This window comes from Entelurus aequoreus, linkage group LG25 (assembly GCF_033978785.1).
Source record: "Entelurus aequoreus isolate RoL-2023_Sb linkage group LG25, RoL_Eaeq_v1.1, whole genome shotgun sequence".
In the NCBI taxonomy this organism is placed as follows: Eukaryota; Metazoa; Chordata; class Actinopteri; order Syngnathiformes; family Syngnathidae; genus Entelurus; species Entelurus aequoreus.
In genome coordinates this window covers 21,614,355-21,686,443 of record NC_084755.1, presented here as the reverse complement: position 1 = coordinate 21,686,443, position 72,089 = coordinate 21,614,355, and the positions used below count along the sequence as shown (strand labels likewise).

General features: G+C 39.6%; 3 protein-coding genes across 3 annotated transcripts in view; 2 read left to right on the top strand and 1 right to left on the bottom strand.

Annotated features, from left to right (window-relative positions):
• Positions 1-3,378, bottom strand: part of LOC133642512 (epidermal growth factor receptor kinase substrate 8-like protein 1) — a 35,346-nt gene extending 31,968 nt beyond the window's left edge. The window contains exon 1 of the mRNA XM_062036739.1: positions 2,956-3,378. The gene's annotated coding sequence lies outside the window, so the exon portion shown is untranslated. The remainder of the gene's footprint in view (positions 1-2,955) is intronic.
• Positions 3,379-13,778: 10,400 nt separating this feature from the next.
• On the top strand, positions 13,779-58,462 carry slc6a16a (solute carrier family 6 member 16a). Its single transcript, XM_062036283.1, has 12 exons — positions 13,779-14,134; positions 30,186-30,405; positions 34,249-34,406; positions 41,331-41,457; positions 41,673-41,848; positions 44,441-44,551; positions 44,661-44,902; positions 45,573-45,753; positions 48,462-48,663; positions 48,747-48,906; positions 48,988-49,150; positions 57,094-58,462. The coding sequence occupies exons 1-12, from the start codon at positions 14,132-14,134 to the stop codon at positions 57,430-57,432; spliced, it is 2,082 nt and encodes a 693-aa protein (XP_061892267.1). The 5' UTR covers positions 13,779-14,131; the 3' UTR covers positions 57,433-58,462.
• Positions 58,463-62,775: 4,313 nt separating this feature from the next.
• slc17a7a (solute carrier family 17 member 7a) overlaps positions 62,776-72,089 on the top strand; it is a 46,563-nt gene continuing 37,249 nt past the window's right edge. The window contains exon 1 of the mRNA XM_062036663.1: positions 62,776-62,924. Coding sequence (XP_061892647.1) covers positions 62,863-62,924 — 62 coding nt within the window. The 5' untranslated portion in view covers positions 62,776-62,862. The remainder of the gene's footprint in view (positions 62,925-72,089) is intronic.

Genomic DNA, 72,089 nt, shown 5'->3' with positions numbered 1-72,089 from the left:
TGAAAAAAACTGCGATTTATAATCCGAAAAATACGGTATTCGGGTTCAAAAAGGTTGTGAATCCTCATTTGTCCAAAAAAAAAGCATCTTCCTCGTCCGTTACCAAGTCTGTTTCCGGAAGGAGGAACACACATGTGTTGCCGGAAGTCAGAAGTGTACTGTTATAGGAACGGAAATAAATGCGCTGAAGATATAAATTCCGGTAATGCTTAAAATGACCAAAATACGGTAAATATTGAACATATCACATATGGTTATGAAGGTGTCTGTTACTACATTATATATACTTAGTGTGTATATACAACGTTGATGGAGGGTTTTGCATTTTTTTAGAGGGCTTTGAAGGCTACAATGGTGCCAGCCATTAAGCCGCATCTTGCAAGCAGTTAAAAAAAACACGTGTTTTTTCCTGTCTCTCATAAAGATTGTGAATGATAGAAACATTTTTTTTAAAAAGTGCAGTTCCCCTTTAAGAAACACTGATCTACAGAGCTGGATCTCATTTCCCCACATGGACAGTGTGGATAAAGGCATGTAGAGCAATTATTTTAATCACTTCATCGCACGTTTTTGTCGCCCTGGTCCATGATTACTTCAAAACTAATACAGTTAAAACATTGTGAGCGAAAATTAAATATTTAAGAATTGCCATTTCGGGACTTCCCTGCTCTTCCATAGACACCATATCCTGTGTTTCCTCGTGCTCTTTCAGCATTTCATCAAATATCTTGAGGAAAACATCAGTAGAAGAGGACACAAAATACAAAACCCAAAACCAGCGAAGTTGGCACATTGTGTAATTCCAAAATAAAAACAGAATACAATGATTTGCAAATATGTTTCAACTTATATTCAATTGAATAGACTGCTAAGACAAGATATTGAATGTTTGAACTGAGAAACTGAATTTTTTTTTTGGCAAATAATCATTAAAGGCCTACTGAAATGCGATTTTCTTATTTAAACGGGCAGATGCATTCTATGTGTCATACTTGATCATTTCGCGATATTACCATATTTTTGCTGAAAGGATTTAGTAGAGAAAATCGACGATAAAGTTCACAACTTTTCGTCGCTGATAAAAAAGCCTTGCCTGTACCGGAAGTAGCAGACGATATGCGAGTGACGTCACCGGTTGTGGAACTCCTCACATCTGCACATTGTTTACAATCATGGCCACCAGCAGCGATAGCGATTCGGACAGAGAAAGCGACGATTTCCCCATTCATTTGAGCGAGGATGAAAGATTTGTGGATGAGGAAAGTGAGAGTGAAGGACTAGAGGGCAGTGGAAGCGATTCAGATAGGGAAGATGCTGTGAGAGGCGGGTGGGACGTGATATTCAGCTGGGAATGACTAAAACAGTAAATAAACGCAAGACATATATATACTCTATTAGCCACAACACAACCAGGCTTATATTTAATATGCCACAAATTAATCCGCATAACAAACACCTCCCCCCTCCCGTCCATATAACCCGCCAATACAAATCAAACACCCGCACAACACACTCAATCCCACAGCCCAAAGTACCGTTACCTCCCCAAAGTTCATACAGCACATATATTTCCCCAAGGTCCCCAACGTTACGTACGTGACATGCGCATAGCGGCACACACGTACGGGCAAGCGATCAAATGTTTGGATGCCGCAGCTGCGTACTGCGTTACACATACAAATTAAACAAAATGCTTCTGGCAACATTCTGGTTGCGTACTCATGGTACCGCGTCTGCGTATCCAACTCAAAGTCCTCCTGGTAAGAGTCTCTGCTGTACCAGTTCTCCACAGGCCAATGGTATAGCTTGACTGTCCTCTTTCGGGAATGTAAACAATGAAACACCGGCTACATGTTTGTGTTGCTGCAGCCGGCCGAAATACACCGCTTCCCACCTACAGCTTTCTTCTTTGCTGTCTCCATTGTTCATTGAACAAATTGGAAAAGATTCACCAACACAGATGTCCAGAATACTGTGGAATTTTGCGATGAAAACAGACGACTTAATAGCTGGCCACATTGGTGTCCCAAAATGTTCTCTACAATCCGTGACGTCACGCGCAGACGTCATCATACCGAGAACGTTTTCAGCAGGATATTTCGTGCAAAATTTAAAATTGCACTTTATAAGTTAACCCGACCGTATTGGCATGTGTTGCAATGTTAAGATTTCATCATTGATATATAAACTATCAGACTGCGTGGTCGGTAGTAGTGGGTTTCAGTAGGCCTTTAACTTAGAATTTAATGTCAAAAAAGTTGGCAGAGGGGCATTTTTACCACTCTGTTACATGGCCTTTCCTTTTAACATTAATTAACATTCCTTTAACATTTTCAATGGGAGACATGTCTGGACTACAGGCAGGCCAGTCTAGTACCCGCACTCTATGAAGCCACGCTGTTGTAACACGTGGCTTGGCATTGTCTTGCTGAAATAAGCAGGGGCGTCCATGATAACGTTGCTTGGATGGCAACATATGTTGCTCCAAAACCTGTATGTACATTTCAGCATTAATGGTGCCTTCACACAAATTGCTCACACATTTGTTCACAAAGTGGTGACCCTCGCCCCATTCTTGTTTGTAAATGACTGAGCATTTCCTGGAAGCTGCTTTTATACCCAATCATGTCACCCACCTGTTCCCAATTAGCCTGTTCACTTGTGGGATTTTCCAAATAAGTGTTTGATGAGCGTTCCTCAAGTTTCTCAGTCTTTTTTGCCACTTGTGCCGGCTTTTTTGAAACATGTTGCAGGCATCAAATTCCAAATGAGCTAATATTTGCAAAAAATAACAAAGTTGGCCAGTTCGAACATTAAGTATCTTGTCTTTGCAGTCTATTCAAAAGAATATAGGTTGAAAAGGATTTGCAAATCATTGTATTCTGTTTTTATTTACCATTTACACAATGTTCCAACTTCACTGGTTTTGGGGTTTGTAGAATACTAGCAGCTTACCTTCTTTTTTTTCTTGTTTTTGAACTCCGAGTCTGCTCTTTTTCTCTCGGTTTTCCCGCAGCTTCTGATTCAGTCTTTCTCCCCTCGAGGGTCCTCCTGATTTTTGGGATCGGCTTGAGTATTTTACATTTTTTTCCCATCCAAAACCCTTTGAAATCACAATCGTTAAAATGATCCTTGCAAATTACACTCCTCTCATTTGATCCGTCCCATTTTGCGCAAGTCCATTTGACATAGATTCCTCATTTTCCCACCATTTGTAAATATATGCAGGCTGACCCGTGTTTTCAGTTGTATGGCTACAACCTGCAACAATCCAGGCAGACGTATTTGCTAATTCTCGCCCACATTTTGGAGCTAAAAGTGGGGTGGGTGAAAACAAGCCTAATACAAACTTAAAATCACTACTATGTCTATTTTGGTGGGGATTTCACCTGTAGACATAATGTTTCAGTCCAGAACTATGAAATGATTGCCAATGTCAGCATTAGAGGGACCTTTTATCCTTCAAGCCTACCCCAATGTTTATTGATATCTCTCATGCACAGTAAACATAAGGCATAGCTTTATAACACCTCTGTCGGAGAATACTTCTTTATGATGGTGTTTTAGGCTTTGAACTTTCTTTAGATGTCTGTCGCTTACATAAGGACAAAGCACATGATTCCCACTGTGTGAAGGTGACTTTGACAACATGATGTCTACATTTATAACACGCCTAGCATTCATGACCTGTTCGCTTGACAGACTTTTCAGCAAGCATGTCCCTGAGGTATTTAGAGCACCACTAACCGATTTAAGTTGATTTAGAGCGGGATAAGCGGTAGGGATGGATATGTGATACGGTATTTTAAAAATGTGCAAAAAAAATGCTGCTAATGGCTGTCGTACAGTCACTACTTCAGTGTGTACTTGTCTCTTATGTTTTGTGGTTGTTGTGTAATATACATAATTAGCTGCACAGACAGAACAATGATGGCTAACTATCTACAAATTGCATGGAATTTTTCATTAATGTCTCACTGCAGGCAACATGTTCCTGTATAATTAGAGTAGATGATAAAGTTAAGCACTATAGCAATGGCCCCGTTTACTTTGCACACCAAATCGGATTGTTTTGCCCACAAGTGACACAGATCGTATATTTTTTGCCAGTCTAAAAGCTCCAAAGTGCTTAAAATCTGATCTTTTGGAATCAGATTTAGGCCACATAAGAAGGTAGTCCGAATCCGATTGTAGTCTGATTTTTTCAAATGTGACTTTTAGTCTAAATGGAAACGCAACCTGAATGCGACATTTTTGTCATTTTTGGGCGAGCTATATAATTTGTGTGTGCAGCGAAAGACGTGGAAGTGGATACGTCATTACAACTACGGTTTTGGTGAGCAAAGTATTTTTTCGCCAGCCAAATTTTCCCTACATCAGTAGTCAATAGTGCAGGAATAATAGTCTTTATATATATATATATATATATATTTGTGTTTATATTTATATATATATATATATATATATATATATATATATATATATATATATATATATATATATATATATATATATATATATATATATATATATATATATATATATATATATATATATATATTTGTGTTTATATTTATGTATATATATATATATATATATATATATATATATATATATATATATATATATATATATATATATATATATGTATGTGTGTGTGTGTGTGTGTATATATATGTGGGTGTATATATGTGTGTGTGTGTGTGTGTGTATATATATATGTATATATATATGTGTGTGTGTGTGTATATGTATATTTATATATATATATGTGTGTGTGTGTATATGTATATATATATACATATATATATGTGTGTGTGTGTATATATATATATATATATATGTGTGTGTGTGTATATGTATATATATATATATATACATATATGTATAAATATATATGTCGGCAGTATGTATGTATGTATATGAATATGTATACGTGTATATCTGTATATATGTATGTATATATCAATCAGAATGTGCAATAATGTAATGTTACTTACTGTGCCTTGTATATACATTTTTACCGTGTGACTTGTTGAAGGGTTGACTAGCAAAGTAAGATTTTCATTGTACGGCAAACTGTCTGTTTAACTGTGCATATGACAATAAACAATCTTGAATCTTGAATCTTGAATATATGTGTATATATACATGTATTTATATATACATGTATATATTTCGAATAAATAACGATTGTTGAAGGACTAGAAATAACGTGTACGCTGTAGCGTATTTGCTTACATGTTAGGTAGATTGTTTACGTAAGTCAGATGAAATATAAAGCTAACGTAGATCCATGCTGATGTTTCCTCTACATCCATCCATCCATTTTCTACCGCTTGTCCCTTTACTTAACAGTCATAAAAAGATTAGAATCTTCCCAAATATATTACACTATATATATCCATTCATATAAATCATATTACAGTAATGTATTTTCACATAAAAAAAAATATTGTAAGGTAGTAGTGGGAACTTCCTTGTTCATTTACGGAATCCGGTAAACTGCCTTTATTTTTACTTTATCGAACTGCGCATGCAAGTGACGTCATTGGGGACAAATTGGTGCCACTGTGGGGCCTGCGCACGTTTACACTGGAATCTGATAAAAATCACATTTTACTTGCAGTGTAAACAGTCAGCTGTTAGTTTCTCTTTAGCTAATAAGCTAACCTATCATGATGTTGCCTGGACCACCTATACGCAGATTAATCCAACTTTTTTTATTGGCATTTTCAAATACAGAAAAAAGTACAAGTCGAAACAGTACAATTTTAAAGTCAGAAAATTCTTCACACCCTTTCCCTTAAAACCCAAATCCCCCACCCACCCTCCCACCCCACTCAGGTCACACCAACAAGGGACATATGGCACAATCATGTAACAAGTAAGACGACAAAGACAGACATTCTCACACACACACACACACATACGAGGCCAGAGACAGACAAACAGGCTGAAAGGAGAGAAAGGGAAAAAATTTAATAAAAATAAAATAATAATAATAAATAAAAGGGAGATTATTCCTCATCTGCGTCTGGGGATAAATCGAGAGAGTTGACATACAGCAAGAAAGGACTCCATGAGCTTTCAAACACTTGAGCCGAGCCTTTTAGCGAAAACCTAAGTTTTTCCAGTTTTAGATTGTAGAGAACCTCTCTAATCCAACGGCCGTGTGATGGGGGGCGAGCCAGCTTCCAATTAAACAAGATCAATCGCCTGGCCAGCAAGGTCGTAAAAGCAACAGCGCGTTTTAGTGATGCCGGGCACATGTTATCGGGGCATACGCCAAAAATGGCTGATAATGGGTTGGGGGGAAAGTTTTGACCGTATGCTTTTCCGATCGAGTCAAAAATATCTTCCCAAAAGGAACATAGTTTAGAGCAGGACCAGAACATATGGACATGATCGGCCGGAGATTGTTTGCATCTATTGCAGGTATTGCTAACAGTGGGGTAGATTTTGGATAGTTTTGAGTTAGTGTAATGAATTTTATGGATTACTTTGCATTGGATGAGACTATGGCGGGCACATATTGAGGAGGAGTGAACCAGTTTCAGGGCAGAGTCCCAGTGTTGATCGGATATGTTGGTATTAAGATCGCTCTCCCACGAGGCTCTTATCACTGATAGAGAGTTTGGAGCATCTGAACTTAAAGAGGTATATAACACAGAGATACATTTTTTATGATTAGGGCTCAAAGATAACAATGTATCTATAAGAGTTTCCGGAGGACGATTCGGAAAGTGTGAGAACTTTACGAAGTCCCTCGCCTGAAAAAAACGAAAAAGGTGGGAGTTCGACAAATCGTATTTGGAAGAGAGTTCAGTGAAGGATGAGAACACTCCGTCTGCATAGAGGTCTTTCACAGTGGTGATACCATGATCATGCCAAGTCATGAATGCGGGGTCAGTACGGGAAGGTTTAAATAATTGTTTTTTAAGTAGCGGGGTCAATATAGATGGGCCCTGAAAACCCAAGTGTTTACGTAGCTGGTTCCATATTTTAATGGAGATCGATACAATGGTGTTTGCGCCTTCAAATTTAAATGGGAAAGGGAGTGATGAGCATAAGCAAGAATGCAGTGAGGAGTGTGGGATCGCCACCTATACGCAGATTATGCCCCGTTTTGCGTGAGTAGGCGAATGTTAAATAAAAAATATTGTATGTCTAAAGACGCTTTTTATGATATTTTTTACCACAAATGTATTCTTAGCTCCATCACTGATATAAATGTAATGGCAAAGTTCCCGAGATATTTCAATTGTTCCCAGTAGCGCGTAGTATTAGTTACTGCTGGGCTGGTAAACTGTTGTAACGGGATCGACTTCCGGCTGGGGCTATGTCAGAGGGATATGCAAATTTATGTTTTAGTTACGTTAAATTTGTTATTTTGCACCAAAGAAAGTATTATATATTGTGGTTTTACCACATTGCAGATTTTTTAAGCTTAATTTACTAAATTTGTACCCTCAATCAAGTATTTTCCAGCTTAAAAATGGCAAACAATAGTATTGGTCATTAGATGAGACTAAACCAATCAGATCACGCTGTTCAGTATTGTGGCCACTGATTGGCTCAGCCTCAGGCAGCGTTACTATATTGGATTAAAAAAGTACAAAGGTGACTAAAGGATCTTCTTTCATATCTAGAGGGCTCTTACAATGTTGAAAAATGTATTTAGAAGGTAGTAAACCGTTTTTTAATGCTCTAACTAAAAAAATATTAATGATTTCTACTTTGCGGTAATTATTCTATCGCGGTTATGTCCGGAACCAATTAACAGCAATAAACAAGGGATTACTATATTGTTTGGTTGCAATCACTTGACCTAGAGTCACTTCCGCGTTTCAGGCGATGGTAGAGATTCCCATTAGGCTACTGTTTATTTACCTGCATACGTGCAGATTTGGGCTTATTTTGAAAGGTTTAGAGGCAAATATAAAAGCGATCATGAAAATATATTTAAATTGGGATGGAGTAGATTCATACACTCTTAAGAAAAATAATTTTTAAAAGATTTAAACCATTCATCATCACCAAGACATTATTGCTTACCTCGACCTCACTTCCTTTGACACTTAAGATTGGATGCACATCAATCAATCAATCAATCAAAGTTTACTTATCTAGCCCTAAATCACGAGTGTCTCAAAGGGCTGCACAAGCCTCAACGACATCCTCGGTTCAGATCCCACATCAGGGCAAGAAAAAACTCAACCCAGTGGGATGACAATGAGAAACCTTGAAACCACATCATGTCTTTACATCTGAGGGGTCTACAAATTAAGCATTAATTTGTAAAAGAGAATATTGGACTTATTCGTGCATTGCTAAGTAATGTATTTGATTGACTTAATGAGTGCTGTGCTGCTGTGATCGGGACGCTAATGAGAAAAATAATATGTTTGTTTGCAGTTGATTTCCTGCTACAAATATTAGTCTCATATACAATTCATGTCTGCCGTTTTCTATGCTGTGAAGTTAATATTTTGTCTCATTATTTAGCTATAGATGTCCCTGATTTTCAGCAATGTTTGCTAGCGATATCAAGATTCAGTATATGCTGTTGAGCCTACGAGAGATTTAGTCATTTAGTTAATTAATACTATTAAGGATATTTTCTTGATGCTAACAAATATCACCAAAGACGCTATAATGTGGTCATCTGTGTCGAATAAAGCTCTTGGCTTTCCTGCACAACAACAACTAAGCTTTTAGTTTCTGTTATGAACATCGACAATGAAAATACGGTGGATTGGACCAACAATCACAATATTTATTACTCGGACTTAACATGATGTTGGTTTATTTGCACAAGCAGGTCTTCCTAGTTATATTTAGGCATAGCAACCACGAAAGAACACAAACTAATGCGATCTATTGTCCTTTCTTTACATTTAGTTCTGCTCTCAAACACTACTAATATGTAGTCTCAAACAAATCAAATGTTCATAAAAACATTTTACAAAGTGATATTTTTGAGAGCCATTTCCTTCGACGCACTTTAATTTTTTCCCTGACTTTATTACCTTTATGAAGCACTTCTCTCGGGACTCTATGAAAGCTCTTTCCTATCCCTCTATTTGAACGACTGGAACACCCAAGAACAGAACATCAAAACGGTATTTTTGCCCAAAATCAACACCAGGTGTGTCAAATATACGGCCCGCGAACAGGTTTTATCCGGCCCGCGTGATGGGTTTGCCAAGTATAAATATGAGCTGTTTTTTTTGGGGGGGGGGACGAAAGAAACTGCTGTTCTAAATGTGTCCACGGGATGTCACAATAGCAGTTCTGTTAGGCAAGCAAATGGTTTATACCGGGGCCAAGCAAGAGTTACCATACTTGCCAACCCTCCCAATTTTCCCGGGAGACTCCCGAATTTCAGTGCCCCTCCCGAAAATCTCCCGTGGCAACCATTCTCCCGAATTTCTCCCGATTTCCACCCGGACAACAATATTGGGGGCGTGCCTTAAAAGCACTGCCTTTAGCGTCCTCTACAACCAGTCATTACGTCCGCTTTTCCTCCATACACGGCCCAGACACATGATGTATGCGGCTTTTACACACACACACACACACACGCGCGAATGAATGCATGCATACTTGGTCAACAGCCATACAGGTCACACTGAGGGTAGCTGTATAAACAACTTTAACACTGTTACAAATATGCGCCACACTGTGAACCCACACCAAACAAGAATGACAAACACATTCCGTGAGAACATCCGCACTGTAACACAACATAAACACAACAGAACAAATACCCAGAAACCCTTGCAGCACTAACTCTTCTGGGACGCTACAATATACACCCCTCGCTACCACCAAACACCGCCCACCTCCACCCCGCCCTCGCATCTCCCGAATTTGGAGGTCTCAAGGTTGGCAAGTATGAGAGGTACACAGTAAAGGGGGACTGTGGCTCCTCCTCCTCGACACACATGAAACTTAAAACCTGCCGTTTTATGTCTTCTGCTTCGAACACATCGTCATTTAGCACCCTCGTTGGCGCCAAAAGTGAACTTAACCCTTTTGAATAGTTTTTACCTCCGTTTCTTACGGTTTGTTGAGTTAACTCTGGATTGATATGTGGACATGACAAAGGAGGTATTTGATACCTAGAAAAGAGTTTACATGTTGTGTTTTTGTTCAATCCCAGAAAGACTGTGACTTAAAGTTTAATCCTGGCTTTGTAGATACACTGAGACGAAGTCAAAGCTCATTGTGTTTTTCAAACTGCACCAATTTCCTCATAATTTTCAACACATTTGAAGTGTTTTGTTCAGAGGATTATTTGTGATTTGTACGTTTTCAGAATGTGCTTGTTCTATTGCTGGCCAAAGTAAAACAAAAAAAAACGACTTGAAGTTGTCTTTATTTTTAAGTTATCATGCCATGATTTTACCATTGCGGCCCACTTGGGAATAGATTTTCCTCCATGCGGTCCCTGAGCTAAAATGACTTTGACACCCCTGCTCTACACTGTTTTAATGCTGCGTTCAAGCTGCTTGACCATCACGTGAATTAAGCCGTGAAGAAGAAAAACGGACGTGACGTCATTTGCAACCCAGCACATTAATTATTTTAGTACAAAAAGTATTTTAAAAAACGTTTCACATGAATACAAATGTGTGAAAAGTGTTGGAATGGACCTGGATGTTGCTGTTAAAATGTGTAATCTTGGCAGTTAGCACTATAGCTGACTTTGCTGTGCAAGTGTTGTTAACCTTTGCGTCCTCCTCCTTACCCACTCCTTACTGCTACGTTGTTAAATGTGATATTACATATGGCATCTTATGAACAAGTGCAGAGTTACAGCATGTGTACAAAGCAGATCAAATGTACAGCACAGCCTTCATGAAACCACATACTGTGAGAGATAGGCTTGGGCAAACAGTTCCTTAGCATTAAAGCCATACAATCCAGGCTAAATATTCCTTTTTTTCACACTGTGAAATATTTTATACATTTAGAATCAAACTTGAATTTAATTAGGTGCATGATTTAGTGCAAAATAACAAATCAAATTAATTAAAATATACATTTAGACAGGGGTCGCAACTCGCGGCTCTAGAGCCGCATGCGGCTCTTTAGCGCCGCCCTAGTGGCTCCCTGGACCTCTTTCAGAGATGTGTACAAATGGAAAAAGATGAAGAAATGCATGACACAAACCTTCCTAATTGTTAGAAATCCCACTGTTTATGTACATGCTTCACTGATGAGAATATTTGGCGAGCAACGTTTTGTCCTACTAATTTCAGCAATCCTTGAACTCATCGTAGTTTGTTTACATGTACAACTTTCTCCAATGCTGCCACAGAAAGACGTGTTTTATGCCACTCCTTCTTTGTCTCATTTTGTCCACCAAACGTTTTATGCTGTGCGTGAATGCACAAAGGTGAGCTTTGTTGATATTATTGATTTGTTGGAGTGCTAATCAAGCATATTTGGTCATTGCATGACAGCAAGCTAATCAATGCTAACATGCAATTTAGGCAAGCTGTATGTACATATTGCATCATTATGCCGACTTTTAACAGGGGCCAGGAAACGCGAGCATATAACCCAAATTCTTTGGGCTTTGAACTGGCTCCCTGTTCATTTTAGAATTTATTGTAAAATGTTGCTGTTTCGTTTTAAAGCTTTGCATGGACTGGCACCTCATTATATCTCAGACCTCATCCAAATTTACACTCCTGCGCGCGTTTTGAGGTCAGAGAGCCAGCTCCAGCTTGTGGGGCCCAAGACGAGACTTAAAACCAGAGGAGACAGTGCCTTCTCTGTGGTCGGCCCTAAGCTCTGGAACACTCTGCCCCTCCATGTTCGAACTGCTCCCACAGTGGAGTGTTTTAAGTCTCGTCTTAAGACCCACTTTTATTCTCTGGCTTTTAACACTACATGAGTTGTGTGGTCCTTTGTGTTTTAAAATGTTTATTTCTATTTATTGTTGTAATTTAATTTAATACGATATTCACGGCACAGCAGTGGAGATTGTAAGCAGCACCAAATTCCTGTGGGTGCAGATAACTGACAATATGACCTGGTCTTTTGTAAAAAGAGCTCAGCAGCGCATGCACTTTTTGCGTCGGATGAAAAGAGCACAGCTCCCTCCTCCCATTCTCACCACATTCTACAGAGGCAATATAGAGAGCCTCCTGACCAACTGCATCTCTGTCTGGACTGGAGCCTGCAGTGCCTCAGACTGGAAGTCTCTCCAGAGAGTGGCGAGGATGGCGGAAAAGATCATCAGGACTCCTCTTCCTCCTATCCAGGAAATTGCAAAAAGCCACTGCCTTCAGAAAATCTGCAGAGACTCCTCCCACCCCAACCAAGGACTGTTTTCACTGCTGGACTCTAGAAAGAGGTTCCGCAGCCTCCGTAGCAGAACCTCCAGGCTCTGTAACAGCTTCTTTATAGAGGTAAACGATGTAATGATTCTTCTAGCATAATATTTCATAATATTATGCTAGACCCACTCGACGTCCATTGCATCCGGTCTATTTATCCGTACAGTAATATATTTATTTTAAAAAAAAATGTTTTATTGACATCCAGCATCAGACATTCATACCCATTACATCATATTCACATAAATCATATATCTATTGTCTGCCCTAAATGTCAAAATATTTTTGTTTATATCCCACCCATACCACCCCCCAAAAAACAAACAAAAACAAAGTAATATCTACAAATACATCGATTAAATAAACAGAAAAAAATACAAATAAAACAAAATGAATACAAAAAAAAAATAATAATATTTTTTTTATAAATAAATAATAATAATAATAATACATTAATAATAATCAGAAATAGAATATAAACAGATACATATATATATACACATATATATATATATATATATATATATATATATATATATATATATATATATATATATATACACATATATATATATATATATATATATACACATATATATATATATATATATACACACATATATATATATATATATATATATATATATATATATATATATATATATATATATACATAATTATACATACATATACACATATAGGTACATATTAGTAATCCCTTTTTTTTTCTTTTCTTTTTTTTTGCAGTACAATCACTAATTCGAAAGATTAAAGTCTGGTTTATGGGGCGTGACATAGTTGACCCAATTTTCCCAGTATGAAGTAAATTTCTCCAATTTATAATTAATAAAGGCAGTTATCTTCTCCATTTTATGTATGTCCATTGTTGTTTCCATCCATTGCTTCAAAGTTGGGCTCTCCTGGGATATCCATTTCCTAGTAATGGTCTTTTTACAAGCCACCAGTAGAATATTCATTAAGTGTTTATCTTTCTTCAGCCAATCCTGAGGTACATGTCCAAAAAACAAAGTTTTACTTTCGAGGGGTATCTATTAGTAATCTATTTCTTATCTGTACTGTAAAGTTCAAATTTGAATGACAATAAAAAGGAAGTCTAGTCGAGTCTCTAGTCTAATTGGTTTGATTGATTGAAACTTTTATTAGTAGATTGTACAGTACATATTCCGTATAATTGACCACTAAATGGTAACACCCGAATACGTTTTTCAACTTGTTTAAGTCGGGGTCCACGTAAATCAATTCATGGTTTTACCCTTTAAAATCGTCTTTAATCATATCTATTTTTATATTGGTTTTATATTTTTGTGCAGCACTTAGGAAACATTTTTGTTGTTTAAATGTGCTGTATAAATAAAGTGGATTGGATTGGATGGCTTGTACTTCTCTATAGTCGCCACAGCGCCCTCTGCTGTCCGGAAGTGTGCAGTTATCATTTTGGACAGTCTGAGGTTTCCGCTAAAGTTGTTAAGCTTTTTTTATGGATTTGTGGACTGTAGTGTGTATTTTAGTGTGGTCCAGCCCCGCGTCTCCATTTTGGGACGCAACAGTTCGTCCCCCACACTTTCCTCATTGGCTGTCATACAAGTTTGTCCTATTCGGTGGCCGACGACGAACATTCGTTCCAAACACACGAGTGACTACATGTGGTCCGAAACAGAGCGTCTCGTATCCTAACGAGAGTTTAGAAAAGGACGAATAGTTGGGAGGAGAAGAGTGACGACGACGACATCAGCATTTGGACCAAGCTGTCAACCATGGTAATTTTCTCCCATTCTCACCCACTTAATATCATTTTGTTATATTCTTACCCTCAGATGTATACTTGTTTTTGTTGTTTTTACCAGCAAAGAGAGTTCAAGTATGTTTGACTGACAACAACTGTTTTTATCATCTCATAAATATTTCTAAACTGAGAAATTTCTTGTCAAAATTGGATCTGGAAATGATCATTCACGCGTTCATTTCGGACTCGCATTGACTATTGCAATTCTCCTTTCACTCTCTTTGACAAGTCAACGATAAAGAGACTCCAGACTGTATAAAATGCAGCTGCCACACTTTTGACCGGTGCACCCAGAACTGCCCATATCACCCTCGTTTTATCCAATTGGCTTCCAGTTAAATTCAGCATTGAGTTTTAAGATTTTAGTCCTAACATTCCGCACGTTGCATGGTGTGGGGCCCCTCAGTACATCACTGACTTGCTATGCCCTTACTCTTCAGGGCGCAGCCTCCGGTCTTCAGGCCAGGGTCTTCTAAAGATTCCCAAAACTCGTTTTAAAACCCGTGGAGACCTGGCATTCCAGGCTATAGCTCCCAGACTCTGGAACAATTTACACCAGTCCCTCCGTGATCTTGACTGTGTTGAAACTTTTAAGAAACATTTGAAAACTTCTCTTTTTAAAAGCTTTTAGTTAATGCACCTTTTAACTATCATTTTTAATCCACTTTGTATCCTTTTTATGATGTTGCCCCTGTTGTTTTAATTGAATTGTTGTTTTACTTCACCTATGCTCTGTACAGCGCTTTGTGATTTTATCTGTGAAAAGCGCTTTATAAATAAAATTTACTTACTTACGTCTGGTGCTCAATACAGCCGAGATAATTTGTACATAATCATGTCTATTTATAGTTCTGTTGGACGAGCATTGGTAAAATATCATTAAATAACTTAAAATGTTCTCAACATAGACAATAACCCAAAATAATAACTATATCTGGAAATTCAACAACACTCTTAGGAAGAATACAGCAGCAACTTTAATTGAACTACAAGGACCAATTACTTATAAAGGTAGTCAGCATGCCATTTACAACACAATCAATCAACAGTAATTAATATCCTGCATGTACTTATACAATATACAATGTTTCTGTCAGGTCTTTACTCCTGTATTTATTAATATTTCATATCTTGTGGTTAGAGTGTCCGCCCTGAGATCGGTAGGTTGTGAGTTCATACCAAAGACTATAAAAATGGGACCCATTACCTCCCTGCTTGGCACTCAGCATCAAGGGTTGGAATTGGGGGTTAAATCACCAAAATGATTCCAGAGCGCGGCCATCGCTGCTGCTCACTGCTCCCTTCACTCCCCAGGGGGTGGAACAAGGGGATGGGTCAAATGCAGAGGTTAATTTCACCACACCTAGATAGTCACACACACAGTGTGACTATCAGTGGTACTTTAACTTAACTTTAATATGTATTCCATTTGAAAATTAATAATATATTCTATGAATTTATTCAACAATTGTAGTGGTTCTCAAACTTTTTTTCACCACGTACCACCTCAGACAAAACTTGGCTCTCCAAATACCACCATAATGACCAACATTTAAATACAGTAGCGTAGTAGGCCTAAGTATTCATTAAAAACAAGGCAGAGGTTTTATTTAACAAGTATGTTTATTTGTTTTGGTCACTCAGTACGTGTCCGTGCACTGAATTAGTCCGATATCTGAATAAGCCTCATACAACCCATGGAAACACCTTAATCCGATTGTATTCGGTTTTTAAAAAGTCGGACTAACACACCTGGATTATGCGATAGAAAACCAGATCTCTCGTGGGGGTGTGTGCGGCAGGAGAGGACCTTCATGCGCCAGTTTACACGCGCCAGATACAACCCGGAAGCAGATACCATTCAATAAAAACATAGCAACAATTGTAATGATGAGGATACTGCTTATTTGCTTCACAAATTAAAATAACAGAACATTTTGAAGTGCATTGATGGTAGAAAAAAGAAAAAAAAAGGAGATTTATTTTAGAAGGTAGTTAAGGAAATGTAAGATGCCGGCTTAATTTGGATTCCAGAGCAAAATACGGATGAGATGAACGATAATGATGCAGGTATATTAAAGGTGAATAATAAAGCGTACACAAACCTTTTCACGCTGCATTTGTACACTGCGAAATGATTAACTTTCCGCACAACGGGCAATATAGTCCAGAACAAAGCATAGCAAACATCTTCTGAATATCAGTCGGGGCATGCATGGTCTTTTCCTTTGAATTTAAAACTCTTTCCATCAATCCACAGAGCCTTTTAGATGAGACATTCAAAAGGTTTGTTTCCATGATTTTCGTCTGAAAATTATTTAGAAAATACTCCTCCGCTGGTGTTTCTTTGCATCCAACCTGCATCCGCCCCGATACATACTTGATAGTAGGGTCATGTTCGTAGCACAATCCAAAATCTTTTCTTGATGATGTCTGCTTTTTAACATCAGGATAGCCATTAGAGACGTAATATTTGTAATATGTGCCAATATTACAGCGGACATCAGTTAAAACAAGTTGTAAGGATCTGCAAGTCCTAGTGTGACGTCGTAGGTCAACCGGAAAATTAATTCAGTTATCCGCGCTGAAATGAAATAAGCGCCCCCGGTGTACGGGAGGCGCATGGCGTATAACCAATATTTGCATTAGAGAAAGTGGATGGACACTTGGACTTCCCACGTATGTGTGAAAATACAAAAAAAAACTATTTGAGGAATCAGACTAATTTAGTGCATGGAAACTTAGTGACTCTAACATTACACACGGTTTGAACAGTAACACTGTGTTTCAGTATAGGAAAATAAAACACTGTACTTTTAATCGAGTGATTCTTCGGCATACCACTAGATGGAGCCCACGTATTACTAGATGCAGAGTCTTGTATAGAGTATGGCCAACTAAAAAACAGGCGCCATGATTGCTACCAAGGACGTGTGCGGCTGTGCCAGGATACATGCAATTGCTGTCGTTTTGATGTTAGTTTTTCTGACGAATCAGACCAAAATAATACGTCTATATATAGTTCTAAACATACTCCAAAAGCCATACTCTCTTTATATACGACTCTGGCTAGGGATACACGTACCACAGTTTGAGAATCACTGACCTAATCTCTGTAGGCTTTCCTCCTTTTCCATCATATCTGAATAAGTTATACAGCTAATGCTACAAATCATCTGTTCCTTTCTCTCCCTCTTAGTAAACGGACACCTTAACACAGTAAGTGGACACGTTTTGAATGACTTAATGTACAACATGAGTTATTGGAAGTGTCGACGTGTTCGACACATGGTGAGGATAAAATATCAGTAATTGACCCAGAGAAGGTGGAGGAACGTAGCTTCTGTCTACTTCTTTTCGATCAGCATAACTTTTGTAAGGCCAAACATGTGGAGATAACTTGAAAAATAAAACCATAAGTACTGTATTTACATTCCCTTTTTGGTGGGTCGTTGTAGATAAACTGCAACATTTTCAATCACCAAAATACTAAATATTTACTCTTGCCTGCAAGGACGCATTGCCGTGGATTCAAGAATAAGACAAAAGTGATGAATATTAGCTATTTCTTAGCAGTTAATGTTCTCTAATGTTGGGTCTTTTACAGTGTTCCACAGTAAACAGTAAAGAGATCATGTGCATCAATTACGCATTTTGTCTTTCTTGATTAATGTAATTCAGTTTTGACAGAAACAAATGAAATACATGCAAATGCTAGTGCGCTTGCGTCATCTTCGGAGGTGCATTTTCAGAAAGTGAGCAATGTCACTTAGAATGCATTAATAAATGACGGTTTTTGGATAATTAAAGAATTAAACGGTATTACTAACCGTCCGGAATTTTACCGCAGTTTATCATTATATTGTTTACCGTTACATCCCTTGTCCATTAACAAGTAAAAAGTCAAGGGCGGTCATGGCATGTTCTTGCCGTAAATGCTGGTAATTTTTTTAGGGCGTTACGGCAAGTGACAAGGGCGATCACGGCACGTGCGCGGTTGCCGTGATTAAATTTGAGCCCTGAATACAGTATAAATATATTTATTTTATGGCATTTTTTTTGCTCACCTCTAATTCTGTTTTCTATCTCATTATAAAAATAACTGAAGTCTTAGCAGGATTTTTTCAGTACCATTAGATAGAACCAGTGTACCACCAGTGGTACTTGTACCACAGTTCAGTTTGAGAATCTTTGTTCCACTGTATATCTACATTATATGAATTGCTTTCATTGAGTGCCCAATCGAGTAAAATCCATCCAATATAAAAAAATAATATATATATATATATATATATATATATACTGTCGCGATTAAAGCACCAGTTCCATTGGCAGCAAAACAGTCCCAGAGCATAATACTACCACCACCATGCTTGACGGTGGGGATGGTGTTCCTGGGATTAAAGGCCTCACCTTTTCTCCTCCAAACATTTCGCTGGGTATTGTGGCCAAACAGCAACATTTTTGTTTCATCTGACATCACATGGACAAAGATAAGACCTTTTGGAGGAAAGTTCTGTGGTCAGATGAAACAAAAGTTTTGCTCTTTGGCCACAATACCCAGCAATATGTTTGGAGGAGAAAAGATGAGGCCTTTAAACCCAGGAACACCATACCTACCGTCAAGCGTGGTGGTGGTAGTGTTCTGCTCTGGGCCTGTTTTGCTGCCAATGGAACTGGTGCTTTAAATGGGACAATGAAAAAGGAGGATTACATCCAAATTCTTCAGGACAACCTAAAATCATCAGCCCCGGAGGTTGGCTCTTGGGCGCAGTTGGGTGTTTCAACAGGACAATGACCCCAAACACATGTCAAAACTGGGAAATGAATGGCTTAATCAGGCTAGAATTAAGGTTTTAGAATGGCCTTCCCAAAGTCCTGACTTAAACATGTGTAGACAATGCTGAAGAAACAAGTCCATGTCAGAAAACCAACAAATTTAGCTGAACTGCACCAATTTTGTTGAGAGGATTGGTCAAAAATTCAACCAGAAGCTTGTGGATGGATACCAAAAGCGCCTTATTGCAGTGAAACTTGCCAAGGGAAATGTATCCAAATATTAACATTGCTGTATGTATACTTTTGACCCAGCAGATTTGGTCACATTTTCAGTAGACCCATAATAAATTCATAAAAGAACCAAACTTTATGAATGTTTTTGTGACAAACAAGTATGTGCTCCAATCACTATAAAAAAAATAAGAGTTGTAGAAATTATTGGAAACTCAAGACAGCCATGACATTATGTTCTTTACATGTGTATGTAAACTTTTGATCGCGACTGTATATATTATTCAGTATATGAGACATCATTTACCCATAACTGATATATAATACATATTCTTTAAAGAAACATTAACCCTCATTTAAATATTTTAACCTCTAACATTTTTTTAAATTATTGACATTATAAGACCTTGTTTACATCAACATTTGTATCTGTTTTTAAAAATATATATATATATAAATAATAATATACATGTAGTTTTATTGTTTTTTTGTTATTGTGATCACCTCTCTTTATAAAGTGGCTGTTAGAAATCACATGGTTTTCCCACCTAGGGCTGCATACTGAAAAATGAAAGAATGTAGGCGGCCACTTTAAATTCAGTTTGTATTGTCTATGCTAAGTTATTTGGGAAAATCAATTATCTTAGTTTTGTCTTATACAGTAGGTGGCAAAGCAAATAGTTGTTAGTGTTATATTTTTTAAACCGTAGGATTTAAAAAAATAATGATTTACTATCGGGACATAGGGCCAGGTGAAGGTCTGCGCTCTGCAAGTGCTCATAGTTAATAAGGAATTGATTTAATTTCAAGAACTTGTTGAAGTCCATTAAAAAATTATCTGCCAGCTAAAAATGGCCCCCGGGCATTGGACATGGGATGTTGAACCTGATTTAAGTTATTAGTTTGTGGAGGTTGCCCTCCTGTGGGTTCTTCTGACCACAAAGATCCTCTCGTGAGCCCGGAAGTCTGGTGCAACAAAATTTTATTGTGCGCACACGCGCCAGCTCAGCACTCTTTTTCATCCACTTTTCAGTCTTTTGGCTGCTCTTCGTCTTATGGCGTGGTCTCGTGCGCATGTGTGGCTCCTCTAGCTCAAACTCCAACTCCAACTGACTTGTCTCGGCTGCTGCTAATAAGCTTGGCAGGTGATTGGATGATCAGCCCCAGCTGGGTAATCCAATCACCTGCCAGCTGTGCTTCCACACTCCGCTCCGCGGCAGGCCCGCAGACCACGCCCCCCCTCCACATAGTTGTTCATTGCATTAAAAAAACTACATATGCACCGCAATGTTTTTCTCATTTAAAACGCAATTTTAGTTCAAATTCAGAACTGTGTATACAGTAGTACGTACATTTTTAAGTTTAATTGGTTCTGTGACAGAGCTCTTAACTCAAAACACTTGTATCTCAAATCAACACCACTCTTTTAATTAATTTAGTAGCTGCTTGGTCCTTCCAAAACGGCACAATTATAACATGTAGCATGCCTTTAACACTGAACAAAAATATGAACGCAACACTTTTTTTTTTGCTTCCATTTTTCATGAGTTGAATTTAAAGATCTAACATTTTTACTATATACGCAAAAGACTTAAATATTGTTCACAAATCTGTCTGAATCTGTGTTAGTGAGCATTTTGTCTTTGCCAAGATTATCCATCCCACTCCACAGGTGTAACATATCAAAATGCTGATTAAACAGCATGACTTTTGCACAGGTGTGCCTTAGAGTGCCCACATTAAAAGGCCACTCTGAAATGTGCAGTTTTATCACACAGCACAATGCCACAGATGTCGCAAGTTTTGAGGTAGCGTGCAGTTGGCATACTGACTGCAGGAATGTCCACCAGAGCTGTTTCCCATGAATTAAATGTTGATTTCTCTACAATAAGCCGTTTCCAAGGGCGTTTCAGAGAATTTGGCAGTATCTCCAACCGGCCTCCTAACTGCAGACCAAGTGTAACCACATCCAGCAGGTGCACCTCCATGATCGTCTGAGGCCAGCCAACAGGACAGTAACAATTGGTTTGCACAACCAAAGAATTTCCGCACAAACTGTGAGAAACCGTTTAAGGCTGTGGTCCCCAACCACCGGGCCGCGGCCCGGTACCAGTCCGCGGACCGATTGGTACCGGGCCGCACAAGAATTTAATTTTTTTTTTTTTTTTTTTTTTTTTTTTTTTATGAAATCAACATAAAAAACACAATATATACATTCTATATCAATATAGATCAATACAGCCTGCAGGGATACAGTCCGTAAGCACACATGATTGTATTTATTTATGTAAAAAAAAAAAAAAAAAAAATTTTTTTTTTTTTACATAAAAATTTTTTTTTTTTTTTTTTTTAAATACACCCCCCCACCGGTCCGTGGGACAAATTTTCAAGTGTTGACCGGTCCGCAGCTACAAAAAGGTTGGGGACCACTGGTCTAAGGGAAACTCATCTGCATGCTCGTCGTCCTCATCGGGGTCTCGACCTAACAGCAGTTCATCATCGTAACCGACGTGAGTGGGCAAATGCTTACATTCGATGGCGTCTGGCACGTTGGCGGTTTGCTGATGTTAACGTTGTGAATGGAGTGGCCCATGGTGGGGGTGTGGTTATGGTATGGGCAGGTGAATGTTATGGAGAACGAAGGCAAGTGCATTTTATTGATGGCATTTTGAATGCACAGAGATACCGAGACGAGATCCTGAGGCTCATTGTTATGCCATTCACCTGAGCCCATCACCTCATGTTGCAGCATGACAATGCACAACCCCATGTTGCGAGGATCTGTACACAATTCCTGGAAGCTGAAAACATCCCAGTTCTTGCATGGCCAGCATACTCACCGGACATGTCACCCATTGAGCATGTTTGGGATCCTGTGGATGGGCGTATACAACAGCGTGTTCCGGTTCCTGCCAATATCCAGCAACTTGGCACAGCCATTGAAGAAGAGTGGACCAACATTCCACAGGCCACAATCAACAACCTGATCAATTCTATGCGAAGGAGATGTGTTTCTCTGCTTGAGGCAAATGGTGGTCACACAAGATAATGACTGCTTTTTGTACCCCCCAGATCCCAATAAAGAAAACTGCACATTTCAGAGTAACCTTTTATTGTGGGCAGCCTAAGCCACACCTGTGCAATAATCATGCTGTTTAATCGGCATCTTGATATGCCACACCTGTGAGCTGGGATGGATTATCTTGGAAAAGAAGATATGCTCACTAACACAGATTTAGACAGATTTGTGAACAATATTTGAGAGTACTAGGTATTTTGTGTATATATTAAAAGTTTTTAGATTTTGAGTTCAACTCATGAAAAATGGGAGCAAAAAACAAAAGTGCAGAGTTTATATTTTTCATTATAAAAAGATAACCTAACTTTTAGATGATAAACATTGTTTTAAAAACAAAACAATAGAATGTAGTACTAACAACTACAGTAATGTTATAATAATGTACAGCATTTACCATAAAAAGTAGACTTCTATGGTATGTTTTAGGTGCTTCTCCGTCAAACCGCATCATCAGCTTCTCCATATTTTCATGGATAAATGTCTGCCGTTTAGATATTATTTCAACATCCTTAGCTGGTGTTAGACTCAATCTGCTTCAGTATAGTGCAGACTAGCAGTGATACTCTCGAACTGCTTTGCCAAGTTAGCGAGTTACACGCTTTGTCATGTTTTTGATTTATTATTTCTTTAAAGGCCTACTGAAACCCACTACTACCGACCACGCAGTCTGATAGTTTATATATCAATGATGAAATCTTAACATTGCAACACATGCCACTTATTAAGTGCAATTTTAAATTTCCCGCTAAACTTCCGGTTCAAAACATCTATGTATGATGACGTATGCGCGTGACGTCAATAGTTAAACGGAAGTATTCGGACACCTTTGAATCCAATACAAAAAAGCTCTGTTTTCATCTCAAAATTCCACAGTATTCTGGACATCTGTGTTGGTGAATCTTTTGAAATTTGTTTAATGAACAATGAAGACTGCAAAGAAGAAAGTTGTAGGTGGGATCGGTGTATTAGCGGCTGGCTGTAGCAACACAACCAGGAGGACTTTGACTTGGATAGCAGACGCGCTATCCGACGCTAGCCGCCGACCGCACGGATGATCGGGTGAAGTCCTTCGTCCTTCCGTCGATCGCTGGAACGGAGGTGAGCACGGGTGTTGATGAGCAGATGAGGGCTGGCTGGCGTAGGTGGAGCGCTAATGTTTTTATCATAGCTCTGTGAGGTCCCGTTGCTAAGTTAGCTTCAATGGCGTCGCTAGCAACAGCATTGTTAAGCTTCGCCAAGCTGAAACGCATTAACCGTGTAGTTACAGGTCCATGGTTTAACAGTATTGTTGATTTTCTGTCTATCCTTCCAGTCAGGGGTTCATTTATTTTGTTTCTATCTGCATTTAAGCACGATGCTATCACGTTAGCTCCGTAGCTAAAGAGCTTCGCCGATGTATTGTCGTGGAGATAAAAGTCACTGTGAATGTCCATTTCGCGTTCTCGACTCTCATTTTCAAGAGGATATAGTATCCGAGGTGGTTTAAAATACAAATCAGTGATCCACAATAGAAAAAGGAGAAAGTGTGGAATCCAATGAACCCTTGTACGTAAGTTACGGTCAGAGCGAAAAAAGATACGTCCTGCACTGCACTCTAGTCCTTCACTCTCACATTCCTCATCCACGAATCTTTCATCCTCGCTCAAGTTAATGGGGTAATCGTCGCTTTCTCGGTCCGAATCGCTCTCACTGCATTGTAAACAATGGGGAAATGTGAGGAGCCCTTCAGCCTGTGATGTCACGCTACTTCCGGTACAGGCAAGGCTTTTTTTTATCAGCGATCAAAAGTTGCGAACTTTATCGTCGATGCTCTCTACTAAATCCTTTCAGCAAAAATATGGCAATATCGCGAAATGATCAAGTATGACACATAAAATGGATCTGCTATCCCCGTTTAAATAAAAAAAATTCATTTCAGTAGGCCTTTAATCCAATGAATACATCCACTTTTTCTTTTCAGCACTGTCTTTAACACTCGCTTTCTTCCTTCCCATGGTTAGAAATGTAAGACCAGATGTTTTGGCTGGATCTTACGGGGTTCACTGTGAAATGTACTATGCCAACTAATGGCGGAGATGCTTGTAACTCAAATTGTTGCTTACAATTTGAAGCATAACAATTAGAAGAGGGGCAGCTCTTATCTGAAACACTCTTAAGTTGAGCTACTACTGTATTTGTCTGAGAGGCCACCCATTACTTTTGTCGGGCCTGTGACAACATTAAAATAGCAACATTAGCATGTTTCCTAGTCCTCTTGTCCATTCGTGCCCTTGACATTCGAAGGCTAGACACTTGCAATTAAAGCACACAAAGGGTGCGACATGACAACAATGTTCTAGCACAGCCCACAACAACTTCTCAATACTGTGATAGGTTGTAAAGGACGTGCAGCGGAATTACCCAAAATAGGTCCTTTCATCTTACAATACATGTGCGTTGTTGAGGTTGATATCATTTAAGAGATGAAGTATTTACTGCCTAGGTGCCAAATATGTTCACATGTCTTCCATGTACACCGCAGCAACACCCACAAAGTCAGCCAATGCAGTCCCCTCACACCTCCCACACGTGACCAAAGACCACCCACCATCCCTTCTAAGCGCTGCATAGTGCTAAGTATGACTCCTGCTGGAATGTATGTACGCACATTCCCCAAGACTCGTGTGTTGAAATATGTATTATAAAATAAAACGGATAGCTAAATAATCCCGGTGGTCATGTGACCCCTGTACTTTTCCAGCCTTGCCGACTTTCCTATGAGGTCATGTCACACAGCAAGTTTGGCTGAGCCAGAAAGCCACTGGGGATGCCAGCTCACTCATCTATGCCAGATTGTACCTGGTCACATGACCTTGTGTTTATTGTTTGGTCTTTTTGCGTGGTGAAGCCACGCTCTTATCTCTTCCTGTACTTCACTTGAATACATTCCCACATGTTGCTGGTCCGATATAAGAGATGGGCCCCTACACCAAACCCACCCCTTGGACCTGTTTGTGTACTAAATCGAGTGAGGCTTGAGTTGCAGCACACATGTCATGTGTTTTTTTTCACATTGGTAGGAGGGCAAAAGTCAACACACGTGATAATAACCCACCTACAAGCCGTCTGCTATATTCTCTTCCCCCCCAAAATAACAGAATATTACACCAACATATTCTGGTCTTATTCCATTACTTACTACCATGGTAAGAATTTTACAGTGTCTCACCATTTTATCTTATCAACAGACAATATTATAGAAACTAAACTTCGATACAACTTTAGAGTAGTCTTTGTGCACCTTGTACAGTAGTATATGTACCATGCACTGAAAATAAGTCAATACACAGCCATTATTTTCTAAGTAGATAATACTGTAACAAGCGATATCACAAGTTCAAATTGTGTCCAAAGTGTGCCTTACCAAGGGAGCGGATCATGATCTGCTTCAGTATGTCACAGTACGTGTTAGAATTCAATGAACTCCAGCTCCACACGGCCAGCAACACTCATGCAGCCCCAGATGATGGCGCTCCACACACCACAATGCTTGACTGTAGGCAAGACGCATTTATCTTGGTACTCACTCGTGTTGCCAGCTGTCTAAACAATAATAAATGTATGTTGAACCCTTTTGTAGTGGATAGTAAATCTTTACACTGATACCTCCGACTGACAAGCCTAATTGGTTCTGTGACGGAGCTCTTAACCAGAAACACTTGAATCTCAAATTATTGTCGCCAATTGAAATGAATTGTAATCAATTTAAATCAATTTAATAGATGCTTGCCTACCCCCAAAACGGCACACTTTTAATATGTAACAAGATTTTTTTTAAAGGAAAATGTACTACGAACAACTCCATTGGTTATATGTAATGTAATAACAATGTACAGAATTTACCTTGGAGAAGGGACTTTTAAAGGCCTACTGAAATAATTTTTTTGTATTTAAACGGGGATAGCAGATCCATTCTATGTGTCCTACTTGATCATTTTGCGATATTGCCATATTTTTGCTGAAAGGATTTAGTAGAGAACATCGACAAAAAAGTTCGCAACTTTTGGTCGCTGATAAAAAAAGCCTTGCCTGTACCGGAAGTAGCGTGACGTCGCAGGTTGAAAGGCTCCTCACATTTCCCCATTGTTTACACCAGCAGCGAGAGCGATTCGGACCGAGAAAGCGACGATTACCCCATTAATTTGAGCGAGGATGAAAGATTCGTGGATGAGGACCGTGAGAGTGAAGGACTAGAGTGCAGTGCAGGACGTATCTTTTTTCGCTCTGACCGTAACTTAGGTACAAAGGCTCATTGGATTCCACACTTTCTCCTTTTTCTATTGTGGATCACGGATTTGTATTTTAAACCACCTCGGATACTATATCCTCTTGAAAATGAGAGTCGAGAACGCGAAATGGACATTCACAGTGACTTTTATCTCCACGACAATACATCGGTGAAGCACTTTAGCTACGGAGCTAACGTGATAGCATCGTGCTTAAATGCAGATAGAAACAAAAGAAATAAGCCCCTGATTGGAAGGATAGACAGAAGATCAACAATACTACTATCAGGAGACACCGAACCAAACACTGGACCTGTAACCACACGGTTAATGCTATGCCGCCTGTCGAAGCTTAGTAATGCTGTTCCTAACGACGGCATTGAAGCTAACTTAGCTACGGGACCTCGTCAGAGCTATGATAAAAACATTAGCGCTCCACCTACGCCAGCCCTCATTTGCTCATCAACACCCATGCTCACCTGCGTTCCAGCGATCGAAGGACTTCACCCGATCATCGATGCGGTCGGCGGCTAGCGTCGGATAGCGCGTCTGCTATCCAACTCAAAGTCCTCCTGGTTGTGTTGCTGCAACCGGCCGCTAATACACCGATCCCACCTACAGCTTTCTTCTTTGCAGTCTCCATTGTTCATTAAACAAATTGCAAAAGATTCACCAACACAGATGTCCAGAATACTGTGGAATTTTGCGATGAAAACAGAGCTGTTTGTATTGGGATACAATGTGTCCCAATACTTCCGCTTCAACCATTGACGTCACGTGCATACGTCATCATACCTAGACGTTTTCAAGCGGAAGTTTCGCGGGAAATTTAAAATTGCACTTTATAAGCTAACCCGGCCGTATTGGCATGTGTTGCAATGTTAATATTTCATCATTGATATATAAACTATCAGACTGCGTGGTCGGTAGTAGTGGCTTTCAGTAGGCCTTTAAAGTATGTTCGTTGAGCTTCTCCATATTTTCGGGAATTGACTGCTGTTTTGATATTATTTAAACATCCTTGGCTTGCGTTATCGACTCTGTGTGCTTCAGTATGGTACAGGCTGGCACTGCTATGCCCGAACTGATTCGCCAAGTTAGCTAGCTACACGCTCTGTCATGTTCAGTGTTGGTAATCACGGCATTAGAGTAAAACGACGTTACTAATGGCGTTATTTTTTTCAGTAACGAATAATCAAAATAATCACTGTTCCAATCGTTGCAACCTTAGGCGCCGATCCCGTGCCGAGCACCCACGTGGAATTGATGGCAACTTTCAAATGCCAAATGTTCGAAAATACCATTTATAGTGTTTTTATTCTTTAATCAGTTACCGATAATATAAACATCTTTGACGTTAAAGATGTTCTTTTAAAGGTAAGATGACCAATACTGGTTTTGTTTTTAATGATTTATTTCTTTAACTAAGTGAATATCCTCCACTGTGTTATCTCAGCATTGTCCTTTGCACTCTTTCTTTCTTACCCTGGTTGAAAAATAAAGTTATGTCAATCTCTAGCTATAAGCTAATGCTAGCATGTAAAACTAGATGTTTTGGTTGGATTTTAAGGGGGTTAATGTGACATTTGTTACGCTAACTAATGGCAGAGATGCTTGTAACCAGTGACGTGCAGTCAGAGGAGGCAGGTGAGGCGGGGCCTCACGTGCCATCATGGAAAGAAAAAAAATGTAAAAAGAAAAAAAATTAATTAAATTGTTATACGTATCCAGTGATTATACTATGAAGTTATTTTCCATTTAACTTCACCAGTTTTAGATTATTTTTATTCAAAATAGCTGGATTTTCACATTTGCCGTTCAAATACTGAGAAGAGATGGTGCGGTGATCAGCAGCCAGTTGAGGCACGTCACTGCATTGTGCCTCAACATGGATTGCGGACTCTGCTAACTGCTGGCCTGCTGTGCAGTGAGACCGTATTGCTATATGAATTATATTATACATTTCCATAGTTTAGTTAGCTGAGGTATATTTCTTGTGCTGAGCAATCATAAAACGGCTGCGAAGACGCACTGGCTGAGGCTCGCAGTAATCCCGCCTCCTGGTGGTAGAGAATGCACCCCCGCCGTAGAATGCACCCCCTGACGGGAGTGTTATATCAACTAAAGCCCACACTTAAACTTTCCACGTGCAAGATTGAATCTATTTAAAAAAGTTATTTAATAAGAAGCCAAAAAGTGCAAAAACAATAATGTTTGTGTTGGAGGAGTTGTGAATGACTGCAGGGCCACAACATTAGGTACACCTGCAGACTGCAGCACGGATTTCATATTTCATTCATTCACAACTCCTCCAACACGAACATTATTGTTTTTGCACTTTTTGGCTTCTTATTAAATAACTTTTTTAAGTAGATTCAATCTTGCGCGTGGAAAGTTTAAGTGTGGGCTTTAGTTGATATAACACTCCCGTCAGGGGGTGCATTCTACGGTGGGGGTGCATTATCCAGCACAACAGCAACGCATGGACTTCATTTATAAGTAAATGTGCTTTTTTGTGTGCTACAGTTTGTATGTGTAAAGTTAAAGTTAAGTTAAAGCACCAATGATTCTCACACACACACTATGTGTAATGAAATTTGTCCTTTGCATTTGACCCATCCCCTTGATCACCCCCTGGGAGGTGAGGGGAGCAGTGGGCAGCAGCGGCGCTGCGCCCAGGAATATTTTTTGGTGATTTAACCCCCAATTCCAACCCTTGATGCTGAGTGCCAAGCAGGGAAGAATGCTGGTATGAGCTTTTAAACAGAACCCGTTAACTGCTGCCAATCAAATGGTGAATAAGATACTCTTTAGGGTTCATATGTTTGTAAATCTGACTGTGATGAAGTCAGTGCCTCACCAACCGTGAACCTCACCGCACGTCACTGCTTGTAACCCAAATTTTTGCAACTTAAAGCGTAACAATTAGCTGAGGGATAGCTCTTATCTCAAAACACTCTTAAGTTAGAGCACTCTTAAGTTGAGGTACCACTGTATTGCTTTAAGTTAAGTTTAATTCCTATGACATTGTCCTTTGAAAACTACACTGTAATATAAATACTTTCTGAAATTCGAGGGGTGAACTCCGTTTTGTAAAATACAATACCGTGTTTTTCGAACTATAAGTTTTCATAGTTTGGCCGGGGGTGCGACTTATACTCAGGAGCGACTTATGTGTGAAATTATTAACACATTACCGTAAAATACCAAATAATATTATTTAGCTCATTTACGTAAGAGACTAGACGTATAAGATTTCATCAGATTCAACGATTAGGAGTGACAGATTGTTTGGTAAACGTATAGCATGTTCTATATGTTAGTTATTTGAATGACTCTTACCATAATATGTTACGTTAACATACCAGGCACGTTCTCAGTTGGTTAATTATGCGTCATATAACGTACACTTATTCAGCCTGTTGTTCACTATTCTTTATTTATTTTAAATTGCCTTTCAAATGTCTATTCTTGGTGTTGGGTTTTATCAAATAAATTTCCCCCAAAAATGCGACTTATACTCCAGTGCGACTTATATATGTTTTTTTCCTTCTTTATTATGCATTTTCGGCCGGTGTGACTTCTACTCCGGAGCGACTTCCACTCCGGAGCGACTTATACTCCGAAAAATACGGTACTTACTTAATGTATTTATTGTTCTTTATGCAAAGACAGAGAAACCTTCATTGAATGGCGGCGAGGACAGGCAGTGGCTGGGCGACGGTCAGTCCGAGTCAGAAATCGCACTCAGTCCTGACGAGAATAATGCCGACAATGGAGACCGGCCGGCTTGGGACTCCAAGATCCAGTATGTGTTGGCCCAGGTGGGCTTCAGTGTGGGCTTAGGGAACGTGTGGAGATTCCCCTATCTTTGTCACAAGAATGGAGGAGGTGAGTGTCACTGTACATATAATCCAGATTTAGTTCTACTCTAAGATCTACTAGTAGGACAGCATAGAATACTGTGTAATTGTACAAACCCTGTTTCCATATGAGTTGGGAAATTGTGTTAGATGTAAATATAAACGGAATACAATGATTTGCAAATCATTTTCAACCCATATTCAGTTGAATATGCTACAAAGACAACATATTTGATGTTCAAACTGATAAACATTTTTTTTTTTTGCAAATAATCATTAACTTTAGAATTTGATGCCAGCAACACGTGACAAAGAAGTTGGGAAAGGTGGCAATAAATACTGATAAAGTTGAGGAATTCTCATCAAACACTTATTTGGAACATCCCACAGGTAAACAAGGAAATTGGGAACAGGTGGGTGCCATGATTGGGTATAAAAGTAGATTCCATGAAATGCTCAGTCATTCACAAACAAGGATGGGGCGAGGGTCACCACTTTGTCAACCAATGCGTGAGCAAATTGTTGAACAGTTTAAGAAAAACCTTTCTCAACCAGCTATTGCAAGGAATTTAGGGATTTCACCATCTACGGTCCGTAATATCATCAAAGGGTTCAGAGAATCTGGAGAAATCACTGCACGTAAGCAGCTAAGCCCGTGACCTTCGATCCCTCAGGCTGTACTGCATCAACAAGCGACATCAGTGTGTAAAGGATATCACCACATGGGCTCAAGAACACTTCAGAAGCCCACTGTCAGTAACTACAGTTGGTCGCTACATCTGTAAGTGCAAGTTAAAACTCTCCTATGCAAGGCGAAAACCCTTTATCAACAACACCCAGAAACGCCGTCGGCTTCGCTGGGCCTGAGCTCATCTAAGATGGACTGATACAAAGTGGAAAAGTGTTCTGTGGTCTGACGAGTCCACATTTCAAATTGTTTTTGGAAACTGTGGACGTCCTGTCCTCCGGACCAAAGAGGAAAAGAACCATCCGGATTGTTATAGGCGCAAAGTTGAAAAGCCAGCATCTGTGATGGTATGGGGGTGTATTAGTGCCCAAGACATGGGTAACTTACACATCTGTGAAGGCACCATTAATGCTGAAAGGTACATACAGGTTTTGGAGCAACATATGTTGCCATCCAAGCAACGTTACCATGGACGCCCCTGCTTATTTCAGCAAGACAATGCCAAGCCACGTGTTACATCAACGTAAAAGAGTGCGGGTACTAGACTGACCTGCCTGTAGTCCAGACCTGTCTCCCATTGAAAATGTGTGGCGCATTATAAATAAATGATAAATGGGTTGTACTTGTATAGCGCTTTTCTACCTTCAAGGTACTCAAAGCGCTTTGACAGTATTTCCACATTCACCCATTCACACACTGATGGAGGGAGCTGCCATGCAAGGCGCTAACCAGCACCCACCAGGAGCAAGGGTGAAGTGTCTTGCCCAAGGACACAACGGACGTGACTAGGATGGTAGAAGGTGGGGATTGAACCCCAGTAACCAGCAACCCTCCGATTGCTGGCACGGCCACTCTACCAACTTCGCCACGCGGTCCCTATTATGAAGCCTAAAATACCACAACTGAGACCCCCGGACTGTTGAACAACTTAAGCTGTACATCAAGCAAGAATGGGAAAGAATTCCACCTGAGAAGCTTAAAAAATGTGTCTCCTCAGTTCCCAAACGTTTACTGAGTGTTGTTAAAAGGAAAGGCCATGTAACACAGTGGTGAACATGCCCTTTCCCAACTACTTTGGCACGTGTTGCAGCTATGAAATTCTAAGTTAATGATTATTTGCAAAAAAAATAAATAAAGTTTATGAGTTTGAACATCAAATATGTTGTCTTTGTAGTGCATTCAATTGAATATGGGTTGAAAAGGATTTGCAAATCATTGTATTCCGTTTATATTTACATCTAACACAATTTCCCAACTGATATGGAAACGGGGTTTGTACAATAATGGTATCAATAAATGCCGTGATGGGGGGGTAGTTGGAATAAGTAGAGTTTGCATATTTATACCATGTACTCTGGCTTCCTCCCACAGTCCAAAACATGCATGTTAGTTGAATGTGAGTGTGTTTTCCAAGTGTTGGAAAACAACGGCCCTCTAGGGCACATCCGGCCCGCTGGTCCCTTTTTAATCCGGCCCGCCAAACTATTAAAACAGAATTGAGCAAAGATCTGTTTTGAGAATTGCCACAACAAAACTGATACTAGGCTTTGACGCACTGGCAAAAAAGGGTGATCAACAACACTGTTCCCTCTAAGAGAGAATGTAAGTGTTAACCCTTTAAGACCATTTTAATTGTTTCTTTAATGTTCTGATATGACATTGTTAAAAATGGATGTATTATGATTAAAATAGTGCATGTTTGAGAAGCCTACTCTTAGTTCCAACTAGGGCTGAAACTAACGATTAATTTGATAATCGATTAATCTGTCGATTATTACATCGATTAATAATCGGATAAAAGAGACAAACTACATTTCTATCATTTCCAGTATTGTATTGAAAAAAACTGCATACTGGCACCATACTTATTTTGATTATTGTTTCTCAGATGTTTGTACATGTTGCAGTTTATAAATAAAGGTTTATTTATAAAAATAAAATAAATAAATAAATACATAAATTCCAACAAAAAAAAATAAATAGCCTCTGCGCATGCGCATAGCATAGATCCAACGAATCAATGACTAAATTAATCGCCAACTATTTTTATAATCGATTTTAATCGATTAGTTGTTGCAGCCCTAGTTCCAACAGATATGATATATGCATCATGTGCATCATGTGCTCGCCTGGCCCGTCTGTCAAATTTCAAAAGCCAATGTGGCCCCTCAGCCAAAAAGTTTGCCCACCCCTGCTCTATACAGTATGTGCTCTTTGATTGACTGGCAAACAGTCTATGGCAAGCTATTCAACTGGCGGCCCGGGGGCCATAAACGGCCCGTGAATGACACCATACCAGTCCCTATAGTTCAAAACTTGGGAGACAAACATTTTTAGGCAAATTCCTAAAAACACTATAGTGCTCCTGTTGTATAGAGGAACTTGGACACATTGGCAGATCCTTATATTGCCTTTTAACCTCGCTAACAAATAGAACACTGGGGCCAAAACTTATTTACATAACAGAGGCGTTCCTCAAAGCACCCCTTTTAAGTCCTCTCCTTTTTGTCAGTTACACATTTTTTTCAAAATATGGTTTCTGTAACTAAGGTGTTGCTGTAAATGATTTACTTCAGATGCAGTCAGTAGTCATTTGTGCAACTTCTTTAGTTATAATAGTAGTGTTCCTCAAGGTTCCACCTTAGGTCCTCTTTTTTTAATAATTTGGGCTATTCAACTGGTGGCCCCTTCAAGTTCAGTTCAAAAAACTTTAGAGACTCACATTTTTGCAGTAGGTCTTTAAAAACAGCACAGCGCTCCTGTAACTGACAAAACTAAATGGCTACTGTAGAGGATGCTGGTTCTCCGGAATATAGAAAAAAAGGCTAATAGTGAAGGGAGACGTCTGGGCCTAAACTTTCTGAAAATGTGGACCCTGATACAATTTAGTTAAAAATGTAGGGTGTACCCCCTCTCTCCCGAAGTGAGGTGGGATAACTTCCATCTTCTCAGTGACCCCGAACAAGTTAGGGGCTGAAGTGAGTGAATAAAATCAAACAATGACAGCAACACTATTCTCCTTATTATAATAAGCCAATTAATATAAACGACAGTATGTCATATAATAAAATATTGCTGCTTTAACGCACTGTTTTGGCGCTTTGCATGTATTTCACAATGTTTTCCTATCATAAAACTGACTTTCCATAATATGATAGTACGTTTTTTTTCCCTTTCCTGCAGGGGCCTTCATGCTGTTGTATGTTTTTCTTCTTCTGGTGGTTGGCGTTCCGCTCTTCTTCATGGAGTTGGCAGCCGGCCAGAGCATTCGGCAGGGAAGCATCGGCGTCTGGAAGCATATCTCCCCCAAACTGGCTGGCATCGGCTACTCCAGCTGCTTGGTGAGGATTTATTGCACTTGTTGATTGTGTTCCCAAATACTTGGGCCTCTTCTTCTATAGGATGACTAACTTAAATTATGTATGAGAGCAAACAATGTGACTTATTTTTTGACATTTCTTATTTAAAAACCTCCCCATGACCCAATTCATCATGTGTATGTAGCTAAATCTGCGTAGTTGTGTGTAAACCTGGTGAGGAGCTGTAATCTGAGAAGTATTGCGTAACATTTTTTCTCACAAACCTTAAGCTTGAACAAGAATCTCAGTGTTCATCAAGCATGAATACCACATGTTTATTTTTCAATGAGCCAAATTTGTCACATATTTAGACCTGCAAGCCAGTCAAATATCAATATTTGAGTGTACTGTTTGACATTGTAAGAACTGGGATGGGCATTTGAACTGGGATGGGCATCGGACAAAGTAAGATTGATTATCAGCAAACACTTTTTTAAAAATATTATTTTTACTGGGATGGGGAGGATTCCTTTCTTCATACTCTAAACTCGTGTTTATACTATATACACTGTACCAGTGTTGTATTGAGCATAATAAATATAAATAAATTAAATATAATAGTACTAGGAGTTGTGTCATGGTGGAAGTCTGCGTGAGTGTAGCTGTCACCCAATTTCCAAAAACGACAAACAAAATCTCTGTACACAATAGAGTTAAAAAAAAAACAATTGAACAATTAAAAGCAATAACAGCTGACTTGGTCGTGCATTGCAAAGCCTCAGCAACATAGTGAGATATTTGGTGTACATTATATTTAAAAATGGCTCTCATGTACATGGAGCCCAAAAAACATTATTTTTATTGTATGTGCGTGTTATACGTCGCATATGCACGCCCCTCTTCTAGTGCAAGGAATGAAACCAGCACCTGTAAGCAAATAACTTCATTACTCTACTTGTGTCCTGTTGTTAAGTAATGTTTGAACATATAAGACCATGGTGCACATATCTTATGGCGGAACCCCAAAAGCTCAGTTTTACCATCCAACACAAACACTAAACCCTGAATTTTAGAAAATCTTCACTCTGGCTAGAATTTTTTTAAAGACTAAAACCTATGTTTGTATGTTGGCAGGAGGCCAAATTGCACTGAAAGATACAGTGTTTTGTGATATGAGCAGTCTCTTAGCTAATTGTTATGCTTTAAAGGGGATCCACACTTTTTTTGGTAATTTGCCTATCATTAGCAATCCCTATGTGAGATAAAAACACATCTCTTTCTTTTTTGTACAGTCTAAATCACAGGTGTCAAACTCGAGGCCCGGGGGCCAAATCTGGCTTGCCACATTATTTCATGTGGCCCGCGAAAGCCTGGAAATAATATGTGTTAATACAATGCTTAATCTTTTCTTACTAAATATATTTGTTCTTTCCCTTTTGACATTAAAAATCATGTACTGCATGCAATTGCATGTCTTTAAAAATTCAATATTATCAAAATCACAATATTATATTATCATGTATTCCAAAAAATATATTTTGTTAAAATAAAGATAAATACTGTACTTAAAGGCCTACTGAAACTCACTACTACCGACCACGCAGTCTGATAGTTTATATATCAATGATGAAATCTTAACATTGCAACACATGCCAATACGGCCGGGTTAACTTATAAAGTGCAATTTTAAATTTCCCGCCACACTTCCGCTTGAAAACGTCTCAGTATGATGACGTATGCGCGTGACGTAGCCAGTTTAACAGAGGTATGGCTTCCCCATTGAAGCCAATACGAAATAGCTCTGTTTTCATCTCATTATTCCACAGTATTCTGGACATCTGTGTTGGTGAATCTGTTGCAATTTGTTCATTGTATTATGGAGAAAGAAGCTGAGCAAGCAAAGAAGAAAGTTGTCTGTGCGAAGCGGATATTTTGCGAGGGAAGTCAGCAACACAACACAGCCGGTGTTTCATTGTTTACATTCCCGAAAGATGCAGTCAAGATTGAAGAACTCGGACAACAGAGACTCTAACCAGGAGGACTTTGATTTGGATACACAGACGCGATACCGTGAGTACGTAGCTGCGCTTCCAAACATTTGATCGCTTGCTATAACTAGCTCGAGCTAGTAGCTAGGAGCTAGGAGCTAGCATAACAAACACCTAGGTGTTTGTTATGCGGGATTAATTTGTGGCATATTAAATATAAGCCTGGTTGTGTTGTGGCTAATAGAGTATATATATGTCTTGTGTTTATTTACTGTTGTAGTCATTCCCAGCTGAATATCAGGTCCCACCCGCGCGCTTCCAAACATTTGATCGCTTGCCCGTACGTGTGTGTCACGTACGTAACTTTGGTTAAATATATAAGCTTTATGAACCTTGGGTTAGGTGAACGATCCTTTGGGCTGAGTGAGTGTGTGTGTTGTGCAGGTGTTTGAATTGTATTGGCGGGTTATATATACGGGATCCCGTCCATATAACCCGCTCGAGCTATAACTAGCTCGAGCTAGTAGCTAGGAGCTAGGAGCTAGCATAACAAACACCTAGGTGTTTGTTATGCGGGATTAATTTGTGGCATATTAAATATAAGCCTTGTTGTGTTGTGGCTAATAGAGTATATATATGTCTTGTATTTATTTACTGTTGTAGTCATTCCCAGCTGAATATCAGGTCCCACCTGCGCGCTTCCAAACATTTCATTGCTTGCCTGTACGTGCGTGTCACGTACGTAACTTTGGTTAAATATATAAGCTTTATGAACCTTGGGTTAGGTGAACGGTTCTTTGGGCTGAGTGAGTGTGTGTGTTGTGCAGGTGTTTGAATTGTATTGGCGGGTTATATATACGGGATCCCGTCCATATAACCCGCTCAAGCTATAACTAGCTCGAGCTAGTAGCTAGGAGCTAGCATAACAAACATGTAGGTGTTTTTATGCGCGATTAATTTGTGGCATATTAAATATAAGCCTGGTTGTGTTGTGGCTAATAGAGTATATATATGTCTTGTGTTAATTTACTGTTGTAGTCATTCCCAGCTGAATATCAGGTCACCCCCGGCTCTCACAGCATCTTCCCTATCTGAATCGCTTCCACTCCCCACTAGTCCTTCACTTGCATTTTCCTCATCCACAAATCTTTCATCCTCGCTCAAATTAATGGGGAAATCGTCGCTTTCTCGGTCCGAATCTCTCTCACTTCTGGTGGCCATCATTGTAAACAATAGGGAACTTTGCGGATATGTTCAATTGACTATGTCGCGCTACTTCCGGTAGGGGCAAGCCTTTTTTTTATCAGATACCAAAAGTTGCGATCTTTATCGTCGTTGTTTTATACTAAATCCTTTCAGCAAAAATATGGCAATATCGCGAAATGATCAAGTATGACACACAGAATAGATCTGCTATCCCCGTTTAAATAAAAAAATTTCATTTCAGTAGGCCTTTAAATATCTGCTTGACTTATGATTTCAAAACAAATTATCAATCAAATTGTAGACTGTAAAATTGACAATAGATTTTACAGTTAAATTCCACCGACTGAGTTTTTTGCCGTAAAATCAATTTTGGTAATGTTTTTTTCCCATATACAGTAAGACACTAAAACATTAAAAAACAAACAAAAAAACATTAAAACAACAAGATTTTACAGTAAAAAACAACAACTGGCAGCTCTGTTGCTTGAATTTTACCACTAAAAACAGTGGTGTTGTTTTTCCATTTATTCCATTTTTTTATATGTTGTAAAAAAACACTGCTTTTACTGTAAAATTCTGGTGACTGAGCTGCCAGTTTTTAAAGTAAAAATAAAATATATTTTTTTGCAGCTTATGTAAACAAATATATTGTTAATGTATTATATATATATACATGTATATTCATATATCACTCATTGTTAAACGTGGCCCTCTGAGGGCAACCATAACTGCGATGTGGCCCTCAATGAAAACGAGTTTGACACCCTTGGTCGAAATCGTAAAAAAAACGCGAGCATCAGGCAGCTAACAATACAGGTAATGGAGATTCAATCTATTTGACCTTATAAAGCCCTCTAAAACAACTCAAACATGGTTTTATATACATGCTGTAAGTATGTATATAATGTAGTAACAGGCACATTCATGACCGTATGTAATATTTACCGTTTTTTGTTATTTTGGTCATTTGGAGCAAAACTTTTTTTTGCGCACATTAATTTCCTTCAACAACATCTACTACTTATCATGACAGACAGTTACAAGTTTTAAAAGATGGGTGCGAAGCAGATCCAGCTCTAGTGAAACACTAAGCATCATTTAGCAGTAGTGCTAAACAAGAAACACAAAACAAGAACATAACAACACAGTCACTTACAATGTCCGCTGTCACTGGGAGGCTGGCTGACGTGATGTTTATATCTTTCAGCACAAGACTTGTGTTGCCTATTTAGGTGATGAGTTAATTGTAATCCCATTTGCTGCATTGTTACCCGTCTCGTATTCGCTGGTTTTTACTATCTAGACTGCACAGAAAAAAGAAAGACGTGTGTTCTTGTCTCAAATATGGATTGTAAACGATAGATAAAATGGAAAAAAAGTTCAGTTCCCCTTTTAAAAAATTTGAGTTACCAGCCTTACCATTGCTAGTTGGCATGGCGATTGTCAGAATTACCCCGTAAAGTAGGCCCAAGACATCTGGTCTTACTCGCTAGCTTATTGCTACAGATCGACATTACTTTGTTTTCCAACCAATGGAATAGAGAAAGTGAGGGTGAAGAATGAGCGGTTGACATTCATTAAATTAAAGAAAGAAATCATTAAAAGAATGACCGACCGTGGAGAGACAACTGGAGCATGTCACTACTAGTTTCCACCATACTAAAGCAAAATTAGCCATTAACGCCAGCAAAGGGTGTTAAAATAATATCAGATCGGCAGACATGTATCCATGAAAATATGGAGAAGCTGCTGATGGTGTTTGACAGAAGCAACTCAGGTAACTAAAGGTTAGTTTTTCTTTTTTAAAAGGTATGCTACGTTAAAAAAAAATTGTTTTTTAATTTTAAATTAATTTCACTGGTGATGTTTATCTGAAATATGAGTTTTTTTTAGTTACTAGCTCCGTCACATAACCAATCAGGCTCATTGAGGTAATACTGTGTGTTTTTTGTTTTTTTTAAATAACTGTGTTAGTAGAGATTAAATCAACACACCCCCAACTAGGGGTGTCAAAAGAAAATTGATTTTTGAATGAATCGCGATTCTTATGTGTTATATTAATCGATTTAATAACATTCAAAATCTTATTTTTTTTTTTTATTTTTTTTTTCAAAATCTGTCTTGTTCAGCCACTTTAGTAAATGTTTGGGTAGAATTTTATCAAACAAAACCAGTTTTTTTTAAGTAATATAGAACTGCAATCATAGTAATCATAGAACTCGCACCTGTATTGATTTTGAATAGCACAATGGCTATGAACGAACATTTGAAAAGAAAACCATCAACCATCAACTAGTCAATCGTCCGCGTGAGCATACGTTGTCATCATTACACAAAAACATGAATGTGTCATTTGTATCTGCTAGGGGTGTAACGGTACGTGTTTTGTATTGAACCGTTTCGGTACGGGGCTTTCGGTTGGGTACGGGGGTGTACCGAACGAGTTTCTAAGCTAAAGCTAAAGTCTTAACAAGCTGCTTTGCTCTTTCTGCTTCTGTCTCAGCACGCAGCATTGTCCCACCCACACAACCATCTGATTGGTACACAGAAAGCGCTAACAGCCAATCAGCAGTGCGTATTCAGAGCGTTAGCAGCCAATCAGCAGTGCGTATTTAGAGCGCATGTAGTCAGCGCTTCAGCGTGGAGCAGATAGGTGTTTAGCAGGTGAGCATCAGGCAGCGGACTCTCCCCAAATGATAATAAACACCTCCCAGTCAACTACTAGTAACATCACTATGAGCCCGTTGACCTTCTAGAAACTTAAACTGCAGCTCAGCTCACTCGCAGTCCTGGCTTGAGGTGAAGGCTAATTACCTCTCAGTTCCAGCCACATCGACCCCTTCTGAGCGCCTATTTTCAGCTGCTGGGAATATTGTAAACAAGAAAAGAAGCAGAGCATGTAGACATGCTAACCTTTCTTCATTACAACTGTTAGTCACTCACTGGAATGAGTAGAATTGGTTATTGTGTACTGTGTTGGACTGGATGTTTATTTTGCACATTTTAAAAGCAATACTTAATGTTTACAGTGCTCCAGAATATTTAGATTGACACTTTTTTGTATTGGATGTTTATCTTTATTTTTGCACATTTTAGCAAATAAGCAATACTTTCACTTTTTTTGAAATGTTTACACTGTTGTTACAGAATATTTCGTTTTGCACTTTTTTGTATTGGATGTTTATCTTTTTTTGCACATTTTAAAGCAAAATAAGCAATACTTTTACTTTTGAAATGCTTATACTATTGCAGAATATTAAGATTTGCACTGGATGTTTACTTTTATATTTGCACATTAAAAAGCAAATAACATTTAATTTTGTTAAATGTTAAAAGTTTTAAATGTTTACATTGTTACAGAATATTTTGTCATGTTGTTGTCAATGTTGACTGAGTGGCCATACTTTTTTTTTTTTGTAAATAAAAGCCATGCCTTTTGAAAAAACTGGCCTACAATTATTTTTTCATCTTCATTTTAAATTAAAAAAAAAATCGGTAAAAGGAAAAATAATCTATAGATTAATCGAAAAAAAGAATCTATAGATTAACCGATTAATCGAAAAAAATAATCTATAGATTAATCGATAGAAAAATAATCGTTAGCTGCAGCCTTAATAATGTGCTTTATTGGCGCACATTGTTCCCAGGCTTTCCCAAGCCACATAAAATTATGTAGCGGGCCAGATTTGGCACCGGGCCTTGCATTTGACAACTGTGAAGTAATGGGTTACAATGCCTATTTCTAGTCTACATGATGTGTCTTCATCCTCAGGTGTGCTTTTATGTGGCTCTTTACTACAATGTGATTATTGCATGGAGCCTTTTCTACATGGGCAACTCCTTCCAGTATCCTTTGCCTTGGCATCACTGTCCCATTGACGTGGCCACCAATAACACAGGTACTGTTGTGTGTGTGTGTGTGTGTGTGTGTGTGTGTGTGTGTGTGTGTGTGTGTGTGTGTGTGTGTGTGTGTGTGTGTGTGTGTGTGTGTGTGTGTGTGTGTGTGTGTGTGTGTGTGTGTGTGTGTGTGTGTGTGTTTGCGTGTGTGCGTGTTTGCGTGTGTGCGTGCGTGCGTGGATGTCTAAACCACCAAACCTTTCTTCTGTCTGAACAGTGAAAGAATGTGCACAAAGTTCGCCAACATCCTTTTTCTGGTTTCGGAAAGCTCTGAACATCTCTAATTCCATTGAGGAATCGGGAGAGTTTAATTCCATCATGACGGGATGTTTATTGGCTGCATGGACCATCGTTTCCTTAGCCATGATTAAGGGGATCAAGTCGTCTGCAAAGGTGAACAATCCCTATTTAATTCTTATTGAATTTTGGTGGGGGGTTCACTAACTTTGTTTATTTTGATATGTTGCAACATAGGATTGATTAACATAGGAAAAATGTCTTAAAGGCGGCTAGGTCTACAGTACATCTACGAACCCCGTTTCCATATGAGTTGGGAAATTGTGTTAGATGTAAATATAAAAGGAATACAATGTTTTGCAAATCCTTTGCAACCCATATTCAATTGAATATGCTACAATGACAACATATTTGATGTTCAAACTGATAAACATTTTTTGTTTTGCAAATAATCATTAACTTTAGAATTTGATTCCCGCAACACGTGACAAAGAAGTTGGGAAAGGTGGCAATAAATACTGATAAAGTTGAGGAGTGCTCATCAAACACTTATTTGGAACATCCCACAGGTGAACAGGCAAATTGGGAACAGGTGGGTGCCATGATTGGGTATAAAAGTAGATTCCATGAAATGCTCAGTCATTCACAAACAAGGATTGGGCGAGGGTTGTAATTGTTGAACAGTTTAAGAAAAACCTTTTTCAACCAGCTATTGCAAGGAATTTAGGGATTTCACCATCTACGGCCCGTAATATCATCAAAGGGTTCAGAGAATCTGGAGAAATCACTGCACGTAAGCAGCTAAGCCCGTGACCTTCGATCCCTCAGGCTGTACTGCATCAACAAGCAACATCAGTGTGTAAAGGATATCACCACGTGGGCTCAGGAACACTTCAGAAACCCACTGTCAGTAACTACAGTTGGTCGCTACATCTGTAAGTGCAAGTTAAAACTCTCCTATGCAAGGCAAAAAAACGTTTATCAACAACACCCAGAAACGCCGTCGGCTTCGCTGGGCCTGAGCTCATCTAAGATGGACTGATACAAAGTGGAAAAGTGTTCTGTGGTCTGACAAGTCCACATTTCAAATTGTTTTTGGAAACTGGACGTCGTGTCCTCCGGACCAAAGAGGAAAAGAACCATCCGGATTGTTATAGGCGCAAAGTTGAAAAGCCAGCATCTGTGATGGTATGGGGGTGTTAGTGCCCAAGACATGGGTAACTTACACATCTGTGAAGGCGCCATTAATGCTGAAAGGTACATACAGGTTTTGGAGCAAAATATGTTGCCATCCAAGCAACGTTACCATGGATGCCCCTGCTTATTTCAGCAAGATGGCGTCATAGTAAAAGAGTGCGGGTACTAGACTGGCCTGCCTGTAGTCCAGACCTGTCTCCCATTGAAAATGTGTGGCGCATTATGAAGCCTAAAATACCACAACGGAGACCCCCGGACTGTTGAACAACTTAAGCTGTACATCAAGCAAGAATGGGAAATAATTCCACATGAGAAGCTTAAAAAATGTGTCTCCTCAATTCCCAAACGTTTACTGAGTGTTGTTAAAAGGAAAGGCCATGTAACACAGTGGTGAACATGCCCTTTCCCAACTACTTTGGCACGTGTTGCAGCCATAAAATTCTAAGTTAATTATTATTTGCAAAAAAAAAATAAAGTTTATGAGTTTGAACATCAAATATGTTGTCTTTGTAGTGCATTCAATTGAATATGGGTTGAAAAGGATTTGCAAATCATTGTATTCCGTTTATATTTACATCTAACACAATTTCCCAACTCATATGGAAACGGGGTTTGTATGTAATAGGGGTGTCAAAAAAAATTGCGATTCTTACTTGTAACGATTCTTAGTCGACTCAAAAAAATAAAAACTCGATGTATTTTTTTGTTTTTTCTCTCCAGCCACTCAGGCAAATTGTTGATGTAGACGCCCATATCTGCTTTATAGATTTACTTTAGAAATCGGATGCTTCTCTTGTTGTCTTATTTATATTTGACTTTATTAAATGTTTGGTTAGAATTTTATTAAACAAAACCAGTTTTCTTTTAAGTAATATATACATTTATCAGAGCTGTTATCTATTTTATGGAGTAATGTAGTTGATCATAGAACTGGCACCCCATGTTATTAAAAAAATATTGATTTTGAATCCAGAATCGTTTTAAATCAAGAATCGATTCTGAATTGAATCGATTCGTGTAGTGCCCAAATATTCACAGCCCTACTGTGCAAGTAACGTTACTGACACATAGTGACCAGTCAGTTTACAGTTTACATATCATCACAATATGTTTTGCTCTCTAAAAAAAGTCATAGATTTGACTGTCAATTATGGGCAAAATCTAATGTATCACATTCGACTATTATAAATTCTTAGTCGAAGACATCCCTTCTTTAACTCAAAAACTTTTATACAGTACTGTAATCTCATCAGACTCTTAGGGTGGAAATCAGAAACAACAATTAATAAGTGAATTATATTTATACAGCACGTTTTCTCTAGTGAACGCTTTACATTGAGAAACCCATTATCTACACTTCAGCTACATTTATACCAGTGTGGGTGGCACTGGGAGCAAGCTGGGTGACCTGCCTTGCCCAAAGAAACAACTGCAGTGACTAGGATGGCGGAAGCTGGATTCAAATCAGCAACACCCAAATTTCTGGCCGGCTGCTCTACCATCTGATCCATGTCCCCGTAACGACCTCTCTATTCCGTGTTCCTTTTTCAGGTGATGTACTTCTCCTCAGTGTTTCCCTACGTGGTGCTCTTCATTTTCCTCATCAGAGGGTTGATGTTGGATGGAGCAGTAGAGGGAATCACATACATGTTTTATCCCAGAGTAAGTACACATTCCAAAGTGTGTTTGATCACGTCAATGCTGCTAGAAGTCTTATTTTAATAATCATAAACGACTAGATTCTAACAGAACTGTGATTATCATTTCTCAGTTGGAGATTTGGGGGAACATGCAGGTGTGGCGACAGGCTGCCACTCAAGTGTTTTTCGCCCTAGGACTGGGTTACGGCTCTGTCATCGCGTATTCTTCTTACAATCCGGTCCAAAACAACTGCCACAGGGATGCTTTGATGGTCTCGGGCATCAACTTCATGACGTCCGTGTTGGCCTCGCTTGTGGTTTTCGTCATCTTGGGTTTTCGAGCCAAGAACATCGCAAAGGACTGCGTGGCTGGGTAAGCATCAGAGTCCGAAAGAGTGATCTGACTAAAGCATTTGTTTCAAATAATGACACTTTTTACAAGAAAATAACATTTCATGTTTTAGAAAGGGCCAACCAGAGCCCAGACCAAAATCCAATTTTACAATCTATGGGGTGACCGGAAGGGGGGCCATGAACAAGAGATGCCCTCGCAATATGACAGCTTTGGAGCGCTTCTGCAAACAATAGTATAGATATGGTGATGTGCCAAGCTTGACACTATTTTCAAAAAATAGTGGCAAGTGATTTAAAATGTACAAATTGTGTGTTTTGGTGTGGTCACACTTACTGGATGCATATATATTCTATTTTCTTAAGTCATAGTACATTAAAGGTTATATTATTTGTACCTGTTTTCTTTTCTGTATCCACTGAAGTCACTTCCTCCTGAATTTGCCTTTAAGAGTTAAAATAAAAATGTAAAAGATATAAGAGGAAAAATAAAAAAGATAAATTGTGGCGTTTTTTTACCAACTTTTGTTAAAAAACAGTAAGTAGCTTCCGCGTTATATTAACTATCGATGATAAAACATTATTTGGCAGTAGAAACAAGGCATGTGTTAGCACTAAAAGTGTCAAATGCACCACGATGTCAGCTCTAAAAACTTTTCCTTATTCTTATTGTTCATCTGATTTATTTGCAGAAATCTCGGCCTCCTCAGCGCCACGTCGACCCAGGGACAGGACCAACACTGGTGGCCTTGGTTCAACATGACAGATCCAAGCTCTGTGCTTGTAGAAGACTACAGAGAGTGGTACAGCCACTATGGCGCCATGCTGAGTCTGAACATCACCGACTGCAGTTTGGAGGATGAGATGAACAAGGTAGGAAATGGTAGTTTTTGTGTAGAACCTGCAAACAAGAGGTAAACAACAGGCAAATCTACAGACCGTGCAGCAAGATTGAGACCTTTCACTTTTGCGTGAAGATTCTGTGGAATAGGTTTACAAAAAATCCTATTAGGTTTGTCACAAGGTGCTGTGTTATTGCATAACAAGAGGATGGAAGTATATAACTGTTCCTAGAGACTAAAAAGGTTCTGTGAAATATTCTGTGCAAGGCTGAAAACTATGGGATGTTTAGGATGGATAAAGTTTCCAGTAGAGATGGAAGCAAGGTGTGTTGTACAAGTAGGAAGGCAAACTAAATAAACAGAGTTCTAGATAGATACTGCCTTTATCATTTATTTAGAAATGTACACTTTGTGTAGACGTTTACCTTGCGGCCTCACATGGAAGCTGATATCCACTTGGAAAAAAACTTTTTTTTTCTGAGAACGTAAAGTATTGAAAATATGCTGGAATATTCATTCAGTAGCCTAGCATAGTTTTGTGTATTTGTAGATTCACTTAGTTTTTAGGTTTGGTTTACTTAAAGTTTGTTTATTTTCAATGTTTTTGTAGGCACAGTTAATCTTTCTTTTAGGCAGGGTTGTGCCAATCGATCGTGAAAAAGTATGTGATCGGCCAGCGGCAAATAATGTCTCTCAATCATTGCATCAATCAATTAATAACCTGCATTTATTTGCCGCATTGTATCACTGGAGGACAAGGATAAACATGTTACACCTGGAGGAAGAACAAAGAGGAGCAGACAACAAGGGATGCTAAGCGCTCAGATTGGAACAACACAAAATAAGTACTTAGTAAAGTTTAAGACGTGTAGCTGGAACCACGTTACAGCAGAAAGTAAGCAGCTATTAAAGCAGCACTAAGTAACTTTTCAACCTTCATAAAATATTTGCATAATCTTTGGGATGATACATCGACTTTCAACTAGTTGAATGACACCTCTGCCATGGCCTGAGAGGGTCAGTATAACTTTCACTGGCATAAGCAACTTTGAGGAGGGTGGCAGGAACCACACACACTGCTACACAAAAAACTACAAATGTGCTGACTTGCTTTACGGCATACGTCACTTCCCCCTTTTTCCATTCATTAAAATGTTGATGCCAACACCTACGTGCAATGACTATCATGGTAGATGCTGCAAAACAACCAAAGAAACGAAAAGTTTTGCCTAAGGAGACAAAAAAATTATAAGGGAGGCTACCCAGATAAAAGGACAGTCAAAGATCAACATTTCCCAGGCTTTCACTCGTTGGCATGAGCTCAAAAACGAGGAGGGAATTTCGACCGATGCTGCCTTGGTTCTGTTACTGCTAAACTAGTAGTGATTTTCGATGCTCAAATCAAAATGATAATGCTAATGTTAGCTATCGTAAAGTTTGCGTGGTAGCAATAAATAGCCACTAGCTTGATAGTTGGCAGTTACACACTGACACGACAAGCAACGCAACAAACTCAAAAGTACTGCATAAAGAAAAAACAATGTGATGACCGCAAATTTAAGGTTTGAGCGAAATATGTAGGAAAGATCAGTCATACTGAATCATTGTGGTATTATCGTGTCAGTTTGGCGCTATATGCGTTGGTCCTAATGGGAAATGTGGTCTTCCTTCTGGCAAAACACTAACGCTTTGTTCCACTGGCGCCGCCAAAATCAACCGAAACTGAAAGTTCTTAAGTGGGACTTCAACAGGAAATATTTATAAATAGATTAATACAAGTCTAGAGAGAGAATAATATAACAACTGTTGGTGTGTAGCAGCCAGGCAAACATGTAAGGGGAGGGCAAATTGATTCCTATATCTGTATAGTCGATACCAAGTAGTATCAGTATATGATTGATAATGGAGTGATTAGATCGATATTTTTATTCTCACAAAATTAGGTTTTTGTCATTGTTCATGTTTTCAAACTCAGGGATGAATTTTTTTGACACAAGAGGACTGAGGGCAAAAAGCAAATAATTTCAATTTGTAGTACATGTTTTTGTTTGTAGGAACTGGTTAAAATATTATATTCTTATCGTTAAACTGAAAAATATACAGTTAATGCATGTGTATCGGCCGATCTCATTCGAGGATGATCGGTATTACAGCATACCGTAAAACCCTAGTTTTAGGTTAAGATCAAGTTAGTTTAGTGTAAGTTTTATATTAATTTTAAGAGTCTTAGTCTTACATTAATTAAAATAATTTATGTTTTAGTTTTATTCTCGTATAAGTTACTTTAGTTTTTGTTTAGTCTTTTTTTGACTAAAAAAAAATTTTGTTTGATTTAAAATTAGTTTTAGGTTTGTTTTGTTTAGTTGTTTTAGGTTTAGGTTGTTTATAAGTTTCGTTTTCCAGTTCTCAATTTTTAGTTTTAGTATACGTTTTGCGTGTAAATTATCTCGTTTTAGTTAGTAGGTTTTTTTCAACAAAAATTGTGATTGAGTTCTTCGATTTAATTATTTCAGTTTTCTTTCAGTTCTGTCTGAGTTTAGTTTTACTGTGCGCTCATTTTGCTAGGGAAAAATATGATAAACAACTCCCAATTGTACTCACTGCAATATAAAACATGCTATGTAGTGTGGATGCCAAAGTTATCCAAAATGTATCATATTTTAGTTTCCAGCTCTTGTCAGTCAGTCAAGATATAAACAAAGTCGTCATGTTCCGTGTTTTGTTTATGTCGGTGCTCAGGGAGTGGAGGGGACAGGACTGGCCTTCATAGCGTTCACTGAGGTGATGGCTCTCTTCCCAGCCAGCCCTTTCTGGTCTACCTTATTTTTCCTAATGCTGCTCAACCTGGGCCTCAGCACCATGTTTGGGACCATGCAGGGAATCCTTACACCTCTCATGGACAATTTCAAGCTGCTGGGACGCCACCGCACTTTGCTCACCGGTAAAACGCCAACCAGGTTTCAGAGCAATCGCCACATTCTTTGTACATTCAGCTGTCATTTCTCTCCCATGTTTGTTTGTCAGTGTGCAGCTGCGCTGTGGGCTTCCTGATAGGACTTCTCTTCACTCAGCGCTCAGGCAACTATTTTGTGGCCATGTTTGACGATTACTCTGCCACGCTGCCGTTGATCATCGTTGTCATCTTCGAAACCATCAGTGTATCCTGGGTCTATGGTACAGATCGGTAAGACCTTCACATCCTAATGTCCTTGACAGTTATCAAGCCTGGATTCAACATATTTTTTGTGGCTTTTTTGGCTTGCAGTTTTCTGGATGATATTGAAGACATGCTTAAATGGCGCCCTCCAGTGGTATACAAATATCTTTGGAAGTATGTGTGCTTGCTGGCCATGATCGGACTTTTGACTGCCAGTTTGTTGAGAATGGTCTTTAAAAGGCCCACATACACAGCCTGGAATCAAAGCACGGTAAGATGGCAATTTAATTATCACTGTCACGCCCCAACATGTAGAGGTCTTAGATGTCAGGGGACTCCGCTGCAGAGCAAAATATTACCAAACTAACATCAAAACACCCTTGTAGGCATTCTCTATAGGAGAATATTGATATCGGTCTGATATCAGCAAAGAAACAAGTATCGGATGATATTGGCTTGCATCTAAAATCTCAGATACAAGCTGTCCTGCGGCTTGTTTACTTGTGCAAAGCTAAACAGCCAGTTAACATCTAAATGCCCTCCAACAAGCACACAAGGTTGGTCTTTACTTGTACTTTTGTGAAGTCATTTACAAAAGGTAAACAACAAAACATGGTAGGCTAAAGGCTACTAGGCGCTTTGGAGCTAGACAAACATACAAGTATCCTTAATTGAACAATATTGCAGTCTTAAACCCCAACAATTTCCATATAAACAAGTATAAAATAATTATAGTTGCGTATTACGTACAGATACAAAGTCTCCAAGGCAGAAGCGTATTAGAAAGTATCCAGCAACAAACGTGTCTGCATCATTCAACTTTTTGCGTCATGCCCTTAATTTAATTAATTATTCTGACCACAAGGTGTCACCAAAAAACCAATTACACTCTCCTTTAAAAGTATTATTCTGTCATAACAAAAAGTTAAAGTTAAAATACCAATGATTGTCACACACACACCAGGTGTGGCGAAATTATTCTCTGCATTTGACCCATCACCCTTGATCACCCCCTGGGAGGTGAGGGGAGCAGTGGGCAGCCCCTTTAATATCTCATTAAATATCCAAACTCACAACCTACCCATCTCAGGGCGGACACTCTAGGGTTAGTGTTTTAAAGCCTAGTATCTCTGATTAATTTCACTTGATAAAGCCTTTTCTAACATTCCACACTACAAAATAAATATGTGGTATTATTCTTGCTGATATCGTATCCGTCTAATATCGCTATCGGCCAATAATCAAAGTTCAATTATCAGTGTCTTATCGGAAGTGAAATACCAGTAGTTGTATCGGGACACCCCTAATTCTTTATACACCTTATAGGATGACATTAAAGTTGAACTCTGCGATGAGGTGGCACTTGTCCAGGGTGTACCCCGCCTTCCGCCCGATTGTAGCTGAGATAGGCTCCAGCACCCCTCGCGACCCCGAAAGGGATAAGCGGTAGAAAGTGGATGGATGGATGGATGGATTAAAGTTGAACTTGTACGGTATGATAAGGGAATTATTAAAATTAAACAATAATATGTTTGTTGTGGATTTAATTTGAGTGCTTCTGTAAAAAAAATTTGTAGGACACAATAGAAAATCAACTTTTAGTAACTACGAATAATCTTCTCAATCTTACAATTGATACCAACATGAGTGCATTCATTGTACATCTGTAGTATAGTGTGAACCATTGGCGTTGTTAGGCCTATTTTAGGGGGGCTCAAGCCGCCCTAAAATGTTCTTAAGCCCCCTTAAATAATTTGGTGTTAAAAAAAAATACATGCCGACATATACATTATAAAGTGGCCCGAATATGACTTTAAATAAATAATCATATAACCTGTCATTATTCACTCAGTTTCCCCGCACTTCATAGTGTAAGGTAGAGAGCCCCTTTAGTGTGTCGGTATCCAATCCAGTCCACTTATTCATATAGAAAATGCCCACATCATTCAAAATCCTGTCCGTATTTTCTCTGCGACCTTGCTTGCGGTCCTGCAGGTGTACGAAGCACATTAGCACACAGCACTGCAGAACAACAACCTTGTGTCTGCAATTGTAAATAATTTAGTTTTTAAGTTTTGTGTTTCTTGTAGAATCTATATAAAGTAATGTACATTAGCCTATTGTTAAAATAATGAAAACAACATCATTAAATATATTTGTTTTATTGTATTGTTACATTAATAGCTGTTGTATTATTATAGGATGGCTTGTTAAACATTTCATAGGATTTTCAGAGGGTGGAAAAACCAAGACATTTAATATAAAATGTAAAATGAATAAATACATAAAAAGAAAAAGGAAAAAATATGGTTAAAAGCCATCGTCCCGGGGAGCATTTAATTTCGTCCCGTGCATTTTTTTTACCGTCCCCAGGACGACGGGACTACATTAATCTCAAGCCCTGGAAGTTACATTTTATTGTTTGCATTATTTGTTTCAGCATTGCACTTTGAAGATCAGTTCTTTGACAGCTTTGGCTCTTTTTCAGATCACAGACTAAGTCTTTCTTATTTACAGTATATATAAATGTTTCTCATTTCTATTCAGACTTCCATACATCTTTAATTTCCTTAACGGCTTGCCATAATATATATAAATATATATATATATATATATATATAAATATATTATATACAAGCCAAATTATCCCAATCCAGATATTACTTTAATTCAAGTAATTAAGTAATATTTCCAGGGCTTGAATTTACAACCATTTTAGTCACATATGTGCCCAAAATGTAATCTGTGCAACTTCAAAATATTTGGGAACAAACAATTATTGTATTGTGAGTGAAAGTGGTGGCATTAGCCTCTATGTTGTGAATGAATAACATAGAGGCTAATGCCATGACTTTCATTGTGTTTCAGTGTATCTTGAAGGATCATGCAAGTAATTGTTTCTTGTTGATGCTGTAAACAAAATGTCACTGTGCAAACCCATGTTTGTTGTTGTACTGAACACAGATTGAAACTAAACCGACTGAAATAATAATAATAACAATGAATAATTTCTAAGTCTTTGCTAGCCGTTTGTGAAGTTTTGTGCTCTTGCGCTACGTTTGCTCGCATCCTGTGCATCTCCTGGGGGCTAAGCCCCCCCTGTCCTTAAAAGCTAGTGACCCCCCTGGTGTGAACCCCTTTTTAAAACATAAACCTTATAATGTTAACGCCGGCCCACACGTCCCTAAAAAAGTAGAAGAACTAAATGTTTTCTCCCAGCCAATCAGCAAAAATATTAAAACGGAGCGTCTCTGTGGTTTGGTTTGCCGTCTTTTTTAAATTATCTACTGTATTTTCCGGTATATAAGCCACACCCACTAAATCTTAGAAGAAAAAAATATGTTTTCATATATTAACCGCACCGGGCTACAAGCCACAGATATTGTGAAATGAGATATTTACATAGAAAGATTTTGTAAACGTTTATTTACATACCTTAAAAGTTTCCAAACGGTGCCTGTAACACTGCAGTAAAACAGCTAAACAAAACAGAAAAGTCACCTTTGAGATGAATAAGGTTTCATAAGATTCAAGATGTTTATCAGGATTCTTCTTTTTTGTACTTTGTAAACATTTTGAGTATGATCAGTTTCCTAAAGTCGATTATTTGATTATTTTGATTATTTGATTACATTATTTGATTACTTTGTTTACTCCATTCCACAATTTAGCAGTTAGCGGAAAAAATCCATAGATTAGCTGCACCTTTGTATAAGCCGCAGTTTCAAAGCTTGAGAAAAAAGTAGTGGCTTATAGTCCCTAAAATACAATATTAGCACTACAAGCTATTATATTTATGGTATTGGTAATCTATTCCTGTTAACCTATGCTATTTATATATGATCGGTAGGTTGGAGTTCAAATCCCAGCCGAGTCATACCAAAGACTATAAAAATGGGACCCATTACCTCCCTGCTTGGCACTCAGCATCAAGGGTTGGAATTGGGGGTTAAATCACCAAAATGATTCCTGGGCGCGGCGCCGCTGCTGCCCACTGCTCCCCAAGGGGATGGGTCAAATGTAGAGGACAAATTTCACCACACCTAGTGTGTGTGTGACAATCATTGGTACTTTAACTTTAACCTTAACTTATAAACTACTCTAATGATTCTCAAACTGTGGTAGGGCTCCATCTAGTGGTATCACTTAATTAAATATGCAAACACAGTGTTACTGTTCAAACTGTGTGTAATGTTTCAGTTGCCAAAAATATAAACTTTACTTGTTAAATAAAACATCTGCCTTGTTTTAATGAATACTTAGGCCTACTAAGCAACTGTATTTTAATGGTGGTACTTGGTGAGCCAAGTGTTTTCTGAGGTGGTACTTTGTGGAAAAAAGTTTGAGAACCATTGACCTTCTCTATTTATATCCTATTGTATTTACAGCATTATGTACATTACAGTGTTCTTGTGGTACTTATCGGGATAAATCTGGGACCTCAAGAAATACATTTTCTGCCTTCTGTTATGCTGAAATGACAATAAAGCTCTTTTAATCCTTGATGACATTAGAATTGAATAAATCAAAGTTTTGTTAAATTTGAATAAATGTAAATACATTAATATCCATCCATCCATCTTCAACCGCTTATCCGGAATCGGGTCGCGGGGACAACAGCTCCAGCAGAGACCCCCAGACTTCCCTCTCCAGAGCAACATTTGCGACTTCCTCCTGGGGAATCCCGAAGCGTTCCCAGGCAAGAGAGGGGATGTAATTCCCCCCATCTGGTCCTTGTCCTGCCGCGGGGCCTCCTCCCAGTGGGACGTGCAACAAGAATCTCCCTAGGGAGACGCTCGTGAGGCATCCGCACGAGATGCCCGAACCACCTAAGCTGGCTCCTTTCCAAGCGAAGGAGCAGCGGCTCTACTCCGAATCTCTCTCGGGTGACTGCACTTCTCACCCTATCTCTAAGGGAGATGCCAGCCACCCTTCTGAGGAAACTCATTTCGGCCGCTTGTATCCGCGATCTTATTCTTTCGGTCATTACCCACACTTCATGACCATAGGTGAGAGTAGGAATGTAGATAGCTCGGTAGACCGAGAGCTTTGCCTTCTGGCTCAGCTCTCGTTTCGTCACAACAGTGCGGCAGAGAGACTGCAATACTGCCCCAGCTGCTCCGATTCTCCGGCAGATTTCCTTCTCCATCTTTCCCTCACTCGTGAACAAGATCCCGAGATACTTAAACTCCTCCACCTGGGACAGAGTCTTGTCCCCTACCCGGACTGTACAAACCATTGGTTTCCTGCTGAGAACCATGGCCTCAGATTTGGAGATGCTGATCCTCATTCCAGCCGCTGAACACTCGGCTGCGAACCGATCCAGTGAGAGCTGAAGGTCACGAACCGAAGGTGCCATCAGGACCACATCATCTGCAAACAGCAGTGACGCAACCTTTAGCCCCCCGAGACGTATACCCTCTCCGCCATGGCCACGACTCCGCCTAGAAATCCTGTCCATGAAAATCACAAACAGGATAGGTGACAGAGCGCAGCCCTGGCGGAGACCAACCCTCACTGGAAACGGATCCGACTTACATCCAAGCACCCGGACACAACTCTCGCTTTGGTTGTACAGAGATTGGATGGCCCTCAGCAGGGTTCCCCTCACTCCGTACTCCCTCAGCACCTCCCACAAGATCTCCCGGGGGACGCGGTCATACGCCTTCTCCAAATCCACAAAACACATGTAGACTGGATAGGCATACTCCCAGGCCTTCTCTAGGATTCCCGCAAGCATAAAGAGTTGGTCAGTTGTTCCACGACCAGGACGGAATCCACATTGCTCCTCTTGAATCTGAGGTTCGACTATCGGCCGGACCCTCCTTTCCAGTACCTTGGCGTAAACTTTCCCAGGGAGGCTGAGTAGTGTGATACCCCTGTAATTAGCACACACCCTCTGGTCCCCCTTTTTGAAAAGGGGAACCACCACCCCAGTCTGCCACTCCCTCGGCACTGTCCCAGACTTCCACGCAATGTTGAAAAGGCGTATCAACCAAGACAGCCCATCAACACCCAGAGCCTTCAGCATTTCTGGACGGATCTCGTCAACCCCCGGAGCTTTGCCACTGTGGAGTTGTCTAACTACCTCAGTGACTTCACTCCGAGAGATCGACGTCGATCCCCCATCATCCTCAGGCCCTGCTCCTATCAGGGAGGGTGTGTCTGATGTATTTGGGTTCAGGAGTTCCTCAAAGTGCTCTTTCCAACGCCCTACGACTTCCTCACTTGAAGTCAGCAAAGTCCCATCCTTGCCGTACACAGCTAGGATGGTTCCCTGCTTCCCCCTCCTGAGGTGCCGTATGGTCTTCCAGAACAGCTTTGGTGCCGCCCGATAGTCCTTCTCCATGGATTCCCCGAACTGCTCCCACACCCTCTGCTTAACCTCGTCCACAGCCACGGCCGCTTCCCTTCGGGCCCGTCGGTACCTTGCAACTGCCTCCGGAGTCCCCCGGGATAACATACCCCGGTAGGACTCCTTCTTCAGTCGGACGGCTTCCCTGACCACCACTGTCCACCAGGGTGTTCGAGGGTTACCGCCCCTTGAGGCACCTAAGACCTTCTGGCCACAGCTCGCAGCTGCAGCTTTAGCAATAGAGGCTTTGAACATTGCCCATTCCTGTTCAATGTCCCCAACCTCCACAGGGATGGCAGAGAAGTCCCGCCGGAGGTGGGAGTTGAAGTCCTTCCGGACAGAGGACTCCTCCAAACGTTCCCAGTTCACCCGCACTACACGCTTGGGTTTGCCAGGTCTGTCCAGAGGTTACCCCCGCCATCTAACCCAACTCACCACCAGATGGTGATCAGTTGACAGTTCAGCCCCTCTCTTCACCCGAGTGTCCAAAACATACGGCCTCAGATCAGCTGATACGATTACAAAATCGATCATTGATCTTTGGCCTAGGGTGCTCTGGTACCAGGTACACCTATGAGCATCCTTATGCTTGAACATGGTGTTTGTTATCGCAAGTCCGTGACTAGCACAGAAGTCCAATAACAATCCACCACTCAGGTTCAGATCAGGGAGACCGTTCCTCCCAATCACGCCAGTCCAAGTATCACTGTCATTGCCCACGTGCGCGTTGAAGTCCCCCAGCAAGACTATGGAATCCCCTGCCGGCGCCCCATACAGGACCCCATGCAAGGTATCCAAGAAGGCCGAATACTCTGAACTCTTGTTTGGTGCGTATGCACAAACAACAGTCAGAGTTTTCCCCCCTCCAACCCTAAGGCGAAGGGAGGCGACCCTCTTGTCCACCGGGGTGAACTCCAACGTACAGGCACTCAGCCGGGGACTCGTGAGTATCCCCACACCCGCCTGTGCCCTCACACCCTGAGCAACTCCAGAAGTGAACAAGGTCCATCCCTTGTCCAGGAGTGTGGTTTCAGAGCCCTTGCTATGCGTAGAGGTAAGCCCCACCAGATCCAACCGGTAGCGCTCCACCTCTCGCACCAGCTCAGGCTCCTTCCCCACCAGCGTAGAGACGTTCCACGTCCCGAAAGTCAGCCTCTGCTGCCCCGAATTGGTCCGTCTGGAGCCTCCACTTTCACTGCCATCCACTTGGTAGCGCACCCGACCCCACTGGTTCCGACCGCGGGTGGTGGGCCCACGTGGCGGAGAAGATGGTGTGTCCACGTAGCTTCTTCGGGCTGTGCCCGGCCGGGCTCCGTGGCTAGCCCGGCCACCAGGCGCTCGCTGACGAGCCCTACCTCCGGGCCTAGCTCCGGAGGAGGGCCCCGGGCTTCCTCCGGGCCGGGTAACGCATCCTCTTTTAGTGTAGTTCATGGGGGGTATCGTAACCCTGATGGGGGGGGGGCATTCGGGTGCTACACCTTGCCCAAGGGTGACCCGGAACTATGTAAGGCAGGGGCGTTCAACTCCCTGAGGCTTAATACAAGCCCACATACCATGTTAGTTCATTATTATCATTATGAACAATAATACCAAACATTTAATTACTAATTATAAACTGTACAATTGGAAAATTGAATAGTGAATTAATAGATGAATAATAGGGTTATATATTAAATAATAATTTAAACCAACCGTATTTCATAAATAAAAAGGCAAACTTTTTTAAAAGTCTTGTTGTATAATTTCTGGGCATTTCAAATTAAAAAGGTCCATAATGAGTATCAACAATTTTAATTTAGTAGTGGTAGTTGAAGTATTTAGTTAATTTTCTTGTTATTTGTCTATCTTCATCTGTACAGGGCTCTGAGATGACGTTGGAGTACCCCAGCTGGGCGCTGGCTATGATCGTGGTGCTTATACTCTTTGCCAGCCTGCCCGTGCCAATCGGCTACATCCATGCCACTCTGCAGCACCGCTGGCTGCCCGACGCCCACGCCGAGGAGGCGGGCGGTCAGGACGTGCGCCGCGACTTGTACACCAAATGCAGCTCTGCCGAGCAGCTGGATTCCGACTCCCACCAAGTTACCCCCGAGGAAGATGGCGTTCGTTCCAGGACGACCTTCCTGCCGGTGGGCAGCGAACATTATCACCTCCTGTCCCAACAGGAGGAAGAGGAGGAGCAGGACACCGGGGTGTGAGGGAGCCTTTTCAGAGGATGGAAAGCATTTCGAATGTGGGTCCTAAACGAGGGATGCTATGGTCAGAGGAGGACACATTTAGTCTGTTTTATTGAGTAACACCAGCAATCATGTAGCAGCACTAGCAAGTGTGCTGGTACATTCTGAAAAACAAACATGGCTTGTACAAAAATGTCCTCCTCGTTTGCATGTCTTTGTGCTTGTGAGGACCACATTTTGTACACATGTTTGTGTCTCTGCCGTGATGTAACACTAAGACCGCCCTCGAGGCTTTAAGAGCTGAGCAGAGCTGTAGTGCAGTAGGACGCGCTCTTTTTCATGGACATTTTAGCTCTTCCTCTTGAGGTGCCACACCCTAGTCGGGAGTGCAGAGGAGCCCAGTCTGCTGCTCCTAAGCTTAAAGTTTGAAATCCATTCTACAACTCAAAACTCCAGTTGTAGTTTTCTGGGTGAAACGTAGACGAGCCTGCACGTCGCATCTCACTGCTCCTGCAGGGTGAACAGTAACCATACCCGAAACTGGCTGCCCTGAACAAGGTTGTTTCAGAAGGCAGTTAAATGTGCTGTGATTCTGAATCCTTGGTGTATTTGAGACTCCTTAGCACATGTTAAGACACCTGGAAACTGTTTTTTGAATTTGCCGGCGAGAAAAAAATGCATGACCCGTCTCCTTTTTTAAATTAACTTTCGATTTCAGGAAAGTTTTGATGGATCCTCACTTGCTTATGTGGCAGTTTTATATCACAAAGAATGCGTGCGTGACAACCTTTAGATATACTCACGTGTGTATTCCTTATATTTTACCTCATGTTGATAGTGATGCTGTAAATGATATGTATTGAGGATTTTATTAAATGTTCTTGCTGGCAGCCTTTAAATTGAATTTACGTTGGACTGGTATCTTCTGCCCTGAGATTTAAAGGTTATTGTCTAGTTAGAAAAGTGCACGTCCTGAATGTGAGTCTGAATGATTGTTTGGTGACCAGTCCATGGTCTAAGGATGAGCGGGTAAAGAAAATGGAATGGAAGTTTTTGTTTTTTTTTGTTTTTCTAATCTGTCACGCAACACTACAATGTAAAAAATTACTAGGATTTCACATCATTTAACTGTATTTTTTCACAATGAAATACTATACTACAACAAATCACGATATCCTTATATTTTCACAGTAAAATACTGTAATAGTCATAACATCACAGCAAGTTAGTGTAAATTCAAACTCTCAAGACAGTGCTTCTCAAACGTTTTTCACCAAGTGGCCACCTCAGAAAACACGAAAGTAGCATAGTGGGCCCAAGTATTCATTAACAAGTATAATTAATATTTTTGGCCACTGTAACATAATTGTATATTTGAATATAGGAAAATAAAACACTGTACTTAAATATAGAATCAAATGAAAGTAGCACTTGTAAACTTGTTTTAATTATTTGTATCTCCTTTCATTTTCTTGTCATCACTTGATAATATACTTTGGGTAGCATTTTTCTGTTAATTGTTTTGTACATTATTTATATCGTAACGGACTGGGTCCTATGTTATGTTATGTTCCAATTTGATCTGTGTTTAACAGATGGGGTTTTCCATGGCCTTGAAGGCATCATTGTTGCGTGCAGCTTTCTCTGCCAATGTTCGTCTTTGTTTACATGTGTTCTGCGTGTTGATTGGCTGGGAGGCTGGGAAAGGGTGGACGTAAGCGGAGAATTTGGGGAACATTCGGTTCCCAAGCGTGATAGAAATGACGTAGTTGATCAGGGGTGGCCGGTTCAGGCCCGTGAACAGGTTTTATCCGGCCCGTGGGATGAGTTTGTTAAATATAAAAATTAACCTGACATTTTTGAATGAAAAAAACAGCTGTTCTAAATGTGTCCACTAGATGTCGCAATAGCGATTCTTTGTATCTTTGTAGATGATGCTACATACATACGAAAATTACCAAATAGTAGCCCGGGCGTTTATTTCACAAAATCGAATTTGGAGACAGGCGTTTAAAAGAAGCAAGCGGTTATTTGCACAAGGCTTTTATTTGTTTTTGCACCAGCCTGCACCAGGCCATTATTTGGTTACAATGGTTACAGTCCAGTATTTTTTTTTCGTACAAAAAACTTTAAATGTAAAAGCTATTGTAAACATACAAACAAAAAAACAAGAGATCAACATGAGGTAGGCTATCAAAAGACAAGAGATCAACAAGGCCTCAACATGGCAGTAGTGCAACAATTGTCAAATAGAATACCATTACTAAAAATAAATAAACTTTTTAAATAAAGCAGCATACAGGAAAAATAAAATTATGGTACCAAGTACTCTATAAAACCATCAAAACAATAATACTGCAGCAAACGCAACCCCAGTAGCATTTTAATCTAAATTATGCAAATAACAGCCCATGGGCGGCTATTTGGACATAGACGGTTATTAGGAAGAGGCGGTTAATTCACAAAATGGGGTCAGACCCCGGGCGGCTATTAGGACATGGGCGGTTATTTGCCCAAGGGCGTTTATTTGGTAATATACGGTATGTACAAAATAAACCACATGAAGTTAATACATCAGTCAAGGAAAATGATCAAACTACATAAATAACATACTGTAATTTGATTTTGATATAATTTTTTTATCTTGATAGATTGAAAATTAACACCAATGAGTTGACTGATGAACATTATCACATAATGTATTCAGAAAATATAAATAACGACAATACTATTAACCGCAACATGTAAGTGTAAAACAACAACAACAACATTATGATTTGTACAATTTCAGAATGTGCTTGTTGCATTTTCAAACAAAGAAACCATTCTGAAGTTGTCTTTATTTTTACTTGGGAGTAGATTTTTCTCCATGTGGCCCCCGATCTAAAATGAGTTTGACACCCCTGGAGTAGATGATTCTTTTTGTCTTAATTGTTTATTTTGGCATTCCCTGCGGCCCACAGTAGTCATATTTCAACGACTTCCATTGAAGGCTGATAAACCATTTTAACAACAATTTTAGTTGTAATTTAATTGTAATGAACTATCACAGCTTTGCAGTAACAGCAAGTTGCTGCAAATATATTTCCCAGTAAATCGCTGTAAAAGTAATGCAACTATTAGCCAGTAATTTCACCATCAGTGTGTGAATGTGTGTGTGTGAATGGGTGAATGTGGAAAATAGTGTCAAAGCGCTTTGAGTTCCTTAAAAAGGTAGAAAAGCGCTATACAAGTACGACCCATTTACCATTTACCATTTAATTTGCTGCCAATTATTATTTTTTAAATTATATTTAAAGCCAAACAGGATATAAAAAATCCTCAAGATTTTGATTGGGGTAAAAACTTTTTTTCCCCTCAAATTTCCCAATAAACCTTCACTTTAGTTTTGAAGGCATTTTGATCAGATAATTTGACATGTATTAATTAGAAGAAAAAAACTAACGTTATGTACATTTATACTGATTGACAGTTGATAAATAGGCATTCAAAGGGGTTAACATTAAAAACATTACGTGTTTGGTATTTTTGTTTAGGGCTAAAGATGTTTAAGTGATGTGAGCAAAAAAAAAGTTTTTAGAAAGCCTTTGAAAATGAAAGACTTTGGGGTATTGTTGAATAATAATAGTGTACACCTGTGGAAGAATTGGACATTGACATTTTAAAATCTAACATGGAAACCTTCTGGAAAAATCTTAGTGACCAAAACACAGAAACAAAAATGACTGAAATGGGGGGGAAAAGTCAGTCTTTCTCCCCCTAGGGTTAAACTTAATAATAAAATGAGTCTCTTAGATTCTGTCTTTTTCATTTATTTATTTTGTGCTCACCTTTAGTTAACCCTTATGTTGCTTATACAAGTGTTTTTCAACCACTGTGCCGCAGCACACTAGTGTGCCGTGAGATACAGTCTGGTGTGCCGTGGGAGATTATGTAATTTCACCTATTTGGGTTAAAAATATTTTTTGCAAACCAGTAATTATAGTCTGCAAATGATGTGTTGTTGAGTGTCTGTGCTGTCTAGAGCTCGGCAGAGTAACCGTGTAATACTCTTCCATATCAGTAGGTGGCAGCCGGTAGCTAATTGCTTTGTAGATGTCGGAAACAGCGGGAGGCACTGTGCAGGTAAAAAGGTGTCCAACGCTTAAACCAAAAATAAACAGAAGGCAAGTGAACCTAAGAAAAGGCATCGAAACTTAGGGAAGGCTATGCAGAACGAAACTAAAACTGAACTGGCTACAAATGCTGGACGACAGCAAAAACTTACTGTGGAGCAAAGACGGCGTCCACAATGTACATCCGAACATGCCATGACAATCAACAATGTCCCCACAAAGAAGGAGAAAAACAACTGAAATATTCTTGATTGCTAAAACAAAGTAGATGCGGGAAATATTGCTCAAAGGAAGACATGTGTAGTGGAATTTCTGACCTTTCGAACCATATTTTGTGTCTGTCGAAGTCCGAAAAGAGAACGAGGTCGAAAAGCATTAATAATGTCTGCTCGTTTCTCTTTTTTCTATTCTGAACCATTGAAGGAGCATATGTGGGTTATAGTTGAACGAGTGGTCGGCCTGACCATTCTACAAAATGTTTTGATTGTTTGTTATGGCTAAAGGATTCAAGGAGGTTGCAGAATAAACAGGTCCAAAACAACGGCACCTTGACGCATGAGGAAAACACATAAAATAACCAAGACAGACCAAGTCTGAAGCTTTTTTCTTCATTGCATGCTGAGGGGCGCTCCCGGGGAAAACTGTCTGTTTGCATGACAATTCAATCCAACCTTGTACCATTTGATTATGGGTAAGTAAAACTTTTGTACTAAATTCACTTTTGTTGCTGTTTAAGATTCGGACCACCCACCACACATGAAACTGCTACAGGAAAATACCAAAAGAAGAGGGAAAAAGCCACCAAAATAGGAGCGCGAGACAAGAACTCAAATACTACACACAGGAAAACAGCAAAAAACTCAAAATAAGTCACGGCGTGATGTGACAGGTGGTGACAGTACACCTCCTTGAGACAAGAGCTATACTGATGCATGCTTGGTTATGGTTTAAAGTCATATCCAACAATTGCGACAACGATTTTTTAATGTCAACTGAGTTTCGTTTTTTTTTAAGGATTTCTGCTGATGCCTGCGGATATTTTCAATGAAAAAAGGTTGAAAAACACTGGCTTATACAGTAGCAACCGGAGGATGCCCAGTGGGATACATTGTGGTCATCCGGGTCAGGATCATGCAGTAACAGTCTTGTGCCAAATGATCCACTGCTAATTTGTACATTGAAAAAAATGTTATTTATATATTAATCACCAGAGCATGCATGTGCCTCTTCACCTCTCAGGGGCGCGCGGGAGCCCGCGGGCGCGCGTGCACGGCGCGGCGTGCGCATTCACGCGGGAGAAGAGCACACGGGCCGGTGTCGAGCAGCAGCGAGAAGGATGGAGGTCCGACCTGACAGGTTCAAGGCGGTGGCGGCCAAAACTTTGGGCAGGATTAACAGGTTTGGTTTCCCCCCTTTTTTTTCCCTTCTCATCATCACTTCGAGGCGGACTTCCTGCGCGCTCGTTTTGTCTCGCGACTTTGTAGGAGGGAGGCGCGCAAACAGTAAAAGTTTGTTCCTTGTCAATTAAAATGGCGGCGAAAAATAAGCTAACAGAAGACACCAAATTAAAAAAAAAAATGGTTTAATATGTCGAAAAACTCATTCAAAGTGTTGTTAAAATATATTTAAATTAAATATTTTTACTTGACACTTTGCATTTTCGTCAGTCAAAAATCGCTTGTTTTTATTATGATCGTTCAATAATGTATATTATTTATTATTTAAACTGCAGCACATTGATATGACTGTAAACAAAGTCACTAACAAACATATATTATTAATAAAATATGCTGCATTAATGCTTGTATGCACAAAATTGGAGTACAAAGGAGTTAATAATGTATTATCCCCTCCAAACCCCATATTCATAAATGTACCATTTCTATGATGTTTTTCTATATGAATTATGAGATGCAAAAATATTTAAAAAAAAAATGGAGATAAAAGTCAGTGATATAGGGGCTGGTGCGATAACCTTTGCTTTAAGCTCGCGTTCTCTTAGGATTTGAGGTAGCAAGCAAACGTATAAATCCCGTCCTGAAATAGCCTGTTTTTCAGTCCAGCTGTCGAGCCACGCAAATCCCTAAACTCTTCCCTCCCACTCGCTCCATCCATCCATCCATCCCGGCCCCATGTCACTTCCTCCGGCCGCTCCCTCCTCATCCATCCATTCATCCCTCCATCCCTCCATCCATTGAGACAACTTTCATCCCGTCACGCTCTTCCAGATTAGCAGACATGCACATGCAAGGCATCATGTGTTGGTCCAAATGTTGGCATTGAGATACACATCTGGGTGTGTTTTGGGAAGAGGGCCTCCCCGGTGCTGCACGCCTAGTCGGAGCGATCTCCACCAGCTCGCAGACAAAAAGCGTGATCCCTCCTGATGAAAGCAGCCAGAAGTTCATTTATTATTTAAAGATTTTCTCCATCAGAATGCATCTCCTGTTTCTATATTAAAACTCCACTAGGTAAGCACAAGCTGCAGCACTGTAAGGTTAAATGCACTCTACATAGATGACATCATCGCCGTGTATAGGAATCCTTTTACACAAAATATAACCAGATCTTATCACATTCATAGGCGCCGGGAAAATAGATGTACTATAACAAAAGTGGCACCCCGAGCAGAGGTTAGGCAATGCAGAATGTCGCAGGTAATCCATTTTTAATCCATTTCGCATCCGCTAGAGTGCTACGTTTTCATTTATGATGCACAGTGGCTTTGATAAAATATTAAAAATTATGGTGGGATGTGCTAATTACTTTTTAATAATGTTTGCCGCTCCTTAAGGCTTCGACAAGTTGATAACGTTTTGATAGCTTCTCTTTCACAATATACTCATATGTGGAAAAATGACGCATTGCAACGTGAAATATTAAATGAGAGGACATGCAGCATGGTGATAGATACACCTGCACTTTCTAAAGAGATATACATATCTAAACTTAGCCTGTCAAATAATTACAGTAGTCCCCCGGTTATTGTTGTTAGTTGGTTCCGGACATCCATCCATCCATCCATTTTCTACCGCTTATTCCCTTGGAAGTCGCGGGGGGCGCTGGAGCCTATCTCAGCTACAATGGGACGGAAGGCGGGGTACACCCTGGACAAGTCGCCACCTCATCGCAGGGCCAACACAGATAGACAGACAACATTCACACTCACATTCACACACTAGGGCCAATTTAGTGTTGCCAATCGACCTATCCCCAGGTGCATGTCTTTGGAGGTGGGAGGAAGCCGTAGTACCCGGAGGGAACCCACGCAGTCACGGGGAGAACATGGAAACTCCACACAGAAAGATCCCAAACCCGGGATTGAGCTCACGACTACTCAGGACCTTCGTATTGTGAGGCAGACGCACTAACCCCTCTTCCACCGTGCTGCCCATGGTTCCGGACATGACCACAATAAATGAATTTCCACCAAGTACGAATCATTAATCATAAATGAATATTTTCATAACTTAAGCATAAAAAACTGTCTAAATACATTTTTCAACAATATGAGAGCCCTCTGGACATGAAATGACATACCGTATTTTTCGGACTATAAGTCGCAGTTTTTTTCATAGTTTGGCCAGGGGTGCGACTTATACTCAGGAGCGACTTATGTGTGTGAAATTATTAACACATTACCGTAAAATATCAAATAATATTATTTAGCTCATTCACGTAAGAGACTAGACCAGTGGTTCTTAACCTTGTTGGAGGTACCGAACCCCATATGCGCATTCACCGAACCCTTTTTAGTGAAAAATAAAATGTTTTTTTTTTTCAAATTCAAGACAAAGTTATATGTTTTTGGTAACTCTTTAGTATTGGGAACATATTGTAAGTAACAAAGACTTAATTTAGAGTTATTTGATTAGGGTTAGGGTCAGGGTTAGGGTTATAATAAGGTCATGCCGAATAAGGCATTAATAAGTACTTAATAATGACTAGTTAAGAGCCAATATGTTACTAATTTGCATGTTAATAAGCAACTAATTAATGGTGAATATGTTCCCCATACTAAAGTGTTACCATGTTTTTTTTACTGGTGAATAAAATTAACCGTGCATGAACATCACCTTGTTCAAAGAACAAAACCAACACAGTGCATAAACTCACAACAAATTACACACCTGCAAACCAGTCAGCTGTTGCCGTATCCGTAATACGCCGATAGGGAGAAGTTTGTATTCACACGTTGAGTCGGGTGTGTTTTGACCTCCGCCGAAACCCTGAGGCCGACTCACCGAACCCCTAGGGTTCGATCGAACCCAGGTTAAGAACCACTGGACTAGACGTATAAGATTTCATCGGATTTAGCGATTAGGAGTGACAGATTGTTTGGTAAACGTATAGCATGTTCTATATGTTATAGTTATTTGAATGACTCTTACATAATATGTTACGTTAACATACCAGGCACGTTCTCAGTTGGTTATTTATGCGTCATATAACGTACACTTATTCAGCCTGTTGTTCACTATTCTTTATTTATTTTAAATTGCCTTTCAAATGTCTATTCTTGGTGTTGGGTTTTATTAAATAAATTTCCCCAAAAAATGCGACTTATATATGTTTTTTCCCTTCTTTATTATGCATTTTCGGCCGGTGCGACTTATACTCCGGAGCGATTTATATTCTGAAAAATATGGTAATTTAGTCACCCTTACACTCTTTTAATCCAATATGGTAATGCTGCCTGAGGCCGAGCCAATCAGTGGCCACAATACTGATCTGATTAGTTTGGTCTCCTCTACTGGCCAATACGACTATAGTGTTGATATTTTTAGTATGCTTTGTAATTTAGACCAAATATGTTGTAGAATATTATCTTTTAAAAAAAATGTAATCTGCAATATGATGAAGCCCCAACATTAGGAGTGCGATGTGGTGAGGGGCGACTGTTAATTTTTAAAATCAGATTAATCACACTTTTGCATTTTTAATAATCGTGATTATTCGTAGTAAGTTGCATAGTTTAAATTAACTTTAAAAAGACCCCAATATTTGGACATAAATACAATTTTATTGTCAGAATGTCATACAGTACAAAAATGTTTCCTTGAATGCACAATTTTTTAATCGGATTAATCACACTTTTGCATTTTGATAAATCACGATTAATCGCAGTAAGTGAATTCCCTGCATTGTTTGAATTAACTTAAAAAGACTACAACATTTTGACACGTGTGCAATTGTATTGTCAGAATATCATGCAGGAACATTTTGTACTTGAATGCACAATTGAATGCACACTTTTGCATTTTAATTAATTACGATCAATCGCAAAAAAATACTTTTGTGCATAGTTTAAACTACCAATATAATGGAAAAACAAGTTGCGTCTATATTGAAGCTTTTATCATATATATCTGATTTATGACACCAAAGGACTTCCAAAGTTTGCAAGTAAAAAGATATGATCAAAATAGTACCATATTTTTCGGCGTATAAGTCGCTCCGGAGTGTAAGTCGCACCGGCTGAAAATGCATAATAAAGAAGGAAAAAAACATATAAGTCGCACTGGAGTATAAGTCGCATTTTTTGGGGAAATTGATTTGATAAAACCCAACACCAAGAATAAACATTTGAAAGGCAATTTAAAATAAATAAAGAATAGTGAACAACTGGCTGAATAAGTGTACGTTATATGACGCATAAATAACCAACTGAGAACATGCCTGGTATGTTAACGTAACATATTATGGTAACCCTGAGATCGGTAGGTTGTGAGTTCAAACCCCGGCCGAGTCATACCAAAGACTATAAAAAAATGGGACCCATTACCTCCCTGCTTAGCACTCAGCATCAAGGGTTGGAATTGGGGGTTAAATCACCAAAAATTATTCCCGGGTGGCTGCTGCCGACTGCTGCCGACTGCTCCCCTCACCTCCCAGGGGGTGAACAAGGGGATGGGTCAAATGCAGAGGACAAATTTCGCCACACCTAGTGTGTGTGTGACAATCATTGGTACTCTAACTTTAACTTTAAGAGTCATTCAAATAACTATAACATATAGAACATGCTATACGTTTACCAAACAATCTGTCACTCATAATCGCTAAATCCGAGGAAATCTTATACGTCTAGTCTCTTACGTGAATCAGCTAAATAATATTATTTGATATTTTACGGTAATGTGTTAATAATTTCACACATAAGTCGCTCCTGAGTATAAGTCGCACCCCCGGCCAAACTATGAAAAAAACTGCGACTTATAGTCCGAAAAATACGGTAACAATCTCACAGAGATTCCCGAGCTATTTTGAGAGTTAATGAAGAAGCCAGTCACATGATCGGTGAAATAGCGTACCCTATCAACAACAATGTTAATCAAGCAGACTTTGTGTGAGCCAACAACAATTACTTTGGGAAAAATGATGACCCAGAACCTTATATTTATGACCGCGGACACAAAGAGGATGAGCAATAAGTTTTAGAAGCCGAGTGCAAAACAGATGGAGCTTTATTGAAACACTATAGCATCAGCAGCAGTGCTGGGTGCTAAACATACAAACTAAACATAACAAACCATAATAAAACAAACTCTGTACAATTTCCATTTTCGCTGGGATGCCGACTGACGGGACACTCACATAATCCCGTTTAGATGAAGAATCAATCACAATACTCACGAAGGGTTAAGAAAAGTTTCCGCAACTAGCGTCTTTTTGTGTCTTTTTCACCGTGTTGGGGGCTGTCAAAGTCGAACAGCCTCTCGATCCATTGAGAGGTGAGCGTTGCATGAATTATAATCTAGAATTTAATTTTAGCAAGTTTGAGACAAAGCAGATGCAGCTGCTGGCTCAATGTGTCAATAATAGCAGCATAAGCTAATATTAGCTCACTGCTATCAATGCGCCGTTGAATTAGGCCGTCTGCGTTAGCGCTTATAATAACAATATTGCTCATATTTGCTAAATTTGTAGGTTATGACATATACATGGATAATTGGCGGTTTCTGGATGTTTCTTTGAGGGTTTTCTGGGCTCAATAGAGGACCCTCCATCTCTTGACTCACTTGGTAGCTATTTGTTTACGATTGTGAATGCATAAAAAAGCCAAACATACAGTGTTGCCAACTTGGCGACTTTTTTGCTAAATCTTGTTACTTTCCAAAGCCTCTTGGCGCCTTTTTTTTAGTAAAAAGGTACTCGCGACAAATCTAGTGACTTTTTCCAATGTTATCGGAGATTTTTCCTGTGTCTTGGAGACTTTTTTGTGTGTCTTGGAGACACTGAGGTGCCAGCACGTGCTTGCGTACACCGCAGTTACTGTCCTCAACGAGCAGTGGCGGGTGCTGCTGTAAGCTCCTCCCCCTGTTCCAAAGCACTCACAGGTAGTCAGTGTTCTGCTTGAGCAGTGCGAGAAAGTCCAGACGGAAAATGAAATGCGCATGTGTAAAACTGCTACTGTTTTTGCCTTGGTTTCAAGAGCAAGATGTAAATGTTTCTTCAATGTCATGTCAAGATAAAATAATTCACTGTAACGTCCCAATCTGCTCGTTCATGTTAATGAGCCAGTCAATAGATGAGAATAATGTCACAACCCTCTAGTCTTTTGGTCAAATTTGATTCTCTCATATTTTAATTGATTACCATGTAAATAAAACTACCGGTAGCTAAGGATCAGCATAAGAAAGTTTAATTTAGGCTAACTCTGATCATACTTAGAATTATTTTAATTTACTTTTTTCCACGTTATTCGTCTCTCTTACAGCATCCATTGCAATCAATTATACAAATGAGGCGATGACGTTATCTAGCGACTTTTAGGACAGCCAATAGCTACATTCCTTGCTGAGGAGTTGGCAGCACTGGAAGTATATGTGTTCTTGTCTTACATAAGGATTGTGAATAATAAACAGCACATCGCCTTCCAATTTTTGCGTATTTCCAGTATGACTGATCTGATGATATGGTCAAAAGTGCAGAAGCGTTACTACACTGACATAAAACCTATGGAAATTACCGAAACTGTTCGGAGGGGAATATTCAAGATGGCTGACTCTATTTGTGGCATTTTTGGATTTTTCGACGGTATTTTCACATACTTTATGGATTGTAAATACAATCGGATATGGTTTAATTGATACATCCATCCATCCATCCATTTTCTACCGCTTGTCCCTTTCGGGGTCGCGGGGGGGTGCTGGAGCCTATCTCAGCTGCATTCGGGCGGAAGGCGGGGTACACCCTGGACAAGTCACCACCTCATCGCAGGGCTTAATTGATACAATGAAACACAATTAAAGGCCTACTGAAATGAATTTTTTTTATTTAAACGGGGATAGCAGATCTATTCTATGTGTCATACTTGATCATTTCGCGATATTGCCATATTTTTGCTGAAAGGATTTAGTATAGAACAACGACGATAAAGATTGCAACTTTTGGTATCTGATAAAAAAAAGGCTTGCCCCTACCGGAAGTAGCGTGACGTAGTCAGTTGAACATATACGCAAAGTTCCCTATTGTTTACAATGATGGCCGCATGAAGTGAGAGAGATTCGGACCGAGAAAGCGACAATTTCCCCATTAATTTGAGCGAGGATGAAATATTTTTAAATGAGGAAAGTGCAAGTGAAGGACTAGTGGGGAGTGGAAGATGCTGTGAGAGCCGGGGGTGACCTGATATTCAGCTGGGAATGACTACAACAGTAAATAAACACAAGACATATATATACTCTATTAGCCACAACACAACCAGGCTTATATTTAATATGCCACAAATTAATCCTGCATAATAACACCTGCGTGTTTGTTATGCTAGCTCCTAGCTCCTCTGCTAGCTCCTAGCTCCATAGAACACGCCAATACAATTCAAACACCTGATCAACACACACAATCACTCAGCCCAAAAGACCGTTCACCTAACCCAAGGTTCATAAAGCTTATATATTTTTAAAAAGTTACGTACGTGACGCGCACGTAGGTACGGTATGTGTTATGCTAGCTCCTCTGCTAGCTCCTAGCTCCATAGAACACGCCAATACAATTCAAACACATGATCAACACACACAATCACTCAGCCCAAAAGACCGTTCACCTAATCCAAGGTTCATAAAGCTTATATATTTTTAAAAAGTTACGTACGTGACGCGCACGTAGGTACGGTACGTGTTATGCTAGCTCCTCTGCTAGCTCCTAGCTCCATAGAACACGCCAATACAATTCAAACACATGATCAACACACACAATCACTCAGCCCAAAAGACCGTTCACCTAACCCAAGGTTCATAAAGCTTATATATTTTAAAAAAGTTACGTACATACGCAAAAAAAAGCCAAAGCTGCATACTCACAGTAGCACGTCTGCGTCTTTGTCATCCAAATCAAAGTAATCCTGGTAAGAGTCTGTGTTGTCCCAGTTCTCTACAGGCGTCTGTGTATCCAAATCAAAAGTCCTCCTGGTTAGAGTCTCTGTTATCCGAGTTCTTCCATCTTGACTGCATCTTTCGGGAATGTAAACAAAGAAGCGCCGGCTGTGTACTGTTGTGGCTGACTACGTTCGAAAAATACGTCCATTTCGCACCGACAACTTTCTTCTTTGCTTGCTTGGCTTCCTTCTCCATAATGCAATGAACATGATTGAAACAGATTCACGAACACAGATGTCCAGAATACTGTGGAATTATGAAATGAAAACAGAGCTTTTTCGTATCGACTTCAATGTGGAAGGCATACCCGTGTTCGCCGGGCTACGTCACGCGCATACGTCATCCTCAGAGGCGTTTCGAACCGGAAGTTTAGCGGCAAATTTAAAATGTCACTTTATAAGTTAACCCGGCCGTATTGGCATGTGTTATAATGTTAAGATTTCATCATTGATATATAAACTATCAGACTGCGTGGTCGGTAGTAGTGGCTTTCAGTAGGCCTTTAAGCATATAAAATCAACTTGTTTTTCCATTGTACTGGTCCTTTTAAAACAAGTATAAAAAGACTCCAATGTCTTGAACTATGCAATTGTAACTGTCAGAATGTCATACAGAAACATATTTTACTTGAATGCACATCATTTATTTTTTCAAAACTTGCAAACGTTTTTATCTAAAGTAGTTAGGGTGTAATTTAAAGCGAAGTTTCAGTCGGAGTCGACTCACTTATCTTTGCATTATGCATGATCCCTGATCGTACAACAGGTAACCTTCCACGCTTAAGGTGAAGACGCAAAATAAATTGGGCGATTAATCTGCGTTTATACATGATTCATGCTATAATGTTTTGTGATTAATCGCATGAGTTGAAGCGTTAACTTTGACACCCCTGATTTTAACGTTTGCCATACAACTATAATAACGCTCGGTTTTGATTCTTATTAACCTGATAATTCCTAAAAACTGCTCTAAAAATTTCGCTGTGGTACCTCGGTTTCTGTTAGTAATCCATTCCCAAAAGGGTCACACAAAGACCAAATTGTATGTAAACTGTAGCAATGCTAATCCATTGAATCCAGTGTTCCAGATGCCCAAAAATATTGACACAAAACCCATTTTTCGCATGCTGTAAACAATACAAAATACATATAAATGACAAATTAAATTTAGAAATGAAAATTTTACG

Excerpts from the sequence above, each read along its gene's own strand:
- slc6a16a (XM_062036283.1), top strand. Across the intron at positions 34,407-41,330 it reads TCGGCTACTCCAGCTGCTTG|GTGTGCTTTTATGTGGCTCT; the intron begins GTGAGGATTTAT and ends CTTCATCCTCAG. Across the intron at positions 41,849-44,440 it reads GGATCAAGTCGTCTGCAAAG|GTGATGTACTTCTCCTCAGT; the intron begins GTGAACAATCCC and ends TTCCTTTTTCAG.